Consider the following 72,089-nt stretch of genomic DNA (forward strand, 5'->3'; position numbering starts at 1 on the left):
TGGGTGGATTGGAACCAAAGTATCAAACTCCAAAGTTTCCAACACCACCAGTGAAGCAATATGTGGCAAGTGCAAAGATAATGATGAAGCTTCATCAGGAAATCTTCAGTCCTAAGAGTATTGGAGCTGAGTGCACAGGATCCAGTATCCCCATTGTCAAAGACTGACTCAAGGTTGATATCAAGGGGACATGCCCTGAGTTGAGAATTAGTTCCAATACCACTGGAGCTGGGATGTGCACCTGCAAAGGAGCTAACAGTGGGGGATAGGAACTGTACGAGCTGCCTTCAAAACTGAAGGAGATGGTATGACTCCCATCTCAAGCTGTGTCCTTTACCTTTCTTATCCTATAATATTCCTATTACTGTCAACTTTTCTGTTTCTGCACTTCCTGTACTTTATTGCTTCTTCTATCTGAGTAATATTCAAATATACTTATTTAATTTTACACACACACACACACACACACACACACACACACACACACATACACACACACACACACATATATATATATATATATATATATATATATATATATATATATATATGTAGAGAGAGAGAGAGAGGGGTATGTTTTTTCTTGTCTAGGATGTAGTCATGCTTTTTTCTTCTACTGATTTCATTTCTATAACTTAGAGAATGGCAAACCACTGGGGATGCACAAGCCAGTGCATTTCTTTGTGCCGGTCCCAAGCCCGGATAAATGGGGAGGGTTGTGTCAGGAAGGGCATCCGGCATAAAATTTTGCCAAATCATACATGCGGACAACAGTACAGATATACATACCAGACCGGTCGAGGCCCGGGTTAACAACAACCGCCACCAGTACTGTTGGCCAACAGGGTGCTGGTGGAAATTGGGCTACTGTTGGCCGAAGGAGGAGAAGAGGGGGAAGGCATGCCCAAAGGCAGGTAAAGGCTAGGACTGTGATAGTGAGGGTCGGAACTTTGAATGTTGGCAGTATGACTGGTATAGGGAGAGAGCTAGCTGATATGATGTACCAAAGGAAGGTTGGTATATTGTGTGCGCAAGAGACCAGATGGAAGTGGAGCAAGGCTAGGTGTATCGGAGGTGGGTTCAAATTGTTTTATCATGGTGTGGATGGGAGGAGAAATGGCGTAGGGGTTATCCTGAAGGAACAGTATGCTAAGACTGTTTTGGAGGTGAAAAGAGTGTCAGATAGAGTGATGTTTATGAAGCTGGAAATTGATGGTGTAATGATGAATGTTGTTAGTGCATATGCTCCACAAGTTGAGTGTGCGATGGATGAGAAAGAAAAATTTTGGAGTGAGTTGGATAAAGTGGTGATGACTGTACCCAAGGGTGAGAGACTGGTGATTGGAGCAGATTTCAATGGGCATGTTGATGAAGGGAACAGACGGGATGAGGAAGTGATGGGTAGGTATGGTGTTAAGCAAAGGAATGCAGAAGGTCAGATGGCAGTGGATTTTGCGAAAAGGATGGACATGGCTGTGATGAATACGTATTTTAACAAGAGGGAGGAGCATAGGGTGACATACAAGAGTGGAGGAAGATGCACACAGGTGGATTATATCTTATGTAGAAGGGCCAGTCTGAAGGAGATTGGAGACTGTAAAGTAGTGGCAGGGGAAAGGCAGCATAGGATGGTGGTTTGTAGGATGACATTGGTGATCAAGAAGAGGAGGATGAGTGTGAGGGCAGCACCAAGGATCAAATGGTGGAAATTGAAAAAGGGTAATTGTGAGGTGGAGTTCAGGGAAGAGTTAAGAGAGGCACTGGGTGGCAGTGAAGAGTTACTGAATAGCTGGGTAACTACAGCAGAGCTAGTAAGAGAGATGGCTAGAAAGGTGCTTGGTGTGACATCTGGAAAGAGGAAGGAGGGCAAGGAGACCTGGTGGTGAAATGAAGAAGTACAGGAGAGTATACAGAGAAAGAGGTTGGCGAAGAAGAAGTGTGATTGTCAGAGAGATGAAGAAAGTAGACAAGAGTATAAGGAGATGAGGTGCATGGCAAAGAGAGAGGTGGCGAAGACTAAGCATAAGGCATATGTAGAGTTGTATGAAAGGATGGACACTAAGGAGGGAGAAAAGGACCTGTACTGATTGGCTAGACAGAGGGACCAAGCTAGTAAAGATATGCAGCAGGTAAGGGTGATAAAGGATAATGAGGGAAATGTACTCACAAGCGAGGAAAGTGTGTTGAGGAGATGGAAAGAGTACTTTGAGGGGCTGATGAATGAAGAGAATGAGAGGGAGAGAAGGTTGGATGATGTGCGGATAGTGAATCATGAAGTGCAGTGAATTAGCAAGGAGGAAGTAAGGATAGCTATGAAGAGGATGAAGAATGGAAAGGCTGTTGGTCCAGATGACATACCTGTGGAAGCATGGAGGTGTTTAGGTGAAATGGCAGTGCAGTTTTTAACTAGATTATTTAAGGAAATCTTGGAAAGTGAGAGGATGCCTGAGGAATGGAGAGAACGTGTTTTGGTACCAATTTTTAAGAATAAGGGTGATGTGCAGAGCTGTAGTAACTACAGAGGGATTAAATTGATCAGTCACAGCATGAAGTTATGGGAAAGAGTAGTGGAAGCAAGGGTAAGAAGGGAGGTGATGATTAGTGAACAGCAGTATGGTTTCATGCCAGGAAAGAGCACTACAGATGCGATGTTTGCTCTGAGAGTGTTGATGGAGAAGTACAGAGAATGTCAGAAGGAGTTGCATTGTGTCTTTGTGGACTTAGAGAAAGCATATGACAGGGTGCCTGAGAGGAGTTGTGGTACTGTATGAGGAAGTCGGGAGTGTCAGAGAAGTATGTAAGAGTGGTACAGGATATGTACAAGGGTAGTGTGACAGCGGTGAGGTCTGTGGTGGGAGTGACGGATGAGTTTAAGATGGAGGTGGGATTACAACAAGGATCAGCTCTGAGCCCTTTCTTATTTGCAATGGTGATGGACAGGTTGACAGACGAGATCAGACAGGAGTCCCCATGGACAATGATGTTTGCAGATGACATTGTGATCTGTAGTGAGAGCAGGGAAAAGTGGAGGAGACCCTGGAGAGGTGGAGATATGCTCTAGAGAGAAGAGGAATGAAGGTCAGCAGGACTAAGACAGAATATGTGTCTGTGAATGAGAGGGAGGATAGAGGAATGGTGAGGATGCAGGGAGTAGAGGTGGCAAAGGTGGATGAGTTTAAATACTTGGGATCAACAGTTCAGAGTAATAGTGAGTGTGGAAGAGAGGTGAAGAAGAGAGGACAGGCAGGATGGAGTGGGTGGAGAAGAGTGTCAGGAGTGATTTGTGACAGATGAGTACCAGTAAGAGTGAAAGGGAATGTCTACAAGAGGGTAGTGAGACCAGCTATATTATATGGGTTGGAGACAGTGGCATTGACAAAAAGGCAGGAGTCAGAGCTTGACGTGGCAGAGTTGAAGATGTTAAGATTTGCACTGGGTGTGACAAGGATGGACAGGCTTAGGAATAAGTATATTAGAGGGTCAGCCCAGGTTGGAAGGTTGGAAGGTTTGGAGACAAAGCCAGAGAGGCAAGATTACATTGGTTTGGACATGTGCTGAGGAGGGATGCAAAGTATATTGGGAAAAAGATGCTAAGGATGAAGCTGCCAGGTAACAGGAAAAGAGGAAGACCTAAGATAAGGTTCATGGATGTGGTGAGAGGGGACATGCAGGTTGGTGTGACAGAGCAAGATGCAGAGGATAGGAAGAAATGGAAACAGATGATCCGCTGTGGCGACCCCTAACGGGAACAGCCGAAAGAAGAAGAAGAGAATGGACAAACTGTACATCAGCACCCTTACTGGAGAAAGAACGTTCTCCAGTGGGGTATTAATGTGCAAGTAATACCTGCTGAGAAATGACTCCACAGCTTCATAGCAGCATATCAAGCTGCCATGGAGCTCAGACTGAGAAAACCGAATGGCTGCCATTATTTTACGCTCCCTAAGCAGCTCTTATGCTTAGTGTGTAAAATGTGAAAAAAAGAAGACAATTTAAAAAAATTGTGTGTGTGTGTGTGTGTTTATATCTGCGTGTGAGTGTATGCATGCATGAAGTGAGAGTGAGCGACCCATTATTTTACACTCACTAAGCAGTGCTTTTGCTGTTTAGTGAGTATAAAGTAAAAAAAAGAAAAAAAATTTAAAATAAATTGTGTATGTGAGTGTATGCATGTATGACAGTAAGAGAGAAAGCTCAATCGAGTGAAACAGAAAAAAAGTGTGTGTATGTGTGTTTATGTTTCTGTCTGCGTGTGAGTAAATGTGTGCATAAAAGCAGAAGAGACTGTGTGTGTGTGTGTGTGTGTGTGTGTGTGTGTGTGTGTGTGTGTGTGTGTGTGTGTGTGTGTGTGTGTGTGTGTGTGTGTGTGTGTGTGTGTGAGAGAAAGAGACAGAGAGAGTAAAGTGTAAAAGCGAACTAGTGATCCCCTGGCAGCAGCAGCAGTTTTGCGCACATCTCAACTTGAGACATAATTCTCAACATATTAGCACAAGAAATCTGGACAAAGCCTAATATAATGGGGGGACAAATGTTAAGAAACAAGGACACATCTTAAATATTTCTCTTATAAACTTAGAAAGTTGCTAGAATAACAGGATTTGTGTTACCATGTATTTTTTCAAGGATATGAAATCTGAAACATCAAATGCATGTCATTATTTAGTGACCTTAATCATTAGATCGTCCCAGTGGTTTGCAAAAAACACATTTTTATGAGGAACAGACCAAAAATATGAGGCAAAAATCTGGGTATTCTTCAAAAATATGTACAGTTGAGAGGAATGCTATTAGATGAAGGTATCTGGGTAAGCCTAAAATAAACGGGACAAAGGCTCAAAATAGGAACATATTTTAAATGATTTGTGTTAGCATGCATTTTCTGAAGCAGAGGTGTGTGTGTGTGTGTGTGTGTGTGTGTGTGTGTGTGTGTGTGTGTGTGTGTGTGTGAGAGATCAAGAGAGAGAGAGAGAGAGAGAGTGAGTGAGTGAGATCTACAACTGGCAGCAGCAAAGAAGTTTTGTATACCTCTGGACCCTTCATCTGAAGAAGTCTGCATAAAGCCTAAAATAAAATGGGAACAAAGGTCAAAACTAAGAACAGATTTTAATTATTGCTCTCATAAAATTACACGCTTGCTTAAATAAAAGAATTTTGTTAGCATGAATTTACTGAAGTAAATAAAAGTCTGAAACTCAAATGTATGTCATTATTTAATAACTTCTGTCTCCAATGACTGGCAATAAACCAAACGTTTTTGGAGGAAGGGACCAAAAATTAAAGTAAATACCCGGATTTTTTTTGAAGTGTTATATTTTGGATGTAAAATGCTTCCTCCAACACCATTAATCATTAACATATACTACAGCAAGTTTGAAACATTAGAGGAACTATTTTATATAAAAAAAAATATATATATATATATATATATATATATATATATATATATATATATGTGTGTGTGTGTGTGTGTGTGTGTGTGTGTATATATATAATATAGTATTTAAAAAAAAAAAATAAAACATAATTTTATAGACAGCCCATTCTCTAAGTGCAATAACGATGTGTGTTAATGTGTAATTAATGCCTTTCCATGGGTGTAGAGGCCCTCCGCCGAACACCCCTGGGTGGGTGTTAAATACACATTAACATATACTCTGTTGGTCATTATTGCTTGCTTGTTTTACTATTTGTATATTTTCAAGATCATATGTATACAATTTGTAACATGTCTCATGGAACTTTTCTTCCTGGGCCTCAGCTGAAAGTGGAATTTATGCCCAGTCAAACTTTCCTGGTAATCAAATGTCAAATAAAATAAAAAAAAAAGTAAATAAAATAATCTTAGCAAAAAGCATATCAGAATAGAAAGGCACATCACAGCCCTTAAGGCGAAACACCATGCCTGATACACTAGTAATAGGTGACTCTATAGTCAGACACACTGACGTCCCGCTTACCAGGCTGAACAAAGAGAGGGTAACGGTGAGCTGCATGTCGGGAGCTAGGATCCACCACATAACACAAGCACTCAGGTCACTCCAAAGCAAGTACAAATATGACTCCATCATTGTCCATGCCGGCGTGAATGACCTGAGACGTACCTCCTTGGACTACATGAAAATAGACATAGAGGAGCTCTCTGATTATGTAGCCCAGGCCGGTATGACCCTGACCCTGAGCAGCATCTTGCCCTCACCAAGAATGATTCCACAATACAAAGACAAGATGATCAGCTTTAATAATTGGCTCAATTACTGGTGTCATTCTAGGGGGATCCAATGTCTGTCTGCTTGAGATGACATGCTGGACAAGCCATGCTCTTGCACCTGTCACCACAATATTGGCTAAGGCTCTTGCCACCCCCATAGTGTCTTTTTTAGGCAAGGCTCAAAAGACAAACCCACCACCTTAGAAAATAATAAAGGAAAAAAACTAAGGGTAGTGCTGCTCAACGCCAGAAGTCTAAATCTCAAGATGCAGGCTCAAGCACCTCAGTATGGAGAGCATCGATGTCTGTGCAGTAACTGAAACCTGGTTCAAGGCCCTGAGAGCACCCCAGCCCTATCAGGTTATACATCATGCATTTCGCCCCAAAACCTGGGCAAACCACAAAAGGAGGGGAGTGTCCATATTCATTAAAGACACCCACACCTCCAGGTTAGTGGCAACGCACAAAGCATAGGAGACCATCCATGTGCAACTAACCGTAGGCAAAACTGCTATGCAACTTGTAGCATGCTACAGACCACCCTCGCAATCTCAGGAACTCCATTCAGCCTTCCTGAAGACACTGGAGGATATGAATGTCTCACCAAATACCATCATATTGGGAGACTTCAACTACCCAAACATAGACTGGGTGCATTACTCAAGCCCCAACACCCTAGCCTAAAGGTTCCTGGAATTCATCAACTCAAATGCGATGGAACAACTAGTCACCTCCCCCACAAGGGGAAATAATATACTTGATCTGATCATCACAAACATGGGGACAAAATGTTCAACACCGGAAGTATACCCCTCACTAGTGAGATCAGTCCATAAACTAATAACCCTAGATATTCATACCCCACCTCCACCCCCCAGCATAACAGATCACAGTGAGAAACTACTCAAAAGCCAACTTTACACTCCTTAGGACTGAAATGGTATCCTTCAAGCCCCCTGGGCCAGTGGAAACCACATCCCACACCACTGAATCCTTCACAAATGCTTTCTACGGGCATCTCCAAGAATGCATGGATCATGCAATCCCAAATAAAACCAAGACCCTTTCCACCAAAGGCAGGCATCCTATCTGGTGGACCCCAGCCATAAACAAACTTTATAACAAGAGAAGGAAGCTACTGCAAGACAGAGCAAAATCCCATAAAGGGAAGGCACCCCTGATCAGCACTAGCAAAAAACTACATTCGCTAATAAAATCATCAAAGGCCAACTTCGAGAGAAAAATTGCTAAGGACACTAAAGATAATCACAAGGCCTTCTTCAGTTATGTTAGAAACCTGGGCGGAAACCTTCAGATATGTGCAGAGTTAGTTCATAACGGCAAAAAATACACTGAACCCACAGATATTGCCAACATACTGGCAGACAGGTTCAGTGCAAATTTCTCCCCTCCCTCTCCCCCAAAAGATGAAATAAATATCTCAGCTGAATGCAACCTCCCTGAAATCTCAGATGTCCAGGTGAGAGCTGCTCTCAGCAAAGCTAAGAATACAGCATCCATGGGACCTGACAGTGTCCTGGGTTGCGTGCTACGTGAACTCCTAGAGAAGCTAAACCTGCACATAAGAACACTGTTTAATCTTAGCCTTGCTACAGGATACATCCCTGAACACTGGCGTACAGCTACAGTGGTCCCACTCCACAAAGGTGGCACCTCTATAGACCCTGGAAACTACCGCCCCATAAGCTTGACCAGCCTGGTCTGCAAAGCTATGGAAAGGATCATTATTTATTTATTTTATTTATTTTATTTTACATTTGTTGACCGGGCTAGTCCAGCTGGATAATTTCCATTTTCAGTGGAGGCCCGGGGAGAAAAGCTCCACAATTAAAACAAGGTTAAACATTTAAGCAACAATGCATACATTTTAGTGTAGTAGAAAATACAGCGAAAAAAACAGGTAAAAAACAAATAGCCTAAGCTATATATTCATATTTTTTTTTTTTTTTTTTTTTTTAGAACAGTACAGTAATTTAGTCATTTGAAATAGCAGGTGATTTTTACGTAGGGAGGTATGGCTGAAGAGCGAAGAAGTCATTTAGTCTGGATTGGTACAGGAGCAGAGCCAGAAGTTGTTAAGATGTAATAGAAGTTGTTTTTTGAAAAGTTGAAAGGAGTCTAGTGAGGTAATGTGTGGGGAGGTTATTCCATATTTTCCTATGGAGTTTGAAAATAGACAGTTACCTGCTGAATTTGTAATGCTAGTTGAGGTGTCTTGAATCTTTTCGCCAGATCGCAACTGTTTCAGGTTTTTGTAGGGAGTAAGGAGGTTACTGAGAGCTGGTGTTTTGTTGGTTAATAAAGAATGTTATGTGTAATTAAGAGTTGTTGATAGATAAGCTTGTTAGGTAGTTCTAACCATTGTAATTGTTTTAAGTTATTACAGTGGTGAGTTCTGTACTGGGATGCTGTGGCAAAACGGCTATATTATGATAGGATGTAGTTAGTTTTTTCAGGTTACCTTTAGAGAGATTGGTGTAAATAGAGGAAGCATACAGTAGGGTGGAGATAAGATGTGATTGAGCTAAGGTGGTCCATGCTTCTGGAGTAAGGAAGGGTTTTATTCTGTACAGTGAACCTATCTTTTATTTACTGCTTTTATAGTGTTATTGATATGAAAATCATAGTTAAGATTATTATCAATAGTAACACCAAGCAGTTTGGTAGTAGAGTCTGGGGAGATAAGAGAATTGTCAGCTGCAGTAATAGTAAAATTTAGTTGAGGAGATTTGTGGGTAGGTGAGAATAGTAATAGTTTTGTTTTCTTGGAGTTGAGAAGGAGACATCTTTTGAGAACCATTGTTCAACGGTTGAAAAGGTAGATTGTGTGAGTGACTGGAGTTCAGATTGGTGGGAGCTGTACAGATGATGGTAGAATCATCTGCATATTGTATGCAGGTAGTGTTATGGATAGATGATTGAAGATCATTAATAAAGATAGAGAATAAGAGTGGGCCTAATATTGATCCTTGAGGTACTCCTAAGGAGATAGGTAGTAGAGCAGATAGAGAATTTTTCCAGAGTACTGCTTGTTGTCGGTTTTCAAGGTAGGATGAGAACCACGTTAAGGAGGAAAATCCAAGGCAAGTGAGTTTAGTATGTGTAGGAGAAGTTTATGGTTGACCATGTCAAAGGCTTTTGACAGGTCTAGGAAAAGAGAAGCAGTTAGTTTGTTATTATTACGGTTACAGTTTATTGTGTTAGTAAAGGAAAGTAGTGCAGTGGTCGCACTATGTGAGGGTCTAAATCCATGCTGAGTGTTTGCTAGTAGGTTATTTTGAAGGAGATGGTTAAGTAGTTGTTTGTGTATACATTTTTCCATGATTTTAGCTAGTGGAGATAATAGTGCTATTGGGCGGTAGTTAGAGAGGTCAGTGGATTTGCCTCCTTTATGTAAGGGTATGATGTGATATCTTCCAGATTGCTGGAAAATCACTTTTTTTATGGATCTGTTTATTAGGATCGAAACAGGGTAGGCTATAGCTTTTGCTGCTACCTGAAGGAATTCAGCAGGAAGCTTATCTGCTGAGGGGGTAGTGGGTTTAAGTTTTTGTAAGAGAGATTGTATGTAGGAGGTGGGTATGGGTTGAAGTTGAAGGGAAGGAATGACGTTGTTGGTGTTACTTAAGATCAGTTGGGAAGCATCAGGGATAAATGGCTTGCTAGTGTTTGTATGGAAGTAGTAAAGAAGCTATTGAAGTTATTGGCTATTAAAGAGGGATTATCAGGGTCTAGATTCTGTGGGTTAGGTGTTACTATTTTACCTGGGGTAAGTAGATGATTGATAGTAGACCAGAACCTTTTTGGTTCTTTTGTGGATTGCTGAAGTTCTACATAGTAGTTCTTTTGTCTGAAATAATAGCATTTTTGGTTTTGTTTCTCAGCTCTCTAAAGGTTTGATAGTCTGTTGGGTTTCTAGAGGAGCCATTTCTTCCAAGATTTATTTTAAGCCTGATCTTTGTTTAGTATTAGAGGTAAGCCAGGGTGCTGTTCTGGTCTTTATTCTAATGGTACGACTTGGGGCATGGTGGTTTAGGATTGTAAGGAATGCTGAGTTGAAATATTCTATGGCTTTGTTGAGAGAGAGGTGCTTTAGAGGGTCCAATTGTATTGTGAGAGTTCTGTTTGAAATCTTTGGGGATTAAATTGTTTCTTTGAATATAGTGTTCTATGTGAGGTAGGTAAGTTTTGATGAGTTTTAGCTCTAATGACATATGTGAGGGAGTGATCGCTAAGGTCATCAGGAAGGATGCCAGTTTTGTAGCTTTGTGAGGGGAGTTTGTAAGAACCCAGTCTAAGGTGGTTTCTTTTGCTTGTTTTATTTATTCTAGTGGCACTATCAATTAGTTGTTTGAAACCAAAAAGGTTTAAATGGGAAGTAGGGTTAGCATTGTTACAAGATTTCCAGTCAATGTTAAAGTCTCCAAGAAGTAGTGTTTTGGGGAGGTAATTTGAGAGTTGTTCAAGAAGTTGTTCTAATGTGGGGATATTATTTCCTGGAGGCAGATAAGCACAAATGATGTTTATTGATTTAGTAGTATTAATTTGAACTCTAGAGCAGATTATTTCGACATTATTGTTTTGGGTAAGAGCAAGGTCAAGAAGAGTAAGCTTCAGGTTAGATTTATATAGGATAGCTACTCCACCTCCTTTCTTGGAGGTGCGATCAAGTCTAACAATGTTATATCCAGGTGGGGTAATTTCAATATCTTTAATAGATGGTTTTAGCCAGGTTTCCTGATAAGCATAGAATGTCAAAGTTGTGTACTTCTAGTAGGGCGTGTATTTGACTAACTTTATTATAGATACTGCATATATTTAGGTGGGCCAAGGATAGTATGTTTGTAGTTATAGTTGATGGAGGAAGGAGAGCTTTTATATGGTGACTGTGTGTTTCAGTAGTTGTAGGTTGAGGGCCTGGATTGGGGTGTATGTCACCGTCCTGAAGTAGATGGAGTAGTAGACCATAGTTTTTGGATATGTGTTTTAGAGATGTGTCAAATACTTTCTTTGATTTAGTTTTTAGTAGTTTACAATGAAATAGTCTATGGTATTTGGGAAGTAGATATATGGTTTGTGATGAGGTAGGTAAATAGGATGAAGGTAGGTATGTTGTAGGTGTACTAGTATGTTTTGAGGGAAGTGAGAGAGAAATAGTTAAGGAGTGTTCATAGGAGGTTAAGAAGTAGGTAGTAATGAGAAGGAATAATAGTAAGAAGGTGATAGGTAGTTTAAGTTGTGAGTGGAGGATAGTTGTAGACATGATAAGATAGTTGTATGTGAAGTAGGGTTTCCTGATATGTTGTAGAGGGGTGTGTGGTGGGAGTAGGGTAGAGTGGAAGGGGCTGTAATGGTATAGGACTTAGTGAGATAGTGGTGGGTTGGTTAAAGTGGTATGTAGGTGTGACTAAGTGAAGGAAGTTACACAATCTGTGAGACTGTGAATTGGATAGGATAGCAGTAGTAGGAGGCGTGGCTTGTAGAAATATAAATGTAGGACCCTGGGGTGGGTGGGATATGGGGTAGGGTGGGGAGCTGAGCGGGCACATAAAGTAGACCAGAGGAGAGTGGAAAAGTATCAGGGAAGGAAGGAGAATCAGGCAAGAGAAAGTATCCTCGGGGAGAGGATGAGACAGAGAGGTAAAGGAGGAAAAGGATTAGTATAAGGAGGGAGAATAAAAGTGTAAGGCAGAAGTCAGTACTAATATCCCAAATAGGGATGAGAAAAGTATAACATCTAGTGGACAAAGTAATAGTGCAGTAAGCAAACAAGGGAGCTACCAGGCGGAGCTGTACTAGAAGGGGAGAGAGGATAGCCTATGTGGCCATCCGAGGAGACTGTGAGGGGAAATGAAGGAGTAAGGAGGTAGCTGCTGGCTGCTTAGCTAGTGGCAGTCTGAAAGTTTAGCAGGAACATTTAGTTAAACGTAATATAGCATGACTAGGTAGACATACTCTCTTTCTGGTGGTAGAGGGTGGTAGAAGAAGACAATGTCCTGACCGAGTCCAAGGGTATTCTGTGGGGAACACCCTAATAGTGAAATTAGAGGGATACAACCCAGGCAAAGACACAGGGTCGTGGAGGAATAGCTGTTAGAGGAGGGAGAGGACAAAAAGATAATGTTAGAGTACAATATTAACATACAGGGTTACAATTCAGAGTCAAAATGCAATAAAAGACAGGTTATGCAACTGGTAAGCAAAGCAACGTTACACATAGTTGATATAACTCTTTAGGATGTACATATTAATGGTGAAAAGTACATTTCAAATAAATAACTGTATAGCTAATAATATATAGAGCCTAGTGTTACAGCAAATCACCACACACACCAGAGTAATGGAGTGAACGATTCACGTTAACATAAACAATTCAATTGAAACACTTTCCAGTCTCTTTAGGAGGTGTAGATGGTGTAAATAGCAAGTCATAACACGGAACGCTATTGCGTATACAGAAATATGATATGTGAAAGCAATAGGTGTGAGGACTAGGATAAGAGCAGTCCCAATGTAAGGCAAACCTAATAACTAAACGCATTCACTTCTAAGTTAGCAACAAAGTCAAGAGCAGTCACTTTAAAAGCTAGCCAAACTATCTAAAATTATTCACGTTTGCACAGCCCGTAAGTACTCATAGGTTGGAACAGCACAGCATACAAAACCAGCATTTGCGTGAAATGTAAAGGGTTCCTATACCAGCTTAAGCAGTATCGGTATCAGTATCAGAGGGGTCCCACTTATGTAGCGCTACCTGAAAGCTAAACGCATTCGCGTATAGCTGAGCAAAGATCCACGTGCTACAGAATCAATGCAGACAGTAGTGGAGTAGCATTACAAGAAAGACTATACTAAACGCATTCGCGTTAATCTGGAACTCATAAACAAAGACATCGGGGACCTACAGACAATTGACCCTACCCAGTTCGGCTTTGTAAAAGGCAGATCCTGTCTTTTAAACCTGGTGGACTTTTTTGAAACAGTCACTAGAGCCATCGATGAAGGCAAAGCTGTTCATGCAGCCTACCTGGATCTGGCAAAAGCCTTCGACACAATACCCCACTCAGGCATCATAGACAAGCTCAACAACTTAAATGTAAACCCGTTTGTCACAAGATGGGTTGCAAACTGGCTAAAGGACAGAACCCACAAAGTCAGAATAGCTGGAGCTATGTCAGACTCTAAGCCAGTCACAAGTGGAGTCCCACAGGGCTCTGTCTTGGGACCCCTCTTGTTCGGCATTTATTTCTCAGATGTGCAGGCAAACATAGGGGGGTTGTGGCTGACAAAGGTCGCAGACGACTGCAAACTAGGTGCCATAGTCGACACACCAGCTGACACATGCATCCTCCAGAAGGGCCTCACAGAAACAGACGACTGGTGCCAGAGTCATGACCTTAAACTAAATGCCAAAAAATGTATAGTCATCCCCTTTAGAAAAAAACAAAGTACCCACAAATTATCACATAGGTGGTAATCCATTAAGTACGGAAAAAGGAATCAGAGACCTGGGGACCCAAGTTGACAGTGACCTCTCATTTGACACCCACATCGCCAAAGTGGTTAGAAAGACCTTCTACCTTGCCCACCTTATCATGAAGGGATTCACATCCAGATCAAAGGATGTCATTGTACCCTTATATTCATCCCTTAGCAGGCCTATGATTGAGTACAATGCCCCATTTGATATGTACCTCACCCGGCACCTGCAGCAGCTGGAAAGACCCCAAAAGTACCTTACCAAGAGGATCAAGGGTCTCCAGCATATGTCATATGCTGCCAGACTGAAAAAGCTCCAGCTCTATTCAGTAGCATACTGCCTGCTCAGAGGTGATCTGTGCCTTACGTACAAGGCCATGTCCAATTTAGAATTAATGGACATGCTCCACCTCAAAAAATCCAAATCCATCAGAGCCACGAGAGCTAAAGATCTAAACCTCAGCACAAATATGAATAGGACATGCTAGAGGGACAGATTCATAACCCAGAGGCTTCCCACACTCTGGAACAGGATACCTGCCCATGATAGGCAGAGCCCCTCACTGACTCTCTTCAAGAGAAATCTGGACGAATGGATGGATGATCGTAGGTTTACCCCGGGGGTCATCTCTGTGTCATTGCTAGATAGAGGCACAGTAAACTAAATTTAATTTAAATTGTACACTTTTGTATCATTACATGGGGTGGCAAATGCCACATACACTTTGGCTAGGCTTATAAATGCCCTAGGGCAGATAGCCTAGTACTATACTATGAAACTATGAAACTATAATAATAATAATACTGAAATATCAAATAAATGATAAATTATATAGAGTATTTAGCTTTTACCAGAAGATGGAAATCTGCATCTGATCACGATGGCAGCAAATAATTTCTGAGTGACTCTAGGCACTAGTGTATAATGGTAGGAAATCACATAAAGGGACTCAACGCAGGAACACTGATGCTGTCAAGTCAGATTCACTAAGTGGCTAAGGGACCCACAGGTCAGACCAGAAAGACTGAATGAATAGGATCTAGCTTCAAAGTCACCAACCATAAGGTTAAGTTGTAACCGCCTAAGTAAGTTATTTATGTGGTCTATTAGTACAGACTGAACACATTTAGCTTAACAACTTCTCAGTTGATCATAGGACACCCAGTGTCCAGCTACAACATATGAAGCAGCCAATGACTATATCAGTATGAAAGCACTAGCACTGAAAGATATGACTATACATCCTATACCATGATGCCCTACAGTGTCTCTATAAATCATCTAGGAGGGGGTATGTAAGTGAAATGTGAATGTCTGAAACGGGTCTACCTGATAACACCGACATTTGAAAAGACAGACAACGAAATCACCAACACCACAAAACCAAAAGTTCAAAAACACGAAACTTCACATGCCCGACAAACCACAATCCCGACAATCAACAAACAAAACAAATCCCCTGTCCAAAAAGCACACACACAACACAAGCACACCAAAAACATTACAAACCTACACTAAACCTTACATACACAACTATCTATGCACTAACTTTAACCCAAATCCTAACCCTAAGGTCCGCCACTATCGCACACTCACCTAACCCGTGCCCTAACCCTAACTCACTTAACCCGCCCCTAACCCTACAGTCTGTCACTATCGCACACTCACCTGACCCACGCCCTAACCCTAACTCACTTAATCCGCCCCTAACCCTAACCCCACACTTACCTTAACATGTCGGTGTTCTCAGCGTCAGGATTTTCAACTGTCTATCATCTCCGTTGTCGATCTTCTGGTGTCGGTGTTCTCGTTGTCTGTGTTTTGCAGTTTCGGCATTATCAGGTAGACCCTCTGAAACATAAATCTAGTCTAGCGTATGTCAAACAGCTGAACCTTCTATATTAGTAAAGTTTAAGTGTGTGAATTTATGAAGTAGATCTAATTGTGTAAGTCCAAAAATAATACTTTCTTATGTCAGACGTCAGATATTAAGTACCATCAACTAAATCATTCTAGCAAATGTATTTTATTTCATCTTCGTCATGTAAGTATAGTCTGTAAAATATTCTCCAACAGATTTGAAAGACATGCACATAGAGTTACTTTTGTAACCTTGATACAAAGTAATCATAAAGAAGCAAAAACTATCAAAATAGATGGAAGCAAGAATCACAAAGATAATCCACAGCAAAATGTTTATTGCAGTTAAATGCTTTTGTCGGCCTTAAGCCTCAGACTTCATCAGAAAACACATTTCAAAAAAGTGTCATGCTTAAATAGAAACACAAAACCACATGGTCACAATACCACACCCCCCCCAATTAGTAAAAAGTTGATTAATTAATTTGAATGAAATTGTTTAAAATAGCCAGGGCTATAAACATTTATAATTTATATTTTACAATACATGTACTTAATGTAATTTAAATATTACCAATAAATAAACCAATATTTTATGAACATCAATTTCAAATGAATTAAGTTACTACATAAAATGTTGTTTTAAAATAAACACATATAATCATTTGATACAAGTTGTGCATTTTGCCATAATAACTAATGAATGAATGCATAGTGACAGGTTCAGTTTTGTATGCACCAACCTACCTGCATATATATATATATATATATATATATATATATATATATATATATACATAAAGAAAATATATTTAATAATGTTGTACACACCTTAACAAAGAAAGCAAATGTGTGAAAAACACACACTATCTAATGGTCACATATGGAACTTGGCTTTTAATTTTAATAGGCTGGATATGGATGTGGCCTCATTAAGACCAGGGTTGACCGGGGCATTAACCCAAAGTTGCCACACCAACTCCCTATACTCCAAAAACATATCTTTTGGCCCACCCCTCATGTCTTTATCCACCATTTGTTCCAAACCTGAAAATCTGAAAGAATGACCGCTGCACTCAAACACGTCTAGCCAAAGCATTGCTCAAATTTAACTTACGTATGTCGTACATGTGTTGATATATCCGTTTATTTAAGGCATTTTTGGTTTTACCAATATAACATTTAGCACATACATGACAAATTGCAATATAGTCTAGGCATTTAGTCAAAAAATTCAACTTTTGTCTCAACTTTACAACACCATATCCCTCAATATGGATAGAATCTGTTTCCAAAATAAAACAACATTGTGGACAATGCCCACAATTTTTCATACTTCCCCCACCTTTATGAAAATTTGTTTCCAAAATATTTTTAATGTTACTGTTTCTTTTGTACACAACCAATGGCTTGTGTCCCATTTTCTCTTTATGTTTATCATCGTCCAATAATATACACCAATTATTGATGATGACATCCTTAATATCCTTGAATTGGGGACTAAAAGTAATAATCATAGCCCAATTGAAACCACTTTCCACCACTTCTGACTCTTGATCAGTACTAACACTTGTTGCATTACAATGAGATGCAGTCTCAACATTCGTACCTAAAAGATGAAAGAAATATCAATCCAATCTTTTTCTAATGACCTCCTGTAAAATGGGGGTCATTGAATGAATTGGGGTAACCCCTCCTTAATAACATAGACTTTAGTGTCCCAATTTCCTCCAAATATTGATCACAAGCACTTACCATCCTTGCCAACCTCACAGCCTGTCCCTTAACCAGTGATTTTTTTCTGGTGGGGAGTGGCAACTATCAAAATGTAACAAGGTATTAGAAAAGGTGGGTTTTCTATAAATGGTGGAAATAAAACATTTGTTTACGACATCCTTCCTAATTTCTAAATCTAGATAATGTACTTTATCCTTGGAGACTTCCATAGTGAAAGACAAAAAGTTTGTACTAGTTTTCAAACAAAGAACAAATCTAAGTCTTCTTGTGAACCCTCCCAAAATATGAGGATGTCATCCAAAAATTGGCCGTAAAATCTGCAAAACTTAAATAAATCATTTTTGAACACTACATTGTATTCCCATTGTGTTAAAACTATGTTGGCAAATAGAGGGGCACATGCTGCCCCCATTGCCACACCAACTTTTTGTTTAAAATATTGGTTATCAAACACAATGAAATTGTTGTCCAATATTAAATCCATTAATGTTTTGAACATTAAAATCCTGTCATGCCCCAAATTGGTGTTGAAACATAAAAAGTCGTAGAACCACAATGGGCCAGTACCATGGGGAATAACAGTAAATAAATCTTTAACATCAATGGTAGCAAAAATCAACTGTTCACAATACAAATGATCCTTTATTTTACTGAAACAGTCCCACAACTCCCTCAGTACATGCTGAAATTTATCCAAGACCTTTTTTAAATGGAAGTCAACAAACTTAGCCAAGTTAAAAGTCTTGGATGCCTTGGCATCCACAATAGGTCTTGGGGGGGGGGGTCAACAATATTTTTGTGAATTTTAGGGATACCGAAAATTGTCGGTGTACTGGGTGTTTTTTGCTGTTGTTGTTGTGTCTTTCAGCTTTTCCCGGTTAGGGGTCACCACAGCAGAACTCAGGTCCGCTAATGACTGGCAGTAGATTTTTACGTGCTGAGTTGCCAGCCCTGATGCACAACCTTCAATGAAGGTACACCCATTCACACATGTCTCCACACAGAAGTCCATCAACAAATCTTGCAGTATAATATCAATGTTTCTGTATGCTATATTGAGCTCATTGATGGAGGTCTCTTCATAACTATCGCTAAATAAGTGTGTCAACATTTTTTTTGTGTAGACCCTTTGCTACATAACCACAAACCCCCTCCCTTGTTGGGTTTCATTACCCTAATGCTCTTGTTGCCACAAATCTGTTTAAGTAATTCATTTTCGTCTTTAGTAAGATTAGAGGTATACTCATATTTACCACGTTTTACCAACCTTCTAATCTGGTTAGCACAAACATTTTGAAAGACTTGCAGCATAGGGTACAAGAGGGGATTAAACATACTGGGTTTTTTACATAAAATACCTTGTGTAGTACTAAGTTCATTCTCAAAAAACCCTCTGAGGTTGAGTTTCCTCACAAAGATTTTCAACTCCAGTATAGCAGTTTCAATGGAGGGTATCCTTGTGAGGACAAAATTAAGCCCTTTTTGGAACAATTCCATCCAATTTAAATCAACATTCACACCACTTAAATTGAAAATCTTGAAATCACCATCCCTATTGGTGATAATATTAGCTGACATCTCTGTTGCTAAATCGTTCACCACCTGTTCTCCCCCTCCCCCGATCTCTGTAATTCTGACCTCTGTTGGAGAACGAATTCCTATAGTTCCCATTGTTCTCCACTTCCCTGCCATGTATGTACTGCCTTGTTTGATTCTGGAGGTGCTCTGACCTCCTCAAGGGAACCTCTAAAGGGACTGAAACCTCGGGGTGATTGTCATCAAACTCCCCCATGGCCTCTTGACTGACATAATCGTCATGATTAACATTGGACCTTTCAATGAACTGTTGTCCTCTGTAATTACCATTAGGTAGGGGGTAGGCCTTAACAGACTCATAGTCCTTCCTGTCCCTGTCCAGCTTTTTACATTTTTTATTAACTAACTCATCTGCAAATTTATCCACATTAACAAACATTGCTCTATATTTATCAGTTTTTAAAGGAAAGCACAAATCACTTTTAAGTGTAACATCACACTCGTCAATAGTTTTTTTAAAGCATTAATTTTTCTGTCATTCTCTTTCATTAAAGATTGAACAAGTTCACAACCATGTCTATTGAACATGGCAATTAAGTCATTATAAAATCTGGAGTAGAAAACAGTACCTGTAGGGAAGCACCATGTCCTCAAGCCCTTGGGAACATGCTCCCTTCGTAAACACTCCAGCAAATAATTATTCTCAACTTGAAGCTTCCTGTATTTAGTAATTTCCCTTTCATGATGCACAAGCTGCTCGTCTACAGTTTCTTTGTTGTTGTTAGTGCTAGTAGTCAAATTATATTCCTTAAATTCACTTTTAAACCTGGCGTTCATCCATTCCACTAGTGAAAACGACATAGAGCCTTTTGCTCCTTGCAAGTAACTGTTAGTAATGCCCACTGCATCTTAGCATTCATTCTCCAGCGTTGTAGGTGGTGAAGAGGCAGAGTGAGGACTCCCTTGAGCTGGGGGAATAGAATTATTCAATGAATCCTGAGTACAGACTGAACCGCCAGTATTGTGCCCAAAAGTAGTCGGTTGGGCACTGAGATTCTTGCCCAAATCAGTTATCTGTTCTGACAGCACCTGGATAAGTGCTGCAAGTCCCCCAATGCCTCAATTAAGATCCAACAGGGAACCTGCCGGGATGCTATTGTTGTCGGCACTTGTCTCCATAATCTCACCAACCAGTAATCATAAAGAAGCAAAAACTATCAAAATAGGTGGAAGCAAGAAGCAAAATGATAATCCACAGCAAAATGTTTATTGTAGTTAAGCGCTTTCATCGGCCTTAAGCCTCAGATTTCATCAGAAAACACATTTCTAAAAAGTGTTATGCTTAAATAGAAACACAAAATCACATGGTCAAAATACCACCCCCCAATTAGTAAAAAGTTGATTCATTAATTTGAATGAAATTGTTAAAAATAGCCAGAGCAATAAACATTTATAATTTATAAATAAATGAGCATCGATGAGCTCAATATAGCATACAGAAACATTGATATTATATTGCAAGATTTGTTGATGGATGGTCAGCTCACCATCAGTGAATTAATTTTTTACAGCAAAAAACACCCAGGATACCGACAATTTTCGGTATCCCTAAAATTCACAAAAATATTGTTGATCCCCCCTCAAGACCTATTGTGGATGCCAAGGCATCCAAGACTTTTAACTTGGCTAAGTTTGTTGACTTCCATTTAAAAAGGTCTTGGATAAATTTCAGTATGTACTGAGGGACTCGTGGGACTCTTTGAGTAAAAAAAAGGATAATTTGTATTGTGAACAGTTGACTTTTGCTACCATTGATGTTAAAGATTTATTTACTGTTATTCCCCAGGATACTGGCCCATTGTGGTTCTACGAATTTTTATGTTTCAACACCAATTTGAGGCATGACAGGATTTTAATGTTCAAAACATTAATGGATTTAATATTTGACAACAATTTCCTTGTGTTTGATAACCAATATTTTAAACAAAAAGGTGGTGTGGCAATGGGGGCAGCATGTGCCCCTCTATTTGCCAACATAGTTTTAACACAATGGGAATACAGTGTAGTGTTCAAAAATGAATTATTTAAGTTTTGCAGATTTTACAGCCGATTTTTGGACGACATCCTCATATTTTGGGAGGATTCATAAGAAGACAGATTTGTTCTTTGAAAACACTAGTACAAACTTTTTGTCTTTCACTATGGAAGTCTTCAAGGATAAAGCACATTATCTAAATTTAAAAATTAGGAAGGATGTCGTAAACAAATGTTTTATTTCCACCATTTATAGAAAGCCCACCTTTTCTAATACCTTGTTACATTTTGATAGTTGTCATTCCCCCCACCAGAAAAAAATCACTGGTTAAGGGACAGGCTGTGAGGTTGGCATGGATGGTGAGTGCTTGTGATCAATTTTTGACGGAAATTGAGACACTAAAGTCTATGTTATTAAGGAGGGGTTACCCCAATTCATTCATTGACCCCATTTTACAGGAGGTCATTAGAAAAAGATTGGATGGATATTTCTTTCATCTTTTAGGTACTAATGTTGAGACTGCAGCTTATTATAATGCAACAAGTGTTAGTACTGATCAAGAGTCAGAAGTGGTGGAAAGTGGTTTCAATTGGGCTATGATTATTACTTTTAGTCCCCTATTCAAGGATATTAAGGATGTCATCATCAATAATTGGTGTATATTATTGGACGATGATGAACATAAAGAGAAAATGGGACACAAGCCATTGGTTGTGCAAAAGAAAGAGTAACATTAAAAATATTTTTGAAACAAATTTTCATAAAGGTGGGGCAGTTAGTATGAAAAAATGTGGGCATTGTCCACAATGTTGTTTTATTTTGGAAACAGATTCTATCCATATTGAGGGATATGGTGTTGTAAAGTTGAGACAAAAGTTGAATTGTTTGACTAAATGCCTAGTCTATATTGCAATTTGTCATGTATGTGCTAAATTTTTTATTGGTAAAACTAAAAATGCCTTAAATAAACGGATATATCAACACATGTACAACATACATAAGTTAAATTTGAGCAATGCTTTGGCTAGACGTGTTTGAGTGCAGCGGTCATTCTTTCAGATTTTCAGGTTTGGAACAAATGGTGGATAAAGACATGAGGGGTGGGCCAAAAGATATGTTTTTGGAGTATAGGGAGTTAGTGTGGCAACTTCGGGTTAATGCCACGGTCAACCCTGGTCTTAATGAAACCACATCCATATCCAGCCTATTAAAATTAAAAGCCGAGTTCCATATGTGACCATTACACAGTATGTTTTTAACACACTTGATTTCTTGGTTAAGGTGTGTACAACATTATTACATATATTTTATTTATGTGTATATATATATATATATATATATATATATATATATATATATATATATATATATGTATACAGGTATGTTGGTGCATACAAAACTGTACCTGTCACTATGCATTCATTCATTATTTATTATGGCAACATGCACAAGTTGTATCAAATGATTACATGTGTTTATTTTAAAACAACATTTTATGTAGTAACTTAATTCATTTGAAATTGATGTTCATAAAATATGGGTTTATTTATTGGTAATATTTAAATTACATTAAGTACATATATTGTAAAATATAAATTATAAATGTTTATAGCTCTGGCTATTTTAAACAATTTCATTCAAATTAATTAATCAACTTTTTACTTATTGGGGGATGTAGTATTGTGACCATGTGATTTTGTGTTTCTATTTAAGCATGACACTTTTTAGAAATGTGTTTTCTGATGAAGTCTGAGGCTTAAGGCCGACGAAAGCACTTAACTACAATAAACATTTTGCTGTGGATTATCGTGATTCTTGCTTCCATCTATCTTGATACAAAGTACTTAAATTAATTTAGAAGGTACGGTCTAGTCAGCCCATCTGTGAGACAACCTTCTTTGTTGTGCAATTCACTTCACATAACTGATAGTTCTATAACACTTAATTGGTAATAATTTCACTCAGCTGAATGATAGTACTTGTAAAAGTGAGTACAATAGTAAAAAACAATCCACATCTTTAAAACTATTATTAAAGCTTGAGAATGAGTTAATACTTGTTGAAAGTTTAAACTCCGTAATTCTGTTTTTTTGTTTTTTTTACTTTTAATTATGTAACATAGTCAGGAAGTTCTGCTGCTTATATAGATGGAATTCACACAGCACAGAAACAAAGTACTACAGAAAAGTAATGATTAGTTAACATGTTTTTGCAGGGCAGTATTGCTCCCTACAGCTCCTCCTTATTTGATGAGTGTGCCCCCACCCCTGTGCTAAATATACTAGACTTGCTCTGGGTCTTTAGTACTGGGATGAGTAGTTGGTTTTTCCAGAGGAACCAACTATTTCCTTTATCTTTGATGTAGTCTGACCTCAAAGTATGCTTAAGCTGGGGTGTGAATAGTTTAATGCTATTGTCATGACATAAAAAAATCTGCCTAAGGAACATTAAATACAAAACAGAGCCCAAAGAACTGTTTATACAAATATACATAGTTCTGCAATCACACTAGCAGGACACAGAGACAGGTCTTCCAAAGCCTGGGAAATATGATACTATATAACAGCTGCTACAAGACTACCACCCTGGATACAGGAGATGAACACAAACTTAAACTGAGCTGCAGATCACTGCTGTGTTGTACAGTCCCACTGTGTGTGTGTGTGTGTGTGTGTGTGTGTGTGTGTGTGTGTGTGTGTGTGTGTGTGTGTGTATATATATATATATATATATATATATATATATATATATATATATATATATATATAGGTTTACTATCACATTAGTGAACAGCAGGTGGTCGAGAGTGAGATTGGGAAGTGTAGTTTTCCTGTAGGCAGTTTTGCAAACCTAAATACATCAACTACACAACATCAAAGAAGTAGTGTAGTTCGAGTATTTGAATTTGAACATTTGAGTGGAGATCGCGGTTCAGTGAGGAACAGGGAATTAACACATTTCCTCACTGTAGTGTGATCTCAGAGTTGGTATATATATAATTTGCAGGGGGTGCGGGGGGCACAGCCCTCCACATGGGAGGGACAGAGGAGCTTCCCCCCCTGCAAAATAGTTAAATTCATGTGCTGTTGACTGTAGAGGTTCACGGGGCTTTACAGTACATAGCATGGGTGACTGATATCACCTCCTGCTATGTCGAATACATCAATCTACTGGTGTTGATGTATTCTGTTTCGGGTTTGCTTGTTGTCCAGTGTTGCAGTTTTCTGCATTTCGAGTCAACATTGAGGCCGGTCAACAAATGCAGTTTCAACTAAACTATATATAAATATATACATAAATAAATTCCTACCTTAAATATTTACTAAAAAGTTCAACTCGGAATGTCGGGAAGGTCAGACTGTTGCAAACACTCTTCCTGCTGCGAATTCAACCTTTCTCAACATCTGTAGACTGCAGCCCAACACTGCACATCACGTGATGTGACAATTTTTGCAGGGGGAAAGCCCCTCTGCACCCCCTGTAAATTATATATTCCAACTCTGAGATCACAGTACAGTGGGGGAAAGGGTAAATTTCCCAATCCCCACTGTACTGCGATCTCTAGTTTCAAGATCGACCTCATATGTGCGAATGCACTGTGCAGTCGCTGAACCGGGTCTCGCACAAATGAAGGTTCAGTAACACGGGATTCAGCCAACTATAATTTGACATCCCAATGTGTACATGCTAGGCTAGACAGAAATAGTACTAGTAACAGATAGTACATCATAATATTCCATATGTTCTCCCAGTGTACCATAATACAGATAGATGTATAATACTGCTCAGATACAGAATACATCATATTACACCTGAATACATTATTTATACTAAGTCATACTATATAGCTGAATTAAACTGATAATGATATCATCATACCAATATCAGTAAAAAGATGCACAATGGAACTGACACTGTTAGATTAATGTAACATGTAAATACCAAATGGAAGTGATGGACTCTACCATAATGTGGAACTGATGGACTCTACCATAATGTGGAATGCTGCCATAACAGGTAGTTCTGATGGTGACATCACTGCTCACACCTCTAAGGATGCCCGTTTTGGGCTCAAGCATCTAGGGATAGTATTCTACACATCACGTTGTGCTAAGTGAAATGACAGTGGCCAAACAGAGGGTTCTGTCCACCTTCTATCTATGTGGAACACCATAGACTCAACCTTACTGTCCTGCCACTTGGGCACAGGGCTGCCCCAGACTGCCAAAGCAATAATATATACAGACACGGGGCTGCCCTGGTCTACCAACTTCAGTAATATACACAGGCACAGGACTGCTCCAGTCTACCAACTTCAGTAATATATACAGGCATGGGGCTTCCCCAGTGTACCAAATCAATTAATATGCACATGAAGTGTATAACTCACAGTGATCTGAAGAATACTGAAACTAAAACTTTGTTACGCTCTAAGTGAACAAGTAGCTATAGTATGGCACTACCTAAATATATGCCTGTTTTTCTTATCCCAACCTGCAGCATCTACAACATTCACACTGTAAATGATGATCTTGTGATATTGTACTTATTTTTGTAATATAACAAGTGGATGCAGAAGACACGTGCTGCACATAACTGCATGTAGTGGTGCAAGCTAAGACAGAGCAAATATGCATTATGTAGTACATGCTAGCCAGATAGTCTACCAACATAGAAAACTGTGCAATTTGCACAACTAATAATAATGACTCATGCATACACTTTTCATATTACTGTATAACAGCACATTGCTATGATACCATAAAATCTGACTGAATTTAAAATATTTCAGGGAGAGTTTTAGAATAAGAATGAGACAGTGTGTTCAGGCGTGTATTTATTTCATAGTGAACTGTGTGTGTGTACATTCATTTCATTGCAAAAATGTAAACACTGTGCTGCAAATTCCCAAATGGCATGGTACAATTTAGTGCCACTGTATATTTTTATATAGCTGAAGTGGCACATATACAGACTTTATAAAGACCTACCAAAGTGCAGAACAGAAAGCACCGCATGGCTGTGGTGTAATGTTAATGATTACTATACATGTAGTGTATAACAGATATTAAAATGCAGTTATGGACTGCATACAGATGTTGTTGTTTCATATATCCTCACACTTATTTATTTACTTATTTTATTTATTTATATTTGTTTCTGGGGTAGAGCAATGATCCCCGTGGACCTTTTTCACACTCAAACCGGGAACGGTGTCTGATTAAGTGACACTGCTGTCAGGCAGCTGCTAAGTACTTTAGTTTTATATTGTATTGTTCATACAGGTATTAGGTGATGAATGCAAGTGCAGCAGCTGAATGTGCATACCTCATAGACTATTTACTGTTTGTACTGTGTTATATACTAGCACAGGGAGATGGCTGCATTTACAGCAGTCCTTTGTGAATCACCATGGACTCTATATTGTTCATAGTGCCTTATATGCAGGTATTATTGAAGGTGATTTTCAGAGAAAACAACTTAAGTGTTCATCAGAATGGGGCCTGTATTGTTCACACTGTTTTATATATTGGTGTTGGACAGAGGGGTTATCTGCATGTACAACAGCTCTTTGTGCATGGTCTTGGGTCCTGCGTTGTTCATAGCCGTTACCTATAGGTACAAGGAAGGTGCACATGCATATATAACAGCTGTTTGTGCATGGTCATAGACCCTGTGTTGTTCATACCATATAATATATAGGTTCAGGTGAGGGACAACTGCATGTTTAGTGGCTCAGAGAGTACAGCCACTGACCCAGGTTGCTTAACATACCAAAGTATCTGTACTGTTTGTGAACTACTCTTCCTGTGAGATTTGGCTGTGATACTTAGTAGTGGCAGGGTATCTTTCTGCTATGGGTTATGTGGCAAAATATACCACAGCTTTGTTCATGGAGTAGCATAGCCTGCAAGACCACCAGTCCATGTACCTAACAATGTAACAGCCAAAGTTTTTTATCTGTTTGGGATAAGGGATATCTAGGAACCAGGCAGATGACTCTGTGTCATTTCCATCTACAGATCCTGGCATGGTAGGGATGATGCAGTTCAAGGCAGATAATACCAGTGATTGGAGCGTCTTAGTGATGAGAAGAGGCAATACTAAAGTGCAGCACTTTGGCAGGGGTGGGGGGCAGGATGCCATCTGTGATCAAATCTGGCACCAAATCACTTTGCACCTAAATTGATGGTCATGATTGTACTATTCATGCCTGTATATATGAGCTGACTTCCATGTTGGATAAGGTGTGAAAACCCAGATGAAGCATGGGCCTAAATGATAGGAGCATAAGCAAGCTCAGTGCAGTCATCTGTCAAGGGATGAGAAGCCCAACCCTGAGAGTTTCTTTAAGTTTTATGTATCCAGTCAGGTCATGTGTTTGTAGACATAGTTGCTGAAAATAACAATGACTGGGCTCACATAGACATCTGTACCTGGACAGTGTGGTTATACCCATACCACACAACTGTACCTCATTATGAGGAATGTTCCTTATTTTCAGTCTTGAAAATTCTGTGTTAAACACTGAAAGAGTCTGTCACACACTTGTTGAGAATTGTTAACAAATACCAGTGGTAAATAATATTATATTATATTAATTAACTGAAGGAGCTTTTGAAAGTATAAAGTAGCACATTTTGATTATGCCATGACCTTCCTTTCTGAAGCTGTGAGTGACTGTTCAGTAGGTGTTGCACATTTTGCCAGTTTGTTTCACATTATAATAGTGTACCACATCATGATAGGGTTCAGTGATTCAGAGAGATGGAAAGTTGAGAGCTGTGGTTTTGCCTATGCCAGTATGGATGACCAAAATGTATGTATTTGCTTTGGCAAGACAAACCGACTCCACAGAGTGTGTGTATATATATATATATATATATATATATATATATATATATATATATATATATATATATATATATATATATATATATATATATATATATATATATATATATATATATATATATATATATATATATATATATATATATATATTATAGCTGGTACTGTTGAGACAACACACATATCCATAGTTAATGAAACAGCAGGCCACACTCTGTTTAGTGCTGTACAATTGGTAGTATGCCTCTGTCTGTTTTCCTTTGGTCCAGAAGTACACTTGATGCCTAAGCATGTAGAACATTAGATGACCATCAGTCCATATTTGACAAACTTCTCTTATATGTCCTCGCAGAGGACTGCATCTATACTAACACTGTCAGTGGGATGGTCCATTGAAATAACGGATTTATTCAATACAACACTGCTCGTGATTATGTTGTGAATAATGACCCTAGCGATCGAAGGACCAGTAGGAAAGAGTGGGATAACTCAGCTGATGACCAACTTAGTTCTACTATCCCATGACTATTGTGTGGAAACTTGAGCTACATTACTGACCTTGGGGAAGTTGGGTACAGTATGCACAATCATGTTCCTTGAATTAGCGGGTTCCTATTAGAATGATGAAAATGCATTTTGTTGAATGTGTTTTTGTCGACACATGTAGGGCGAACAGGCAAAACAGCCAAGCGGCTGTTCAGTGAATTCTTTCCCTGGGAAAGAAGTCACTTGACCGCTTCGTTGCTTTGCCGTGTTCTGAAGTGTAGTGTGGTCCCTTGTCCGGTATAGCTCCCGAGCGTGAATGTGCAACAGTTACTGACCTTAGGGTTAGGGTGCGGGTTAAGGTAAGTGCATATATATGAAAGTGTTTACTGTTTTTTATTTTGCATTAGATGTATGGTTGAGTTACGTGTGTATGTGTTTTCAGCTGTTTACTTTTGTTTTGGGGGGGTAGAATTAGGGTTAAGGTAAGTGTGTATGTGTTTGGAACAGTTTATGTAAATGTGCGAGAGTTACTGACCTTAGGGTTAGGGTAAGGGTTAAGGTAAGTGCATATGTTTTAAAATGTTTACTGTTTTTTTATTCATTAGATGTATGGATGGGTTAGGTGCATATGTGTATTTAGTTGTTTACTGTTTTTTGGGGGGGTATAATTAGGGTTAGGGTATGTGTGTATGTGTTTGGAAGTGTTTAATGTTTTTTTTGGGGGGGTTGGAACAGTGATTTCTTTCCCTAGGAAATTAATTGCTGTTCTGTGGTTTTGACATTTTCAGCTTTCACTGAAAATGTGTTGATGAAACATTGTTCGCTGTTTTCAGCGTTCGGTGTTTCAATATTGACCCAAATTAGCTATAGGACGACCCTGAGGATAATACAACCTGTGTATAAGCATGTGTTTGAATACCTGCATCTTGTGTCTTCAGGTTGGGCTGGCATGGAAGCAAGGGTGCCAACCTAAGTACAAGATCTACCCAACACGTAGATGGATGTCAAAAGCTTATGTACCACCTCAGTGCATGTCACTCCTTAAAATGGAGAACATCAACATCTGTGCAGTGACAGAGACCTGGTTCAAGGCTCCAGAGAGCACCCCTGCATTACCAGGGTATAATTCATACCACACCTTTCAGCCACCTAACCTGGACCGAAACACTAAAGGCAGAGGCATGTCCATATTCATTAAGGATATCCACACCTCCAGGCTAGTTGCTCAGCATAATGCAGCCAAGATTATCCAAGTGCAACTAACTCTGGGCAAGACCACAATCAAAATTGTAGCTTGCTACAGATCCCCCACCATGCTCCAGGATTTCCACTCCTCATTTCTTGATACACTGGCAAATATTAGGGTAAAACCCAACACACTAACAATGGGCAATTTCAACTACCCCACCATTAACTGGGAAAACTACTCATGTACCAACTCTTTTGCTCAACATTTTCTAGAATTCATAAATTCCAAAGCATTGGATCAACTTATCCACACCCCCAGCAGGGGCAGCAATATCCTAGACCTGGTCATTACCAATATGGGCGACTGGTGTTCCACACCAGAGGTCAATTCCTCATTGGTCAGATCTGACCACAAGCCAATCACTTTAGACATCCACATCCCGCCCCCACTCTCCATTAGGGAAACCACTGTAAAATACTTCTCCAAAGCCAACTTCACGCTTCTTAAGTATAAATTCCAAAGCCTTGGATCAACTTATCCACACCCCCACCAGGGGCTGCAATATCCTAGACCTGGTCATTACCAATATGGGCGACCGGTGTTCCACACCAGAGGTCAATTCCTCATTGGTCAGATCTGACCACAAGCCAATCACTTTAGACATCCACATCCCGCCCCCACTCTCCATTAGGGAAACCACCGTAAAATATTTCTCCAAAGCCAACTTCACGCTTCTTAAGCCTTGGATCAACTTATCCACACCCCCACCAGGGGCAGCAATATCCTAGACCTGGTCATTACCAATATGGGCGACCGGTGTTCCACACCAGAGGTCAATTCCTCATTGGTCAGATCTGACCACAAGCCAATCACTTTAGACATCCACATCCCGCCCCCACTCTCCATTAGGGAAACCACCGTAAAATATTTCTCCAAAGCCAACTTCATGCTTCTTAAGACAGAAGTGGCAAACTTCACGACACCCATGCAGATGGACAATAGAGGTACAACTGTTGAATCCTACACAAATGCACTTTATAAGCATACACGAGTGTATGGATCATGCTATCCTAACAGAACCAAGATGCTATCCTCCAAAAAAAGGAAGCCAATCTGGTGGCCCCTGCCATAAACAAACTCTACAACAGAAGAAAAAAAGAGTAAAATCCCATGATTGGAGGAACTCCCTGGTCAGCCTCAGTAAGAACCTGAGATCCCTCATAAAATCCTCCAAAGCCAGTTACGAAAACAAAATCGCCACTGATTCTAAAGACAACCACAAAGCATTCTATAGCTATGTCAAGAATCTCAATGGCAACACTCAGATCTGCTCTGAATTACAGCACAATGGCACTAAATATACAGAATCAACTGATATTGCCAACATCATGGCAGATAGATTCAGTGCTAACTTTACCCCCCTCTCACCCCCTAAAGGGCCCATCTCTATACCGGAAGAATGCAAAGTTCCTGTAATCACGGCTGCACAGGTAAAAACCACACTCTTCAAAGCCAAGAACACAGCATCCATGGGACCTGACAACATCCCAGGCTGCATTCTACATGAACTACAGAATGAACTGGTACCCCACCTAAGTACCATGTTCAATCATAGCCTTTCCTCAGGCTTTGTGCCCACTGAATGGCGCACAGTGACGGCTATTCCACTCCACAAAGGGGGAGCCACCATGGACCCCGGGAACTGCCACCCCATTAGCCTGATGAGCCTGGTCTGCAAGCCCATGGAACGTATTATCATGGAACTTCTAAACAAAGACATTGGTAATTTCCAAACTGTGGACCCCAACAAGTTTGGGTTTGTGAAAGGCAGATCATGTCTCCTAAACCTGATAGACTTCTTTGAAGCAGTCACCAAAGCCATAAATGAGGGTAAGGTGGTTCACACAGCCTATCTAGATCTCGCCAAGGCTTTCAACACCATCCCCTACTCTAGAATTATAGATAAACTCACTAAACTAGGTATAAATTCCTATGTCACAAGATGGGTTGCCAACTGGCTCACTGACAGAACCCACACTGTGAAAGTAGCAGACTCCAAATCCGACTTCAGACCAGTGACAAGTGGAGTACCACAGGGTTCAGTCCTGGGTCCTCTCCTGTTTGGTATCTACTTCTCTGAAGTACAGGCTAACATAGAAGGTCTTTGGCTAACGAAGTTTGCAGATGACTGCAAACTAGGAACCATAATCTATGCTCCTAATGATGTGGACATCCTACAAAAGTGCCTCACTGAGACAGATTCCTGTTGTCTAAGCCATGGCCTCAAGCTCAATGCCAAAAAGTGCATTGTCATCCCCTTTGGTAAAAACTCTGTACCCATGAGCTAACACATAGGCGGTAGTCTACTTAACACCGAAAGTAAGATAAGAAACCTTGGGACACAGGTGGACAGTAGTCTCTCCTTTGATAATCATATCACCACAGTAGTCAGGAAATCCTTCTACATGGCACACCTCATCATAAAAGGTTTCTCATCCAGGAAAAAAGAGGTCATTGTTTTCCTCTACTTGTTGCTCATTAGACCCATTATAGAGTACAACATCACTTTTGGTATGTACCTCACAAGACATCTACAACAATTGGAAAGGCTGTAGAAATATCTCATAAAGAGGATTACTGGCCTCAAACAGATGCCCTACGCAGACCGTCTCAAAAAACTCCAGCTTTACTCCATTGCATATCGCCTACTTAGAAGCAATCTCTGCCTAACATACAAAGCTATGTCAAACCCAGAGCTGTTGGATATGCTCCACTTAAAGAAATCCCAATCCTTCCAAGCTACACGCTCTAGAGACCTAAACCTTGTCACCACAATAAACAGACCATGCTGGAGGGATAGAGTCCTGTCCCATACTCTGGAACAAACTACCTATCAATATCAAACAAAGCTCCTCATTAGCACTCCAAGAAACATTTTGATGATTGGATAGAAATAGGAAATTCACCCCGGGGATCACATCTGTGGCTCTGCTCAACAGGGGCACAGGAAAATAATGTTTTTGGGTGGCGAAAGACCAGGGTACCTTTTTGGCTAGGCTTATATAGGCCATAGGGCCAATAGCCTACTACCTACCTATGAACAGGGATACCAATTAGAGTGATCAGCAGTAGGGAATTCAGAATACAACAAAGCTATGATGGGAAAGGCATAAAGGAGTGAATGGTGTAATCACTAGAAGGCTATGAACTTGGGTGAATAAAAATGCTGACATAAAACTATAGAATATTTAAACAAAGCAGCTCATGCTGTGGCTTTCCTTGTATCCCTACAAATAATCCAATCCATGTCTGAATGATATGTCCCATCCATCTAGAAAAAGTTCTCTTTAACACCACTCCACAAAGGTGGCACATCAACAGATTTTTCTAACTAAAGAATATTTCCATTCAATCCCTCTATTAAATATACTAGAAAAATGCACCTACTTGCAACATTTCCCATACATTAGCTCCAACAGTCTTCTCTCCAAAACACAGCATGGCTTTAGACCTCACCACGGTACTACCACTGCTCTCCTCAACTTCAGCAATACTGTAAACCAGCATAGGAATGACATCACCCTGGTATCTTCACTACCCTTAGATTTATGAAAATAACTTGACAGCATATCCAGTCAACATCTTCTTACTGAATTTTCCTCTCTAAGCCTCACCCAGCCCTCTCTGTTTTGCTCTCTCTCTCTTATGGTTGCACAGCTATCTGCCTTTCAGGCAGCAAGCAGTCAAATGAAAACAAAATCTCTCCTTCTTCATGCCAACCACCGTTGGCATCCCACAAGAATCAATATTTGGCCCCCTCTTATTAAATATTTTTTATAAACAAACTACATACTGCTACCCACCTCACTAGCATAGTTCAATATGCTGATTACTTAGCCCTTTTATGTGCAGTGCCATCCCTACCAACACTTCAAGACATTCCCCAAGATTCTTTCACCTTTAACAAAACTTGGCTAAAAGATGCAAATCTACTTTTAACTCTTAAAAAAACACTTGTGCTCTTCATTGTTAAATACCAAAATGAAACACAAAGATTTGATCTTTCGGCCATTCTGTCTCTGCGTTTTGGGACATTTCAAATGGTTACCCATATGTCCGTTGTGAGAATGTCCTATCTGTTCTACAGTATATAATATAAACATTTATGCACAGATGACATGACAATTACCTTTCTTTAGTGCAGAATGTATATCATCACATTGTGTTTTGGACCCCTGCAGGTCCCCAGCAATTGTCTGCATGCAACAGACCATGCATGCATTGCTCACTGAGTAATATGTCTGAGGGATAGTGTGCTTTGAGCAATGTCCTGCATCATCTGGATGGTGCAGTCATTTCCAGCGACATTAGGTTGTCATGTGTCCTCGGTTCCTTGCTGCTGATTCCTTCTCCTCATATGTGGCACCGTTTGAGTAAGAAGCATTCTGCTGGTCTTGTGTGAGCTTTAAAGTCCCCACCAGAGACATCTAGGCTGTTGAAACATTTCTTCAGGAGGCCAGTCACTGTCTCCACTAGTTGATGTGTTCATCTGTGTGTCCTGTTATACTGTCCTGAACTCAGGATTGGGTATGGTGGAGTCTGGCTCCTCATGTATAGCTTTAAAAGCTAGGCAGTGTCACCTCCAACTACACTGTGTTCTGTTACTCAATTATAATGTATTTTCCCAGATGTATCCTTTCTACTGTTGATGTTTAGTCTTGTATGGCCTTGTCTAGTGCTATCACGTAACACTACTGTATGATCTTGGATTGTACTCAGCACTGAGATGTCCCTGTGTTATCTTCTCTTTGGTTAACACCTAATGTAGTGCATCATCTGCCAAATGCACCTGATGAGGACTATGGGTAGGTTAGACACAACCAATCATGATGAAGAGTCAGCAGTAGTCAGAAAATAGAGTGAATTCCCTTTCTGCTGAAGTATACATTCCCTGAGGTCCAGGTGGGATGGCAATAGCAAAAAGGGAGTGGCCTATTGCACCTAGAACCACTGACATACTTGCTAGCCTATGCAATGCCTTTATGGTTAAAGGTTTGTAGGTCAATACTAGGTAAGCATCACTAAAACCATTAAGAGTCTAGCCAAAAAGGCCCTTATTGTGTAATTCAGTAGTGTTCATTCCCTTTGTCTAGAAGAGCTATGCAGCATAACTCAAGGGCAAATTTATGACTGCCTATCTAGTTATTGAGATTAACTACAAAAGCAGTCAGAGTACTGCTTTGTTTGACATATGGGGTAGCTTGCTCTATAGGTGAGGAATGCATTGGGTTAATTATATCTCCTGCAAACTCTCACTAATTTATTGTTATAGGTTGAGATCCTTGATATGGACATTTCTGAAACAGTTCTGCAGAAAATGAGGAAGTCAAATAGGGCAGGGTAGAGCTTGAAAAACAAGGCAAAAGTTGACATGAAGGAGTTGGTATGAAAATGAGTGCAAGTAGAAAGCTGCTGGCTTAGCTTGGTACCTAAGGGACTTGACACCAGTGATCTTTTTAGTTAAAAATATCTTTAGATATCTAAACTTGGCCAATATTCTTAGAAAGTTGCATGTCAAAAAGAACATTATATACAGTGACAGGCCTTATGTAGGGTAAGTGCAGGAGAACTAAGGTTTCTTTAGCTCCAGAAAAGATGCCTTTTGCAATTAGTTGGGCCAGAGAGAAATATTTCTGTACTACTATGGAGGCATGATGATGAAATAATTGTGAGTTGTTAATGTGGATTCCCAAGTCCCTGGTATACTCATTTTGAAGGCGTGTGTTGTTTATAATAAAGAGATGGGAAAACTTTGTTTTACCGAATTTAAGACTATTGTTAATGCATTAAGAGCTGGCATACTCATTCCCTTGATGTAACAACTGTGTATCTGAAGGTGAGCTGACAATTCTGCCCAGTTAGCAGTCATCAACAAACTTAGATATGATGCTGTATTCTCATTTGGTATTAGGAAGCATTATGTGTTCTTTCAGATGCAGCAGCATATCCAGGGAGGCATGCAGTTCTGAGATACAGGTGACTGAGACAGACCTATAATAGTCTCAGTAGATGTAATGCTGCCAGGATAAAAAGAACCATGGAGACCTTAATATCTCATAACACTGGCCTCTTCTACTGCCCTGATGGAGTTATTATCTGCATGATGCTCATTACAGATATGCGCTTAACCCTACACCAGCTGTACAACCTCTGATTAAATAGGGTGACAAAGCAACAGTAGTGTAGGACACTGTTCCCAAATAAAGCTCATCAAGAAAAGAATAAGCTCCTATTTTTCCATGACATGAATTCTTCATCAGCAACATGGATGCTAATGAATATTCAAATTACTGAGCTGTTTGTGAACACAAGAATGGCAAAGTAATTAATGATGAGCTTCGGATGTAAATATTAACAGCTTAAATAGAAAATAAATGTTATCATATGAAATTAATATACCTGACTTACCTGCAGCACACCCCTAAAAAAAGAAAAAATACATTGATGTTTTTATGAAGTCATAGATGCTGTTAATAATTGACAAAATGCCAGTTAATAAAGCATTGTTACCCATAACAGAGCATATAACATATGTCTTAAATAAGTAGGAACATTTGTAATAAAAAACAGTAAATAATACAAAGTAACATTAATTTAAGGTATTTGCCATTATGCCAAATGGAATAGTACCTGCCTACACCAGGGACCCATGCCCCTATTGGCCAATGTGTGTCCACCATAAAGCCCAGCAACCTTGGCTGGCTGGTGTCCAGTTGTCCAGCTTGGGTAACCTGGGATAGCTCTGTTGAGATAAAGCTAGACATAAAATTAATCAACCTGCTAAACATGAAATAAGGATTGTCATAGTCAATGTAGGTACACCGACAGGATGCAGCTTGGAAGTGGATGATATGATGGTAAGAATGAGGATGGACATCCTCTGTATCCAGGATCAATGATAGAAGGGAACTACAGTAAAGCCATTTGGCTTGGAGTCCAGAGTCTACTATGCAGTAGGAAGACAAACTAGAAATTGTGTGGAACTGTTGTGAGGGACAGGCTTCAGAAGAAAGTGAAGGATGTCATCAGAATTAGTGATAGACTCATGGCAATCGAGCTACAGTGTAAAGAAAGGGCACTATTCATAATTTCAGCGAAAGCCATACAGCAGGGTTGTGATAGTGAAGAAAAGATTGCATTCAGACAGCAGTTGCAGGACCTACTAGATAAAGCAGTACAACATGAGTTAGTTTTGATAATGGGTGACATGAATGCACATATCGGGACAGATAAAACAGCATATGAGGACTGTCTAGGTCCACATGGGTGGGGCAACAGGAATACAAAAGGAAAGAGCATTCTAGACTTCGGACTGGAAAAAGGCTTGGTTCAGCATGAGAGATGTTCACAAGATCACATACATGAATTCAGGTAGACTTCCTCCTAGTAAGGAAAGGACAGTGGGGTAGAATCAACAGTTGTAAAGTCATCCCTAGTGAAACAGTCGGCCCACAGCATAAACCATTGTTTGCCACAATTAGCTGCAAGCAGTGGTCAGAGAAGAACTCTAAGGTCAACAGAGAATAGGCTGAAGACTGGAAGTTGACTGGACAGAAAGCAGAAGAGTTCAAGGAATTATTCAAGCACTTTAGGAAGAAGAGTCCATAGGTGGAGCTGAAGACCAATGGCAGCACCTCAAAACAGCATATGTGAGGACTACAGAACAGGTATGTGGCTAAGCCATGTATGGAAATAAGGTACATAAGGAAAGCTAGAGGTGAAATTCAGGAGTCTAGTAAGTCATCAAAAGAAAGAAGGAGTGCAAGAAAAAGTAGGAGATAAAAAAGGTGGGCCAGGCTAAGAAGGACTACTGGTTGGCTAATAAAATTGCACCTAGTGAGTTATTTCTTTGCTATGTAACCAGTCATGCAGTAATGTATGTTAAACTCAACAGTTCACTGCCAGTTGAGGACTATGATGTCATACAGTGCTATTTGGGGAACATATTGATGCCAGATTATTGTGTTTGAATCGGGCACACACGTGTGAAATGTTGCTTCACTCACCATCAGTGTGCATTTGTACTATTCCAGGGAGCCTAAGTTGTGGTAGCATAAACATTACAGACTAGTGTTCTTTTATATCAGTTTCAGAACACATCAACAAAATCATCCCATGGTGCTATATGAATTTATGCTTTGGGTAACTTGTTTAAGAATGTCAGATGAAGGTAAGAGTGGGTGTGATGTGTACACATGCAGGACTTCTCTCTCTACCTTATGTTCTTCTAATACTACAAATAAGTCTTACAAATAAATTTTTATTGTGGTCAGTAAAAAGTAGTTATCGGTGGCAAATAACCAGCTTCAGTAGATGCACTAAAGCAGCAGTTTGCTTCATAACAGTGGGCAGCAACCATTTTTACATGTAGCAAGATGGGCACTGCCACACTGAGACCTAAAGGTCTTTTGGGCTGGAAAGGTGCATCTAGGCCTTGATCTGAAAAATAGCAGATACCACATTCATGAAGAACCCTGAAGAAGTAGCTGTACTGTCAGATTAGATAGTACTGCAGACTGACTGAGACAACATATGCAAAATGAAACGTATTTAACATTAGCAGTAATGTTATGAACCCCTACAATTCAGCATATTGTTTTATAATGCTGCTTTACAAATGCAGGCAGCAAAAAGCTTCACAGATGACAAAGAAACTAATTTTGTAAAGCAAAAGTGAACCACGCCCTTCAAGAGCTGATAAGAAATGGTTATAGTATAATTTTTGAGAGGAAAACATATTGTAAACTGGCAATGTTTCAAGGTTATGCTCCACAAATTAAACAGTCCAATAACTTATTCTATACTTTTGGCTCAAAGTTTTCATCATTGCAGCTAATAACCCTTCAGAATTGAACTAGTATTGTACTGAAAATTAATTATTAGCCAGAAAATTACTTCACACTGGTGGCAGGAGTCACAGACATAATAAGCACTGCATAGGGCTACTGCACAACAAAAATGCATAGAAAAGGCAGAATCACAGAGAAGTGCTGACTGCCTCTGGTGAGCAATTAGTTACAGTGCACCAGAAAGGCAGCTGGAGCCCAGTACACATGCAGGTGAACTGCATTGCATGTATAACAGTGTTACCATAATTTTAAGTAAACTGCAGTCTGTACAATCTGTCAAGAGAAACTGCATTATCTCACAGTTAAAAAAAGTGTTTGCTGTGGTCCCTTGGAATCACAGCATGTTACCCTCATAACATTACAATGGCAGTGATGTAAACATTAAGCATCCATTTTACAAGTAGGGGCATGCACACACACAAATGCATACATGCGTCACATTGGTTTCTGTAATTCTGTCATGCCACTTGTACAGTGTTGCCACTTTGTTGCAGCAAAGCCACTGTATAAAAGCTGTAACATATCTTGGTGGGACATACTTGCATCATTACAGCCTATTAAAGACCTGTATTTTAGATGCAGGCCTTTAAGACCTGTAATGTTCTATGACAGTTACTGCCCACTACTGCATACTAAGCTAGCCTCAATAGCCCATAGCACACGCTGCACTTCAGGATATTATCTCTTTGCATTGCAAGCTGTAGCTATGCCTATGGACTGTGCAGAGCAAAATAAATAACCACCACCTGTCCGCTGTGTTATTCAGAAACAGGGCATAAAGTGATGCTGCATTCTATATAATAATAATAATAATAATAATGATAATGATGATGATGATGCACATTGTACCTAAAGCACCTCCTATTCTATTCAAATATTGAGAGTGCAGTACTGCACTGCTAATTGACCATTAACCATTCATCTTCCATAGCAAGTGCATTGTCTGCTAGTAGGTACAGAATGCCACCAAGCTGTGTACCCTAATATGTTCTCATCCCCTAAATGGTGAAGCACTGTCCTATACCAGGACATACAGTACCCCTATCCACACCATATGACATACATCCATAATACATGCACAACTAAACAGAGTAAACTTCCCCACCATGTAGCTTAGTGTACCATTAAAATGAATGGTTCACAGTGTTGCTTCCCTGTGTACCACTCATTCCTAGTGTGGACAACAAACGTTGACTCATAGAAGTTCAGTTATTTTTCTAGATCACTTCTGTCCTACTAAACACATTATGACTACACTGCAATCCATGCAATGTGAACAGCATCTCTGAATCTGGCTAAGAAACTATGAAGTTAACTTTCCAGACAGAATTACACAATGATAATGCCTTTTTTCAGTAAAAGAGACCCCAAAGATAAAATGTTAACAGTCTGAAGCAAAAACAACTATGCTGTGGTTATCTGTTGGAATATCTGTTGAATAATATTGAACCAGAGAACACCAAAGAGATGTACTGCAAGTACTTACCTCAGTTTGTCATCAGCCTCCATGGAATGAAGAAATATCAGCAACGGAAATTTTGCACAGCACCAGATTGTGAATCTTGGTGGTCACAGGAGAAGCTGGCGGTCATCTATATCTGGAAGACTGAGTGGAGTTGTTGCAGAATATAATAATGGACTGTTTTATTTATTTTCTTATGCAATAATTAAAAATTACAAATTAAAAAATGTAAGTTTTCTTAATTTCAGGCTATACACAGGAGAGTCAGCTGACAGTGTCTGTGTGTGTTGATCAGTGATCCTGGGGACCAAGGTTCATTTAGAAAGGGAGAAGAGCTATAAGTTTTTTTCTGCTTACCTTTCCCTGGGTCTGGAAAGGGGGTATGTCACAGGAAGTCTTTGCCACTTTAACGAACCCTTCATTGCTGTGTAATAACTAATTAGAAAATTTAAAGACAGCATCAGTCTGCTAAGCATCTGGACAAAACTCATTTGGCACTGGCCTCACAATTCTCTATTGCCATGACACATAAAATGACTAACTAGAAGTGTGAGGATTATTGCTCCTTTTACATCCAGTTTATTACTATATATGACTACAAGCCTGACAGACTGTGCCTATCACTGTGCAGATACTTGTGTGCTATATGAGAGATGAAACCCAGTACCATTTTGTGGTCATCCAGTAAAGTATGTAAGTGGAAAGCACACAAGAGTAGCACGTTCTCCACCACCAAAAAAGTATGATATATTTACACTAATAACATTGATTATGCATACTGTTAACAAATTAATTTAGACATCTTATTTTTTTTTTTTTACCTTGGAACAATTTACTTTCCTGCTAAACTCAGTGGACTGAAGCTTTTTTGATTTCAGGTCAAGACAAATTAGAGAGACTAATTGTTTTTTAAAGTAGCATTTCTGCTAACCCACCATGAAAAAGCAATGATAAAGGTTTCGGTTTAAAGGAAAATTAAAGTCCTCTCCTAGAGTTTAACTCAATCCATTGGTTTCTTTTCTTCCTACAATATGGTTCCAACATTGTGTAGGTACCAGGAACCTGCTTGTACTTTTTAAAACTTTCATTTCCTTGCTTTGGAATCAAAGGAAGGGCATCCATATACTTTTTTAAGCTTAACTTCTCACATACTTTGCAGAAGAATTCATCTTCACCTGTATGACATGCCGTAAACACAGATCAATCTGTAGTTTTTTACCCTGTCAGGTACTGCTGTCAGTCTTAGATGGGAAATTAATCCTGCTAATGTGAGGAACACAGTTTGCTGCTATAAAAAAAGACAGAAAGCTGTGGAACTGTTTTCTGTCTGTATGTATTGGAGAGAGGAGGAAAACTTAATGTGAGGATATTAGATATTATTATTTGTGCTAGTATGACTGGCTGAAGTTTTGTAAATAATTGTAAATAATTTTAAATTACCCTGTTACATATGCCAGCATGACTAGCTATAATTTTGTAAATAAGGTAAATGCGTTTATGTCTTTTGATTATCACTGTGATTTATGCAAGATGTTTGAATGTCAGTGTTCTTCTGGCAGAACAAATGTACATGTTCTTTGTGGGGAGAGTTCTGAATGTATGTTGTACCAGCGTCAGCTGACCTAGATGTGATGTCATTGTGTGTCAGGGCTGGGAGAATAGAATCTTCACTGCAGCTGTTTACTTTTCAGAGTCTGATATGAGAGTAGAATTACCATGGCAACTTCCTGTTACTTTTGGAAAAGGTCTGCTATAAAAAAGTAGGTTTGTTTTGCAAAGCTGTTCAGCAGTAGTAGTCCAGTCGTTTCCAGGACAGTAGTTGTTCCAGTTGCTGAAGACAGACATCAGCTGGAGTGTGGACATAATTTCTCATCTTACCTTGCAGAAGTAAGAGTATAATCTTGGCTTGCTAAAGTATTTAGATCAGATAGGGACATTCAATCTTCAGATAGTCAGGGAACTACAGCTAGATAGTTAGAGGTTTTCTAGAATCAATGTGAGGTGTGTCCTACAGTATTTTTCATATTTCCTGTGTGTGAATCTGTGATGTTTATTGGAATCAGTTATTCAGTATTTACATGTTTTGAATATTTGTATTTATTATTAAAATTTTTACTACCTCTCATTGTGACTGGTTATTTAGTTAATATTTTTAATAACTTGAGAGTGTTTATGCTTATTGTGATAACACCAAGGCCACTCTGAAAACCCTTACTGCTTAGGATACATGCTGCCATTTGTTTCAGTATCTATTTTATCCAATATAATTGAACACCCCTTTTGAGGGGTATTGTGGTATACTGGTGGCAGCCATTACCTTGTAATCTGGCCAAAGAAACACAGCAGGTAAAGTTGTGTCTGTCTTTCCCAAGAGAGTGTGTGTATGTGTGAATATCAGACATTTAAGAGTGAGTGTGTCAGATATGTAGGACTGGGACACAGTGCTCTGCAGTCGTTAGTGTGGAGACTCATTTGGGAGATGGAGTAAAGCATATAGTCCAGTCCTAGTTTTGGAACATGTTCCTGGTGTCGTGTATTTCTATCCCTACTTTTAGTGACTCTCCCTTACCAGAGACAGTGGTGAGAATTGAGACTCCTTAGTTACTGCCCCAGGGTAAAGAGGGCTTGTCACATACTTGTGGCAGCAATGCAGGATTTTAACTGAGCTTTAGTAGCCGATGGGTAGTTGTCACTGAGGTGTGCACTCTTGATAGCCACAAGATAAACATACAGAGTTACATTGTCACAACAGTTTTATTCATTTTTTAGTCAGTTTAGTCAGGGACAGGAGGCAAAGATATGAGCAGTGGATTATAGCAAGCTGATAAGGAACCAGTTGGCCAAGGCGTGCAAAGCTAAAGGAGAGGTGCATGCCAGCCTCACTAAGAAAAAAATAATCTCAGCCTTAATCACATCTGCAGTCCAGACCAACAGCTCAGAGGATATCCAGTTTGGCATTGGGGATAAGTAGCCTTCTGAGAAAAGATAGTGCACCTTTTCCTCAGAGGACTTAAAAATCCATCTGGAGTTAAAAAGACTCAAACTGGAGGCTGAAGAGAAGCAACAGCAGTATGAACTGCGATGTTTGGAGGCTGAGGAAAAGGAGAGGGAGAAGCAGCTTCAACATGAACTGGAGGCTGAAAAGAGAGAGAAGCAGAGTCAACATGACAAGGAACTGGAGATCAAGTGTTTGGAGATGAAAGCTGAAAAAAATGAGAAGGAGATACAGCATAAAAAGGAGCTTCTAACCCTTCAACAGAGTCATGGAGGTAATGGGGAAAGTAATGACTGAACTCCAAAAGCCATAATGGTCAGTAAACTTTTCCCTCAGTAGAGGGAGTGAGATGATTTTGATAGTTTTATTTATATATTTCAGAGTGCATGTAAAGAGTATAATGTGGTCCAAGGGCTCTGAGAGTGGTTCCTGACCCCCCCTTACTCCATGGTAGAGCTGTTTATGCATTGCTAAACTGTCTGATATTGATTGATTTATGAAAGTGCAAAACAATGTTTACTTAACTGTTTCAAATTAGCTCCTGAAATGTATAGAAAAAAAGTTTTGTGAACACAGACGCAAGGCAGATGAAAGTGTATGTGATTACATTGCTGATTTAAGTACTTACTTTCACAGGTGGGTGAGTGAGTGAGTGTCATGTCACCACTTTTGAAGGACTGGCAGAACTTTTGGTGAGGGAACAAACTCTCAGCACTTTGCCTGAGGACGAGGATCTGGTTGGCAGAATGAAAGTGAAACCTGCTAATGATATGGGGAGAAAAGGGGATCTCCACTTGGCAAGCAGGGTGCCACTACATGAGAAAGGGATAAACAGTGCTACACATGGACATAAGGAAACCCATGAAGGGCAGCCTAAGCCACTCCAACAGAGTTCACCAGTAACAGGGGGAAGCCACTAGTTCAAGCACACGGTCAGGATCAGGGATTGTTTCAAATATAATCAGAGGGACCATGTAGCATGCAAATGTCCACTGAAGCAAGGTGAGAAACAAAAGATGAGGGAGGTAGTGAGTGGGAATGACAGGATGCCAGTGGTAAGTTGTCTGAAAACAACAGAGATGCCAAATTATCCCCAAAATTTGTATCCTATCTTAGTGGATGGAATACAGGCTACTGCTAGGAGACACACAGCTTCTGGTATAGCCATTGTGAAGCCCTGCAATGATTAAGGAGGAGCAGTGCTTGCGTGGGCAGTCCACACCAGTTAGAGCTCCAGGAGGGACCCCATTCTAAATACCCTTGGCTTGGGTTAACCTTGACTGGGAGGGTGAAAAAGGGAACACACAGGTAGGTGCATTTGAGGATATCCCTGCAGATGTCTTAATAGGGAATGATTTTGATGATGTAGTACCTTGTGTGCATGCAGTTACATGCAGTCAAGCTTGGAGATAGGCATGTAGGTCTGGTAGCCTGGGGAGATCCAGACAGATCCTATGCCTGTAGCTTACTTCAAGCAGGGAGCTAACTTGTAGGGGTGAGCCTGAAGGTGAATCACAGCTGCTGGTAGGTACTGGTGTTCCCATGGACATGGTGACTGCAAGGACAGATGTGAGTGGTAGTATCCAGGCTGTAGTGAGGTACTGCTGTCAGGAGATACTAGGCTTCCTGAGGAAGGGAAGCTGGGATAGGTTACAAAGAAAAATCTGAGACAGGCTCAGCTTTCAGATCCTACATTGTGAGGCTTGAGAGAGGTAGATAAGGAGACACCTGATGCTCAAGCAAAGAGGGAGTCTGTATACTGGAACAAAGGGTTACTGTACAGAGAGTGGACCCCTGAAGGAGGGCTAGAGGGTGAAGTAATACAGCAGTTGATAGTGCCAAGAGCCTACCATCTGGCACTTCTAGCCACAGCCCATGACATTCCTTTTGCAAGTCATATGGGCATAAAGCATACTAAGAGATGCAGTATGCAAAACCTTTATTGGCCTGGGATAGCAAAGGATGTAACAAGGTACTGCAGGACCTGTGAGCAGTGCCAAAAGGTAGGCAAGGCAAAGGATAAAGTTAAAGCTCCATGGATGCCTTTGCCCGTGATTGAAGAGCCATTTCAGAGGGTAGATATGGGTCTTATGGAGATGTTAAACACTACATTAAAGACTATGCTATGGGCATTTGCAGACCAGTTTAAGAGGGAGTGAGACAAATGTTTACCTCATTTACTATTTGCTAGAGAGTGGTCAGCTCTTGTAACACCTTTTGGATTATGTGAGTTTATAAGGCTAATCTTTGGGATGAAGAATGCCCCAGCAACCTTCCAGAGGTTAGTAGATCATATTTTAGTAGAAACATGAGAATATGCTCTCACTTATTTGGATGATATTGACATTTACAGTCATTCCTGGCAAGAGCACCTTCAACGTGTCAGGGAGGTCTTAGGTAGATTAAAAAGAGTAGGGTTGACTGTTAATCCTAGTAAGTCTCAGGTGTGTATGGCAGAGATCTCCTTCCTAGGACATACAGTATGGAGTGGTAAGATTAGGCAAGAACCTGCTAAGGTAGAGGTTATTCAGGCATGGCCTGTCCCTGCTACCAAAAAGCAGGTGAGAGCATTCATAGGGATAGCAGGGTACTACAGAAATTTTGTGCCCACGCTACACCCCTTACTGACCTAACAAAGAACAAGCCTGATAAGGTAGTGTGGACCACAGATTTTGAGAAGGCATTCCAAAAAAAATAAAGAAGTTTTGAGAGGAAGCCCTGTATTAGCCAGTCCAGCATACAGCAATGCCAGTGCAGATGGATTCTCAAGACAGGGGATAGGTTGATACATTTTCAGTCAGCCCCATTTTTCTCAAGCAATGATTTTCTATGGTCACTTGAAAATCTAGCTTGAGTCTTCAAGGGGGGAGTGTGAGGATATTAGACATTGTTATCTGTACTAGCATGACTGGCTGAAGTTTTGTAAATAATTGTAAATTACCCTGTGTTACATATGCCAGCATGACTAGACCAAATGTACATGTTCTTTGTGGGGAGAGTTCTGAATATATGTTGTACCAGAGTCAGCTGACCTAGATGCAATGTAATTGTGTGCCAAGGCTGGGAGAATAAAATCTTCACTGCAGCTTATTGTTTACTTTTCATAGTCTTATATGAGAGCAGAATTCTCATGGCAGCTTCCTGTTACTTTTGAAAATGATCTGCTATAAAAATCAGGTTCTGAGTCAGTTGTTCAATTTTGTTCCGTAGTTGTTTTCCAGAGCCATTCAGCAGTAGTAGTCCAGTTGTTTTCAGGAGAGTATTTGTTCCAGCTGCTGAGGAGAGAGAACAGCCTGGAATGTGGATATAATTTCTCATCTTACCTTGCAGACGTAAGAGTATAATTTTGCCTTGATAAAGTATTTGGATCAAATAGGGACAGTTAATCTTCAGATAGCCAGGGAACTACAGCTACATAGTTAGAAGTTTTCTAGAATCAAAGTGAGATCTATCCTACAGTATTATTTTCATATTTCCTGTGTGTGAAACTCTGATGTATATTGGAATCAGTTTTTCAGTATTTACATGTTTTATACTTTTATTTATTATTTAATGTTTTACTACATCTCATTGTGGCTGGTTATTTAGTTAATATTTTAATAACTTGAGAGTGTTTATGCTTATTGTGATAACAGCAGGGCCACTCCAAAAAGCCTTACTGCTTGGGATACATAGGTTAATAGGTTCATAGGTAGGTACAAGACTATCGGCCCAAGGGCCTAAGTAAGCCTAACCAACAAGGTTCCCTGGCTTACGACACCCAAGAAAGTTATTTTCCTGTGCCACTGTCGAGCAGAGCCACTGAAGTGATCCCCGGGGTGTATTTCCTATTTCCCATCCACTTATCAAGATTTTTCTTAAAGAGTGCTAATGAGAAACTTTGCTTGACATAGATGGGTAGCTTGTTCCAGAGTATGATAAGTCTCTGGGACAGAATTCTATCCCTCCAGCATGTCCTGTTATTTGTGGTGACAAGGTTTAGGTCCCTAGAGCGTGTAGCTTGGAGGGATTGGAATTTCTTTAGGTGTAGCATGTCCAACAGCTCTCGGTTTGGCATAGCTTTATATGTTAGGCAGAGATCACCTCAGAGTAGGTGACATGCTACGGAGTAAAGTTGGAGTTTTTTGAGACTGTCAGTGTAGGGCATCTGTTTGAGGCCAGTAATCTTCTTTGTGAGGTACTTCTGTGGCCTTTCCAGCTGCTGCAGATGTCTTGTGAGGTACATTCCAAAAGGGGCATTGTACTCTATAATAGGTCTAATGAGTGTCGAGTAGAGGAGAACAATGACCTCTTTTTTACTGGATGAGAACCCTTTTGTGATGAGGTGTGCGATGTAGAAGGATTTCCTGACTACTGTGGCAATGTGATTATCAAAGGAGAGACTAGTGTCCACCTGAGTCTCCAGGTCTCTTATCACACATTCGGAGTTAAGTAGACTGTGGTAGTTCATGGATACAGAGTTTTTACCAAAGGGAATGACAATGCAGTTTTTGGCATTGAGCTTGAGGCCATGGCTCTGACACCAGGCATCTGTCTCAGTGAGGCCCTTCTGTAGGATGTCCGCATCATTTAGGGACTCAGTTATGGCTTCTAGTTTGCAGTCATCTGCAAACATCATTAGCCAAAGGCCTTCTGTGTTACCCTGTACTTCAGAGAAGTAGATACCAAACAGGAGAGGTCCCAGGACTGAGCCCTGTGGTACTCCACTTGTCACTGGTTTGAAGTCAGATTTGGAGTCTGCAACTTTTACAGTGTGGGTTTTGTCAGTGAGCCAATTGGCAGCCCATCTTGTAACGTAGGGATTTACATCTAGTTTAGTGGGTTTAGCTATAATTCTAGAATGGGGGATGGTGTTGAAAGCCTTGGTGAGGTCAAGATAGGCTGTGTGAACCACCTTACCCTCATCTACAGCTTTGGTGACTGCCTCAAAGAAGTCAATCAGCTTCAGGAGGCATGATCTGTCTTTCACAAACCCGAATTGGGTGGGGCCCAGAGTTTGGAGGTTACCAATGTCTTTGTTTATGAGTTCCATGATGATACATTCCATGGCCTTACAGACCAGGCTCGTCAGGCTAATAGGGTGATAGTTCCCGGGATCAGTGGTGGCTCCCCCTTTGTGGAGAGGGATAACTGTTGCTGTGCACCATTCTGTGGGCACAAAGCCTTATGTGAGACTATGATTGAACATGGTGCTTAGGTGGGGAGCCAGTTCATTCTGAAGTTCATGTAAAACGCAGCCTGGGATGTTGTCCGGTCTCATGGATGCTGTGTTTTTGGCTTTAGAGAGTGCAGATTTTACCTGCATAGTTGTGATTACAGGGACTCTGCATTCTTCCTGTATAGATTTGGGTCCTTTAGGGGGTGAGAGCGGGGGTGAAGTTCGCACTGAACTTATCTGTCAGGACATTGGCAATATCAGTTGGTTCTTTAATTTTCATGCCGTTGTGCTGTAACTCAGAGCAGATCTGGGTGTTGCCATTGAGATTCTTGACATAGCTATAGAATGCTTTGCAGTTGTCCCTAGAATCAGTGGTGATTTTGTTTTCATAGCTAGCTTTGGAGGATCTTATAAGGGATCTCAGCTTCTTACTGAAGCTGACCAGGGAACTCCTCCACTCATGGGATTTTTCTCTCTTTTGCAACAGTTTCTTCCTTCTGTTGTAGACTTTATTTATGGCAGGGGACCACCGGACTGGCTTCTTGTTTTTGGAGGATAGTGTCTTGTTCCTATTTGGGATAGCATGATCCATGCACTTGTGAAAGTGTTTATAGAGTGCATCTGTGTAGGATTCAGCAGTTGTAACTGTATTGTCTATCTGCATGGATGTCACGAAGTTTGCCACTTCTGTCTTAAGAAGCATGAAGTTGGCTTTGGAGAAATTTTTTACCATAATTTCCTTAATGGGTGGGGGTGGGGGCGGGATGTGGATATCTAGGGTGATTAGCTTATGGTCGGATCTGACCAACGAGGATTGACTTCAGGTGTGGAACACCAGTCACACACGTTGGCAATGACTAGGTCTAGGATATTGTTGCCCCTGGTGGGGGTGTGGATAAGTTGATCCAGGGCATTGGAATTTATGAATTCCAGAAAGCGTTGAGTGAAGGAGTTGGTACATGAGTAGTTTTCCCAGTTCATGGTAGAGTAGTTGAAATCGCCCATTATTAGGGTGTTTGGTTGAACCCTAATATTTTCCAGTATATCAAGAAAAGATGAGTGAGAATCCAGGGGCATGGTGGGGGATCTGTAGCAAGCTACAATTTAGATTGCAGTTTTGTCCAGAGTTAGTTACACTTTGATAATCTCTGATGCATTATGCTGAGCAACTAGCCTGGAGGTGTGTCTATCCTTAATGAATATGGACACACCTCCGCCTTTGGTGTTCTAGTCCAGGTTAGGTGACCGAAAAGTGTGGTATGAGTTATAGCCTGGTAATGCAGGGGTGCTATCTGGAGCCTTGAACCAGGTCTCAGTCACTGCACAGATATTGATGTTCTCCATTTTAAGGAGTGCCTCAAGGGAGTGCATTTTGAGGTTTAGACTTCTAGCATTGAGTAGCACTGCCCTCAGTTTTTGCTTGCCTGTTCCTGTTATGGTGGTGAATTTGTCATTTGAACCTTGCCTAAAAAAGGCACTATAGTGGCAGCAAGAGCCTTATCCAGTATCTGGAATCCCAGGGGTGACAGGTGCAGGCCATCTCTGGCAAAACATCATGGTCTGTTGACCATGTCGTCCCAGATAGACAGATACTGGATCCCCTTAGAATGACACCAGAAGTTTATCCAATTGTTAAAGTCAATCATTTTGTCCTTGTACTGTGGTATAATTCTAGGAGATGTCAGGATGCTACTCAGGGCTAGGGTCATACCTGCCTGGGCTACAAGATCAGAGAGCTCTTCCATGTCTCTTTTCATGTAGTTCAGGGAGGTACATTTCAGGTTATTCACACCAACATGGACAATGACAGAGTCATATTTGTACTTGTGGAGTGAGCTGAGTGTGTGGGTTATGTGGCGGATCCTGGCACCTGACAGGCAACTGACAGTAACCTCCTTATTTAGCCTGGTGAGTGGGACATCAGTGTGCCTGACTATAGAGTCACCTATGACTAGTGTGTTGCGTACATTGTTTTGTCTTATGGGCTGTGGTTGAGTGGCACACTGAGTCTTTGGGCTATGTGTCATTTGGGTTGTGTTGGGGAGTGGAGGTTGCTTGCGTTTCTGCTTTGGAAGTCTCTGTTGCTTGAGCAGATTATTATTGAGAGCCACCGCAAATGTTTTTGTGTTTCTATGTGTGGATTTTGGTGGTGTAGGTGTAGTGGGACTATGTGATGAGTGTGGTGTGGTGCAGGTATTTACCTTCTCCTCTTGACTGTCAAGTTCAGTCTTGGTTGGAGAGAGCTTTACCTCCAGTTTCCTAGATATGTGCATCTCTCACAGGTTGTGGTGTTGGGTGGTAGGAGGAGAGGGTTGTCTGTGTACATGAGGCAATTGCTACATTGCCCCAAGATGCCCAGATTCATCAGATAGACAGGAGAGAACACTGGGAGCTGACCCTTGGACATGCCTGAATAAAAAATTACTTTCCTCTAGACAAGTGAGGAAAGTGAGTATAAGTGCTGTTTTTCTCTAAGCAAGTGAGGAAAATAAGTACAAAAACTGTTTTCCTCTAGGTAAAGAGGAAGGTTGAGTGCTGTAGTAATTTGTAGCTTAGTTAGTGCTAACAAGTTCTGAACAAGTGCTGCACATGAATAAGTAAATTCAAGTGCTAAAACTAAGAATCTGTACCTGGATCTTGTGGTAGATAGGCTAGCTAGTCCTTATCACTCCCACTGATAAGCTAGAATGCTTCCTTCCAACATAGAAAGGGGGGGGGGCCCAGAAGCTTACATAGATAGGATACAGCAAATCTGTATCTGGGCTAGACTAGTTACAAGAGAGGTGGAATCAAAAAAAATGCAGGCTTTTTTTTTTACAGAAAGTTGAGAGAGGCAAAAAACCAAACCAGCCAAATAAAACTAATTTTTCTGGGCCAGAAACCACTCCTGTGGTAGATAGACTACCTAGTGCTTACCACTCCCACTGATAAGCTAGAAGGCTTCCCTCCAACACAGAAAGGCTTTCTGGGCTTAGAAGCTTACAAACAGTCCTGGATACAGCAAATCTGTATCTGGACTAGGCTAGTTACAGGAAAGATGGAAAACAAGCGCAAACGCAGGCTTTTAAACTAGAAAATTGAAAGAGATGGAAAAACTGCCTAAACGGCCAATAAACTACAATTTCTGGGCCAGAAACCACTCTTGTGGTAGATAGGCTACCTAGTGCTTACCACTCTCACTGATAAGCTAGAAGGCTTCCCTCCAACACAGAAAGGCTTTGGGGGCACAGAAGCTTACAAACAGTCCTAGTGACAGCAAATCTGTATCTGGACTAGACTAGTTACAGGAAAGGCAGGAAACAAGCTTTGCAAAAATTTTGTTTTTGAAAGTGGAAAGGGAGAAAGGAGAAACAGAAGATAATTCAAAATTAAGGACCTAAGTGGCTTGCCCTTCACAAATGTTCTCTCTGTATTAGGTATAGTAATCTAGTGACACTAGACTGGAATAGAGCTAGGATAGAGCTGAACAGATGGGTCTGGTAGGAGGGTCTGAAGTCAAAATATGATCTCACAGTACTCGGTTAAGTGAGCAAATGAGATAGACCCAGGAAGTGTGTTCAAACACAAATTTGCAGGACGGCGGGCAATTCCAAAGCCACTAAGAGGGATCGTCACACTTAAAAGTCCCTTTTTATAGCAAAACAAAGCAATTAGATCAGTCAGGGGTTTGAATGCAGCTGTCACCTCTTATAACAAATTTATATAAGCAACAACACAGTATTGAAATGCTAAACTTTAAATCTTGGTTGTTTATAATAGTATATATGTTAATGTAATTTAAATGCAGTATCAAAGATTTCTGTGACAATTAGAAAAAAATTCAGAAAATATTTTTTCTTGTAAAGTATCAACACATTTATCATTTTCAAGCTCCACCCCCAACAGACACAGGACAGAACTGCAGAAAGAGAGACAAGTGATAACCCTATCAACTAGCTACTGATACTGTTTATAAAAAGGTCTTTTATGCTTTTTTGTAACATCTTTCCAGAAGGGATGCACATTTGGTACACACAGATCCATTGTAAGAAATTCCCATTGGCTTCGAGTCAGTTCTTACAGTGGTTGAGTGCATGAACATTTTGTAGTTCACAGAGGAAATGTGACCATTAATGGCAACCATAATATACAACTGAATATACTTTAACATACATTTACTATGTGCCCTTGCATTAAAAACCTTAAGAAAAGGAAATCAGAAGTACTTAACTGTGTTTAAATAAACACACATTCAGAGAGTCAGACATGCATTTAAACACAGTATTGTATTCCACAAATAGTATTCTACATGCTACATGCATTTTTATTCACACACACATTTATATATTTATATCTGTGTGTATGTTTATGTGTAGACACACACATACCATTACACAAAATTTCCATTTTGATTTGTTTTAATTTATAGGACATGAAGTACACACAAGGCATATAATCTACTTTTCTATTTTATATAGACACACACACACAGATATACACAAACACATGCACACACATACTATATGTTTGTGTGTGTGTGTGTGTGTGCGCGCACGCAATAAAGTTTACATGGTAGTGTTAAGCATTATTAATGTATACATTCTAGTAATGCTGCTTAATGTTTTGCTAATTCACTGTCACACATTGGCTATGTGTTGCACATGCAATCTTTCTCAATGTCTTTATTTCATTACTTTTTTCTTTGTATAGCTAAGTACATTTATTACTTGTTATCTTTGCCAATGGACATGAGTCGTGGCTGAATAGGGTCCTGGGACCAGTTCTTTTTCCTGGTTACCAAAGTACAAATAATTATGAAATAGAAAAAAGGGGGAGGTGAACATGACAGAAATAATTAAGGAATTATCTGCATCATTCACGAGACAGAAAAAACTTCCCACTGAGAACATTGGGAAGTAGCAGACAAACTTACTTTGGAGCCCTACTACTTATCATGATACAGCAAGGATCATTTACAGCAGTGAGAGTTTTCACACCTTAGCATGAGAGTATAGGAGAAGATCTGTCAATTCTTTTAGAACTACAAAATAATTGGTTTACAAAAGCCTGATATTTATCTACTTTCTTTTGCTGGAAGAAGCTAACAGCTATTTATAGCATAGAACAAGCTCTGACAGACACATGAATGAGGCTCAGTCAGGGAAACATAGAAGTAGCCCTCTTACAGAATGTGTTTAGATAACAGAGCTTCACAGTCCTGCTATTCTATCATAGGTTCATAGGTTCATAGGTTGGTACTGGGCTATCTGCCTGAAGGCATATATTAGCCCAGCCATGTTGTGCGGTATTCACCACCCCTTTAGTAGTTCCCTAGACCCTTGTACTAGCAGCTAGCACACTTGGCCCCTATCTAGTAGTGCTGTTGGTGTGATCCCCAGTGTGAACTTTCTGTTACCCATCCACTCATCAAGGTTCCTCTTGAAGAGTGATAGTGAGGGGCTCTGTCTTATGTAGATCGGGACCCTGGATGGGGAACTTATTCCATAATGCAAGGATCTTTTGAGATACATATCTGTCTTTCCAGCATGTTCTATTTATGTGGCAGGCAAAGTTCAGGTTCCAGGATCTAGTATTTCTGGTGCTACTTGTTTTGCATATGTGCAAGAGATCCATCAGAGTTAGATCTGAGGATGTCTTTTATGTCAAACATAGATCTCATCTCATAGACCGTCATAAAGCCCATCAGCCCTAAATCAATAAGCTACTGGCTGGCCAGTGTCTAAGTTGCCCAGCCTGGGTTACCTGGGATAGCTCTGTTGAGCCAAAGCTGGACATAAATCCAATCAACCTGCCAAACATGACCTGAGAATTGCTACACTTAATGCAGGTTCACTGACAGGATGCAGCCTGGAAGTGGATGACATGATGATACTAAGGAGGCTGGACATCCTATGTATCCAAGAAACAAGATAATGATGTGGACATCCTCCAGGAGGGTCTCACTCAAACAAATCACTGGTGCCAGAAACATGGCCTCAAACTGAATGACAAAAAATGCATCATCATCCCCTTTGGGGAGAGTGATGTCCCCACAAATTATCACATTAAAAATAAGGTCCTAAGCACACAATCAGTCGTGAGGGACTTAGGCACCCAGATTGGTAGCAAACTGACTTTTGACCACCATATTGCCTCCATTGTATGGAAATGATTCTACATGGCCCACCTCATTAGTAAGGGTATTTCATCCAGGGACAAGGTGGTCATAACATCCTTGTATTCTTCCCTTACAAGAACCATTACTGAGTACAATGCCCCTTTCGGCATGTACCTCACAAAGCACATGCAGGAGCTGGAGAGACCACAGAGGTTCCTCACCAGGAGAATCCAGGGCCTCAAACATCTACCCTACACAGATAGGCTAAAGGCCCTGTCCCTCTACTCAGTATCCTACAGACTCCTCAGAGATGACCTCTGTCAGGCATACAAAGCAATCTCAGACCCCGCCTTGATGGGACTTCTACATATCCACAAGTCAAGCTCCACTCAACTAACCTGCATGCACGATTTGAACCTGGTCTGTGCCATCAATAGGACTTGTTGGCGGGACAGATTTGTGTCCTAGAGACTCCCCCTTTTGTAGAATAGACTCCCTATCCACATCAAGCAGAGTACTTCATTAACCCTTTTTAAGTGCAACCTGGATAACTGGATGGAGAACAGAAAATACACTCCTGGGATTCCACCTGTGTCACTGCTGGACAGTGGCATAGGGCGCTGACTTATTGGAACATGGGCTAAATTCTTGGCTAGGCTTGCAAGGTCCTCAAGGCCAATAGCCTAGTAACTTCCTATGATCCTATGAAGATGGAAGGGCAGTGCAGCAAAGCTACTTGGCTTTGGATCCAGAGTCTACTACTTAGGAGGGGACAGGCTAGAAATGGTGTGGGAATTGTGGTGAGGAAGAGGCTTCAGAAGGCAGTGAGGGATATCATCAGAATTAGTGACAGACTCATGGCAATCAGACTCCATTGTAATGATAGGGCAGTATTCATAATCTCAGCCTATGCCCCACAGCAGGGTTGTGATAGTGAGGAAAAGATTGCATTCAGACAGCAGCTGCATGACCTACTAGATAAAGCAGGACAACATGAATTGGTGTTGATAATGGGTGACTTGAATGCACATATCAGGACAGACAGAACAGGATATGAGGATTGCTTGGGTCCACATGGGTGGCGCAACAGGAATAAAGAAGGAGAGGCCATTCTAGACTTCTGTCTGGCAAATAGCTTGATAGTATCCAACACATGCTTCAGAACGAGAGACAGTCACATACAAAAGTGGTCAACATGCAACTCAGGTAGACTTCCTCCTAGTAAGGAAAAGGCACTGGGGTAGAATCAGTGATTGCAAAGTCATCCCCAGTGAAACAGTCAGCCCATAGCATAAACCACTGGTTGCCACAATCAGCTGTAAGCAGTGGTCAAAGAAGGCTCTAAGGTCGACAGAGATCAGGCAGGAGACCTGGAAGTTGACGAGTGAAAATACAACAGTTAAAGGAATTACTCAGGGCTCTAGCCTCTCAAGAAGAGGAGGAAATAGGTGGAGTTGAAGAAGAATAGCAGCGCCTCAAAACGGCATGTGTGAGGACTACAGAACAGATATATGGTTGAGCCAGGTATGGAAATAAGGTACATAAGGAAAGCTGATGATGGAATGCAGAAGTCCAAGAAGCCATCAAAAGAAAAAAAGAGTGCAGGAAAAAGTGGGAGATACAAACAACCGACCAGGCTAGGAAGGACTACTGGTTGACTAACAAATAAGCTAAGAAAGGAGTTGCAATAGCAAAGAACAAGGCATCAGATACACTCTACCAACTTGTGGAAAGTGACTCATTAAGTGGCACAAAGAAAATATATCAGGATGAAAGGCAAAGACAGAATGATAAAGAAAATAGTCAGACACCCTTCATAAGGGATGCCAGCAACAACCTACTTACCAGTCCACATGACATCCAAGGCAGATGGAAGGAGTATTTCCAGCAGCTTCTGAATGAAGAAAACCCCACAGAAGCTGTAGTTCCCTAGAAACAGTCTACAATGAGAGAAGAAGAGGAGCCCACCCTAGAAAAAGTAAGAACAGCACTAAGGAAGATGAAGTCAGGGAAAGCAGCAGGCTCAGATGAGGTCACAGCAGATATGATAAAGATGCTGGGTGAGAGACGGGAGAACTGGCTCCTGAGGGTACTCATAGCAGCGTGGAGTGAAAGGTGTATCCCAGATGACTGGAGGATAAGCATACTAATACCAGTGTTCAAGAACAAAGGAGACATTCACAACTGTGGGCAGTACAGAGGGATCAAACTCCTGTCACATTGCATGAAAGTTCTGGAGGGACTGATTGATAAATGGATAAGCAGAGCAGTAGAAAGTACGATGAGAGATGAGCAGTTCCAATTCAGATCAAGATGCAGTACAACTGACCTGATGTTTGCAGTGAGACAAATAGTTGAGAGGAAGCTAGAAATGAGGAAGGAGTCCAACTGGGCATTCCTAGACTTGGAGAAAGCATCTGACAAGGTCCCAAGAAAGCTGATCTGGGCACTAATGTGGTGGTTTGAAGTCCCCGATACTTTGGTAGAATTAGTGCAGGCTATGTACAAGAACCAAGTGACTATCAACAGTGTTTGACCTCACAGAGGGGTTCCCAGTGGGAGTGGTTGTACAGCAGGGTTCATCTCTGAGCCCACTGCTGTTCATACTGGTGATGGACTACATTAGCAAACAGGTTGGAAGGGACAGATCAACAAAGTTGCTGTATGCAGATGATGTGGCATTACAGGCAGACTCTGAGCAAGAACTTTAGCAAAGTATAGGAGAATGGAATGCAAAACTGAAGGTATATGGGATAAAACTATGCACAGATAAGACAGTGGTAATGGCAGCAAACTGGGGAAATCAGAAGAAGCTGAGAATTGAAATAGAAGGGAAGACAGTGGAACAGGTAAATAGTTTTAAGTACCTAGGAAGGGTGTTTGAGGAGAAGGGAAGTCTGAATGAAGAGATCAAAGCTAGAATCAGAGGGGCTGCAGCCAACCGGCATAGAGTATCAGGTGTAATCTATGACAGAAGCATGCCAAAGAAGCTGAAAAGTAAGGTGTACAAGACAGTGGTGTGACCAGTACTAGTGTATGGTACAGAAACCTGGGCAGTAAAGGCAGAACAGTTGAAGAAGCTAGAGGTGATGGAAATGAAGTGCCCTGAGAAGGGTGGTAGGATGCACACTGTGGGACAGATGAAGAAATGAGGACATAAGAGCAGAAACCAAAGTAGCTCCAATTGCAGAAAAGATCAAACAGAACAGATTATGGTGGTTGGGCACATGTGTAGAAAAGCAGAAGACAATCTCGTGAGGAAGATTTGGGACAGACAGGAAGAAGGTAAGAGGAAACGAGGACATCCAGCAAAAGAGGTGGATGGACTGTGTGAAAGAAGTCTGTGACAGTCAGGCATCAGTGCTGAAGAAGGCAGGAGTAGGACACTGAATGGAGAGAGATGGCGACAGTTAACACAATTCCCCGACCCCATGCAGAAAATGGGAAAAAGGGGGCTGATGATGATGGTGAGATCTGATAAGAACTGATTAGAGTGGTACTATTATTACTTCCTTGGACTTGATGTTGTAGTACCATTCTGCTTAGCCCTTGTCAGACCCATCACTGAATACAATGCCCTATTTGGCATGTAGTCTCTTTCTGGCTATGCCCATAAAATATACACTTTTCATTCTAGAGCTCTCCTCCATGCAATTAACCTCTCTACCAACAGTCTCTTTTAGCATGTAATGCAAGGTTTACCTACATAAGGTCTAATGCCATAATGTCTAATGTTCATTTGGTCGAAAACCCAAAACATTGAAAGATCAATATGTCTAAAATCGTTTCATTGAAAAAGCAATTAGATCGCCTCTACTACCTTAATACCATGAGAAAACAACACCACTTCCTTATGTCTAGCATGACTCATATAAAGAGGACATTAAATATATTCTGGGAAGAAGGAATGAAAGCAAGAAAACAAGATCACATCACCAAGGCAGGCCCCATCATCTGCCATTTTATGTGAAACATTAAAATTGTAAAATAAGCACTTGGAGTGATTTTGAGACATTAAAATGGCTTAGAAAACAAAGATACAATGAAAAAAACATATTTTTTAAGTTATATGGTGGAGTTTTCCTTTAATTTCACAGCGTGTCTTCTTTCAGCATAAGGAAACAGTCACAAATAAATGCACAAATAAATCTGCTTCAGCTGATGATCACATTTTTTTTTTTGTCATGTGTTTGAATTTACCACACTGCCATAGTTTGCAGATCCAGAACTGAGGAAGGCAGGATTATCTGGGTGCCATGATCTGCTTTACCTTCCCCTCAACTCCTGCTCTTAATTACCAGAAAGCAGCACTACAACATAAACTGGTTCTTAGCATCCCTTGCACTTTCCAGATAACTGTGAGGAAATCTTGAATCATCTCATGTCTTTGTTTCGTTATATTTTTAGAACTGTGGTATCTAGTTAGCATGTTTGACAAGCCAAATGTCATTGTCATTCATTATATCAGTGAGTGAACCTCTACATTAGTAGAAATAAATGTTTCTCTTTCAATTTCCCTGGATTCCTTTTTCTTTTTCTTTTATGGAGGACTAGAGGAAGAAATGTTAAGAAGTCAGTTCACAGTATGCTTTAGACTTACTGTGCAGAAAAACAATTCCTTCTCACCTCTTCTGGGGTACAGCATGACTGCTGTAGTATTATACAATACCTCTGAACCTCTCAGTACAAGAAATCTGGACAAAGCCAGAAAGAATGGCAGGACAAAGGCCCAACATTAGGGACAGAATTTAAACAGTGCTCCTATAAACTTAGAAAGTTACTACAATAATAGTTTTTTTCATTATTATGCATTTTTTGAAGGATATAATGTCTGAAAACTCACGTCTGTCATTATTTAGTACTATTGAGTTACTTTAATCTTTAATGATTTGCCACAATTTGCCAGAAAACCACACATTTTATGAGGAACAGACCAAAAATATGAGGCAAAAATCTGGACATTCTGTGAAAATCTGTACAGTTGAGAGGTATGGAAATACCTGCTTGAAGCAGTAAAATAAGAGAATACAATCTGCTTCTTATTCTTCTCCTACATTGTGACTCTGTTCTTTCACTATTCACTCTGCCTCCCATGTTCCATTCTGAATTTCTAACCTGGACACTTTGAGTTACAATTATTCCTGTAACCACTGCACAGACAGTCCATTTAAGAACTTCAGTTTATTTTGCTTTCATTTCCCTCTCCTCCAACAATTTGACAGAGGTGGGTATGGCTTTCCTAGTGCTATGGTAAATGGAATAATTCTCCATGGTTTTGGTACTGTTACCCCCTAAGTTTGACAGAGTGTACCCGGGGTACTGTATGAACTGTAAACATGTAATACTCTGTGAATTACTGCCCCTGGGATGCTGTGTAAAATATTAATCAGGAGGCTAAGGACTTTTGCTGCAAACTCAGTGGATTGTACAGGCCAGATGCAAACCCACAGCTCTGAAGTCCAATTGTAGCACCTTACTCCTGTTTCAGCTTTGCAGGCACCCAGATGATTACAGATGCAGCATACAGCACAATACATTACAGATGTACAGCACAATACATTACAGATGTGATTTAGTTATCCGTCTGTTTTCTTTCTTGTGTTAGTTATTCTCTTCCTCTTATCTTATAGTGTATCTTTTTAGCTGCTCCCTCCTTACTTCTAAATCTGAAATAGGTGGATGCCTTTATGTACAGCTATCACTTGTTTTTAATCAGTTGCTATCACTGTACATTACTTGGTCACTGCTGTTAATATTTTATAGTGAAAACTGTATAAGTCATCTCTGTATGTACGCATGTACACATTTTGTTATCCTGGTTATATGCTGGGCTCTTGCCCATTTTCTGTAAAAGCCCAGGAGAAAAGTTTTGTGAAAATAAATATTGTAATATAGATCATAAGAGAATAGCCAACAAATGTATAAATAAAAAAGAATACAAATGAAGGTAATCAACATACAAGTAATATACAACCATTGCTATGAGGACAAAGTAGACAATAAAAGCTGTTACATTATTAACTACTGTATTAGAGGGATAAAGCACTGCGGTGGTGGTGCTGCGGTAGCGTTGTCGCCTCACAGTTAGACGTTGCACGTTCGATTCTCAGTTAGCGTCTTCTGTGTGTCAACATGCGTGAATGGCGGTTCCTTCGTTGAAGGTTGTGCGTTAGGCCTGGCAAGCCAGCATGTAAAAATCTACTGCCAATCATTAGCGGACCGGAGTTCTGAAAGCCGAAAGACAGTTTTTATTAGAGGGATAAAGCCCTGACATTTGCACAAGTTGATCTGAGTTTGATTATTAGCTTGGACAATGGAGGAACTGTCATGGGGTAGGTGGCAATTGAGTGACAGAGGTAAAATACAGATTTAAGGACATTCCTTGGCCACTGAGTCTCATGGCATATTACACCTTGCCAATACCCTCCCTCAGGTCACACCTCTTTTTTTCTGGAAGGCCATACTAGTCAATCTTGCAATAAATTTGTGATTAACTATCCAGTCATCTAGGTTATGTTTAAATCAAGGTAAGTCAGTTCAGCCTGCTCAGGGAGAGAGGCTGTGGTTGGTCAGTCAGAAGGACCATGGTGTCTATACTTGCTAATGTCATGCATATCACCAAGGAAATGAGCGTTGTATGCACTGATACATCATGTATGTGTACTATGGCATTAGAGATAGTTGACATCATAGTTGTTGCAAACAGGATAACTAAGTGCTTACCCAAAAGAGCACAAATGTTCAATGAATGAATAGCACCACTCTCTCTCACAGCTCAACTACCCTCTCAGGGAAATGAATATGCTGGTGGGCTTTTACCTCATGATAAAATAACAGATTTCATAGGACATCTGGGGAACTCTATGATTTCAAGGGGCTCATGAACAAAAAAAAAAATACTTTAGGGTTACAACAGGGATGAATTTAGAACATAGGCAGGGCAAATATGGTGGTATTCAAGCAATTAACATTTAAAAATAGTAAAATGTTTTAAAACAGGTTGTTAAAGGAAAGACTGCTATGTTACATTTGTATGCAGGTAAGATATTGAACATAAACAGTACAGAATGTAAGGAAAACAAACTGTAATTATCATACCAAATAATGCTAGAAGAGTAGGTAAATCATGAATGACTGTCATATAAATGCTCTATGTAGTAGTCTGGGGAGCAAGCAGTGTACATCGGATAGTAATCTTAGGGGAGACGATAGAGGAGAGCTAGCAGAAAGAGTTTTAAAAATGGGCAACATTGATGGAGGACAAGAAAACATATCAGAAAATGAATCACTGAGAGGGCAAAATTTATGAGAAGCTGTTCTAGTGGGTACACTTGCTGATGGAAGTATAATAAGACAGTAGCTTTTCTTAAATTCTGAGATACTGTTGCTGCATGTAATGCCCTTGGATAAGTGGCCCAATGCACCATCAACAGTTGGAAAACAATGCATCAAAATATTGATTATGAATTTAAATTGTTTTGTTGTAAGATGAAACCCTGATAAATGAAGTCAGTATCAGTGAAAGAAAGTTTTATGGAGATGGCTTTATTAGATGGCGACACACACACAAGAACAAAGTGAGGGGGAGTTTAGGTTGCTTGTAAGAGACACCCAATACAGTTCTTTGTAGAACCCATAATGATGGGTCTTGGCAAGGAATTAAAGAGTGAATTTGATGACCTTGTATGCATTTTCCAGTTTAGAGGGGTACTGTTTGAGGTATGGCCTGTCAAGATGCTGCTGCTACTACTGTAGAAGGGTTTAGAGAGCAGGGCTGAAATGATGATGAGTTTTGAGTTGAATAAGTGGAAGTCCTTCACATAATGACCTGAAGGTCAAATGATAGGGCGTTAACAAATTTAGCCTTAGGGATTTGATACTGTTAATAAATTCTACTTGGGCTGCAATGCTGTTAAAATCCTTGGCTAGGTCTAGAAACAGGGTAGGTACAGTCTCACCACTGTCCAGTCCTTCACTGATATACCTATATAGCAGAGCAGTATTGACTAGGACTCTGGCAGGTAGTGCAGAAGGTTAATGTTGTCAAGTGTAGTTCATGGTGTGATGATAGGAGATACTGCTAGCACAGCTAGCTCAAATTTTGTAAATAATTATATACCATTTGTGAATATCAAACTGATTTATACAGGTGCTTGTGTTACAAATGTATTAGAACTGTATGTCATGTGTATATCAAATTGATTTGTACAGATGTTTGTGTTGAAAAGGTATTTGTAAAGTGCTTGTGTTTGAAATGTATCCACAGTGTGCCCTACTGGAGAGAACATAAATGTACATGCATTATTGTAACTATTTAAATGTATATGATTTTAACAGAGGAAACTGGAAGGTTAACCTCAGTCCAGCAAACTTTAAAATATATCCGAAATTAAATCACTTGGACCCCTGAGAGTGGATTAGAGAGTGACAGAATACAGCAGTTGGTAGTGCCCAGAATCTACCATCTGTCACTTCTAGTCATAGCCCATGACATTCCCTTTGCAGGTCATATGGGCATAAAGCATACCAAGGGACGTATTATGCAGAACCTTTACTGGCCTGGGATTGCAAGGGATGTAATAGGGTACTGCAGGACCTCTGAGCAGTGCCAAAAAGTAGGCAAGACAGGAGACAAAGTCTAAGCTCCTTTGGTGCCTTTGCGTGTGATTGAAGGTAATTTCAGAGGGTAGCTAAGGATATTGTGTGGCTGCTGAGTACCCCAAGTTCCACAGGGAAGAAGTATATCCTACTGGTAGTAGATTATGCTACCAGATACCCTGAGGAGGTGGCTCTGTCCTTCATTCAGGCAGAGAACATGGCAAATGCTTTGCTAGAGATTTTCAGCAGGGTAGGATTACTCAGTGAAATACTGACTGACAGAGGTACCAATTTCATGTCAGACCTGCTGGCTTCTCTGTAGAAACACTGTGGGTTGAAGCACCTAAAGACCATTTCCTACCATCCCCAGACTAATGGTCTTGTGGAGAGGTTAAACTCTCCACTAAAGACCATGCTACTGACATTTGCAGACCAGATTAAAAGAGAGTGGGACAAATATTTGCCCCGTCTGCTGTTTGCATACAAAGACATACCCCAGGAATCCGCAGGATTTTCACCCTTTGAGTTCCTGTATGGGTACGGTGAGGGGACCTCTAGATTTGATTCAAGATGAGTGGGAGGGTGAGTGTGAATCCTACAATGAGTCTGTTGTGACATATGTCCTAAACCTCAGGACAAGGCTCAGGGAACTCATGGGCTTGGCCCAGGAGAACCTGTCAGAAGTCCAACAGCAGAAAAATGTCTGGTATGACAGGAATGCTCAAGCCAGAGAGTATGCTGTGGGGCAGCAGGTTATGGTTCTCATGCCTGTCAGGCACAATAAACTGCAGGCAGCTTGGGAGAGACCCTTCAAAGTGGTAAGGAAGGTTAGCTGACTACATGTTAGAAATGCTAGGTAGGAGGTAGCGGCACAAACTGTACCATGTTAACATGAAGAAAACTTACCATGGTAGAGAAGTCCTTCTGCTGAGTATTTTCAGTGGATAGCAGGAGGAGTCTGAGGGGATCTGGTGACTGATCCCCTTGGTGAGGCACGGACTGACACCTCAGTTGAAGGGGCACCAATGTCCCAGCAGCTATCCCCTACCCAGGTTTGAGAAATCCAAGCAGTGTTACAGGAGTGTGGGGGGAATGTTCACTGGAAAACCAGGGTGCACTCACCTGGTGCAGCACCACGTGGATACAGGACCCCAAAGGTCTATTAAGCAGGTCCCTTATAGGGTGCTTGACAGAGTCAAATAGACTCTGAGGGAAGAGATACAGGAAATGTTAGAACTTGGGGTAATCCAGGAGTCCTGCAGTCCCTGGGACTCCACAGTGGTGCTGGTACCAAAGAAAGATGGCAGCACCAGGTTCCCTGTGGCCAATGGGAAACTAAATAGTCACATAGAGCCAGATGCTTACCACATGCCTAGGACAGATGAAGCCCTAGAGCAGCTGGGTGGGGCTAAGTATCTGACCACTAATGATCTTATCAAGAGCTACTGGCAGGTGTCCTTGACTTCCAATGCAAGAGAGCTTGTATGAGTTCATGAAGACACCATTTGGGATGTAAAATACCCCAGTGACTTTCCAGAGGGTGGTAGATTGTATCCTAGCAGGAGCAGGAGATTTTGCCCTTACTTACCTAGATGATATTGCCATCTACAGCGATTCCTAGCAAGAACAACTTCAGCATGACAGGGAGGTGCTGGGCAGACTATAGAGGGCAGGGTTGACATTTAAGCCCACTAAGTGTCAGCTGGGTATGGTGGAGGTCTCCTACCTGGGACATAGAGTAAGGAGTGGTAAGATCAGGCCAGAACCTGCCAAAGTGGAATCCATTCAGGCATGGCCTGCCCCTGTTACCAAAAAGCAGGTGAGGGCATTCTTAGGGACAGTGGAGTATTATAGAAGGTTTGTCCCCAATTATAGTACCATAGCTGCTCCCCTCACAGACTTAACAAGGAAAAACAGGCCAGATAAGTTAGTGTTGACCCCAGCATGTGAGCAGGCATTCCAGAATCTGAAAGGAGCTTTGGGAGATCCCCCTGTGTTAGCCAGTCCAGATTACAGCAAATAATTTGTTGTGCAGGTGGATGCTTCAAACCATGGAGTAGGGGCTTTACTCAGCCAGGTTTCCTCAGAGGAAGAAGAGCACCCAGTGGTATAACTCAGCTGTAGGTTCCAATTCAGAGGAATGTTATGCAGCTGTAGAAAAAGAATGTCTAGCCATAGTATGGGCACTGCAGAAACTTCAGCCTTATCTGCATGGAAGGAAATTTACCATAGTTACAAATCACAAGACCTTAACATGGCTACATCAAGCCAGCCAGCAAAATGCCAAGTTGCTAAAGTGCAGCCTAGGGTTGCAGGCATAGGATATGACAGTGCAACACCACATTGGGGTTAGCAATGCCAATGCAGATTGGGTCTCAAGACAGAGTATGGGGTAATGTATTCCCAGATAGGATCATTCCTCATAAGCAACGTTTCTCAAGGGGCACTTGAAAAACTAGCTTGAGTCTTTGAAGGCGGGGAGAGGTGTGATGATAGGAGGTCCTGCCAGCACAGCTAGCTAGAATTTTGTAAATAATTATATGTAAGCTGTGAATATCAAACTGATTTATACAGGATGCTTGTTACAAATGTATGAGAGCTGTACGTCATGTGTATATCAAACTAATTTGTGCAGATATTTGTGTTGATAAGGTATTTCTAAAGTGCTTGTGTTTAAATGTATCCACAGTGTGCCCTACTGGACAAAACAGAAATGAACATGCACTGTTGTAACTGTTTAAATGTATATATTTTAATAGAGGAAACTAGAAGCTTACCCTCAGCTCAGTCCAGCAAACTTTAAAATATATCTGAAATTAAATCACTTTATGGACTAGGCCATAAATATGCTATCTCACAGATTTCAATACAGCAAGAGACACAAAGTTTGTACCAGGAAGCTTACTGTATTGTCTTTGGGGTGAACTAATTACTACTCTGGAAGCGTGAAGGTATGAAATTGTTTTATGAGTTCCAGAACCTGCCACAGATCTGAGCAAAAGTCCATGTGTCTGTATTTTCACAGGTAGGTGCTAAATCCTGCCAGCTTCCAGCAATGGGAGTCTGCATGGGAACTAGAAGTCAGATGACCAGAAGTAATGTCATTCTGCAACCTACCCAAGAAGTAATATTTTAGATATTACTTTGAGAAGTCTCTTAGTGAGACTGAGCATTCTGTATTCTGTCTTGGGCCTGACAACAAGAAGGACCATTAACTACATCATCTGCCTTGCTCTGTTAAGTAAGTAGGGAATAGTAACTCTCTGAGAGTCACTCAGGAATACAGTGAAGCTTAGTTTAGATATTGTTTTTCTTTATTTGCCTGAGCATGTCCTTCAATGTTATTTTAAGTATTTCCTGTGATTTTGAACTCTGATGTCACTGTGAATATAACCTTAGTATTTTCTTGTTCTTTTATTATTTGGTCAAACTATCATTTGCATTAATATGAATTTCACTCAGTATATTGGGTATCCTTGGAAGAGCCTTAAGGTAGCCAGCAGAAGTGTCTGGTGGCAGTCGTAACTACCTTATAGTCTGGGCAGAAGGGAGCATAGCTAGTAAACCTGTGCCAGCCTTTCCTAGGTGTGTGTGTGTGTGTGTGTGTGTGTGTGTGTGTGTGTGTGTGTGTGTGTGTGTGTGTGTGTGTGTGTGTGTGTGTGTGTGTGTAAATCAAACCTCAAAGAGTGTCTGTGTCAGCTACTTGGGCAGGGACACAAAGCACTGGTTGGACAGAAAGGGTGCTGGAGGTCATTGCTTGGACAGACAGCTGAGCTCTCAAATTTATAGCTGTGCCAGTGGGGGGTCTTATTGGGGATCTGGAGAAAGAGAGAAAAACCAACCCAGACTGTGTTCCCCTTAAGAGAAATTGTGCTTCACTGTGCTTGATGCAGAGAGCTGCACCTGGAAATACTGTGTGTGTACCTGTTGTCCCCCCAGTGAATGTCCCCCACTGGTGCCAGTGGTGTGGATTGAGGATCCTTGATTACTGGCCCAGAGGAGGTGGGGCATCACACTTGTGATGCAGGATTTGATTCCCACTGTCCTCATTTGCTGACTATATGAGCTTCTTAGTGGTCCCCTGGACTGCAAGCCTAGCTACTACCTATAATTAGCCTTTTCTAAATCTCAGCTGTCTTGTGCTGAGAACAGAATTCTGACTCGTATATTGGGCAAATTGTAAATGTACTCCTTTTCCAAGATCTTAGCCAGGCTTTCGGAATAGTGGCGAGTACGAAGCCGATTGCTTCAAATGATGAACCATTTTTATAATACGGGATCAGCAAAGATTATTTGCTCATTGAGGGCATATATCCTGTTGATAAGGAATTTAAGTGAAATAGTAATGGATAATAAAGCAAGCCTGATAAACTGAGAAGAGCCGGCCAGAAGGGTAACCATTTGAAATGTCGAGACCACTAGAGCGAGTCCTGAAACATGCAGACTGAATGGCTGAAAACAAAATGGACTTACATATACTAAATCTGAGATGGCCATTTCCCAGAATATTCCCTTTTCTCCAAGGTATTGTGATCTCAGAGTTGGTATATGTATATATATATATATATATATATATATATATATATATATATATATATATATATATATATAGGGATCTACTACTTTTGATCAATCCACCCAAAGTCGTGCAACCCTGGAGTTGATAAATAAAGGTGGGGTGGGGCGGGGGGGGCACAGCTAGCTGACAGGTTCAGTGAAAACTTCTCCCCCCTGTCCTTGCCACATATCCCCCAAAGCATCCCTACCACCTGCCCTCCACCTAGAACCTCCAAGGACCAGGTCATAAATGCTTTCTCCAAACCCAAAAACACAGCCTCTGTGGGACCTGATAATATCCCAGGCTGCATTCTAAATGGATTAAAACAGGAACTTGCTGCACAGCTAGGTACTCTTTTTAACCACAGTCTAAGCACTGGTTTTTGTACCTGCTGAATGGAAAACAGCAACTGTCATCCTGTTATATAAAGGAGGCACTTCCACAGATCCTGGGAACTAGAGATCCACAAGCCTAACCAGTCTAATCTGCAAGTCTATGGAAATAATAATTATGGACAATATCAACAAAGATATAGGAGACCTCCAAATTCTTGACCTGACCTGGTTTGGCTTTGTTAAAGGGAGATCCTGCCTCTTGAACTTGGTGGACATCTTTGAGACAGTCACCAAAGCCCTGGATGAAGGCAAATCCATGCATACCGCCTACCTGGACCTTACCAAGGTCTTTGACAATATTCTCCACTCAGGCATCATTGATAAACTTATCCAGCTGGAGATCAACCCGTACATTGTTAGGTGGATTGCAAACTGGCTCACAGATAGAATGCACACATTCAAAACAGGTGACTCTACCTCCACTAGCAGATGCGTAACCAGTGGTGTTCCACAGGGATCTGTGCTGGAGCCCCTAATGTCTGGAATTTACTTCTGGGATGTACAGACTAAAATAAAAGACCTATGGTTGACAAAGTTTGCTGATGATTACAAACTGGGTGCAGTCATCAAGTTCCCAAATGATGTCAGCATCCTACAAGACGGACTTACACAGACAAATGACTGGTGCCAAAGTCACGGGCTAAACCTCAATGCAAAAAATGCATTATCATCCCCTTTGGCAAGGGTGATGTCCCTGTAGATTACCACATTAATAACAACACACTAAGCATGCAATCAGTGGTGAAAGATTTGGGCACACAGGTTGACAGCAACTGTTCCTTTGACCACCGCATCTCCATGGTGGTAAAAAAGGCTTTCTAATTTGCCCACCTCATAAGTGAGGGTATTGCATCCAGAACAAAAGAGGTTATAACCCCCCTGAACTCCTCACTTATCAGGCCAATAACAAAGAGTACAATGCCACCTTACCAGGCACCTACAGCAACTGGAAAGACTTCAAAGATTTCTTTCAAAGAAAATTCAGGGTCTTTAGTATATGTCATATGTTGACAGACTGAAATCACTGTCACTATACTCTGTGTCTTACAGACTACTCAGAGGAGACCTCTGCCTTGCATATAAAGCAATCATGGATCTTGCTCTAGTGGAAATGCTGCACATTCATAAATCAAATGGTATAAGATGCTCTCTCATTAGGGAACTCAGCTTAGTATATGACATCAACAGGACTTGCAGGAGAGACAGATATGTCTCACAGAGGTTACCTCTCCTCTGGAACAAACTTCCAATTCAGGTGAAGCAAAGCCCTACGCTGATCCTATTTAAATGTAATTTGAATGATTGGATGGGAAACTGCTAATTCACCCCAGGAGTTTCACCTGTGATCCTCTTTGAAAGGGGCAGTAGTTGTTGACTTAGTTTCGCTTAATACCTTGTTATTCCTGGGAACAGGGGTTGTACTTGGCTAGGCTTGTAAGGGACCCAGGGTCATTAGCCTAGAAACCTCCTATGATCCTATATGTAGCCTGCTAGTATTAAACAAGGTAACAGTTGTACAGAAAAAGAGAACATAAGATGTTCATGGATTTGAAGGGATGCAAAAGCTAAACAGTGCAGAAGGTCATTATTTGGACATATGGTTCCCAGTATTCCTAATGCAGATAGTGGACTGAACATTGAAATAGCTACTGTCAAACCTCAACAACTTGGTGGGGCAGTTAGATTTTATAAGGTACTTGTGGATGGCTGAAAGCTTGTTGAACCTTTTAAGCTGAAGTACTGAGATTGCTGAGACCATATGAATGTGCCAGAGATGATGGACCAGACTTCACAACTATATAACAGAGATAATAAGGTAGCAGTGGTTTCTGAGAATGTGAGAATGATTTCTAAGAACAGTGAGACTGTAGGCCACAGTAATAGTACTAACAAACAGAAGTATGGTGTTGTGGAGTAAGGATATGTGGATCAAGGCACTAGTCATGTTAACTTTATATAACTGTGTGCCACTTTATCTGATGATTTTTATGGGAACTGAAAGAGTGTAGGGTGGAAGATGTTGATGAGATAGAACAAACTGTTTTTGATGGTAGATAAAGAGGTACTGGGTTGTATGCCTTTAATTTAGTGATAGCAATTTAATAATTTTTTTGAGGCTGAAAACGTCAGTATACAACAGTGGTTGGGGAATGGTGAGAAGGGTGTAGAGCCCTTCTAACTGCACATAATCTGTTTATTTAGGTAATGATACTTAATGTTTTACAAGTACAAGCACAATATTGTTTGAAATACAAAATTATCAATTAGTAGTAGTAATCAGCTGTGTCACTGGAGGAGCTACAGATACCTTAAGCACACTAGAAAATTATTTGGGGCACTTTTAGGGCTGCCACCTCCAACCATAAACTTTTCAAGACAACAAAAATATTTTAAAACTAACCCCAGAAAGACCATGTGTTAAAACAAGGCAGTGCTTCATCTTACACCTCAGAACATTAACTAAGGTATTAAAATCAAAGTTCCAAGCAGTCTGAAAACTCATTACGTACATTTGGCTGGTGGGGTGCTTTTTCATTGTTCATTGTACCTAAGGAGAAATATTAAGACAGCGGATGGTAAAGCAAGTTCATTTCCTTCAAAACAGGATATAGGAAGCTAACTATGTTGGTAGACTACATCACTTGCTTGACAAACATATATGCTAAACAATGCAAAACCCACCAATAAATTTACCACAGCAACATCAATTTAATTTTGTCAATTGACATTAAAAGAGGCAGATATCAAGTTATGTAAGTTATAACGACAATACAAAGGTATAAGGAAAAAACAGCACAAACAGATTATCACAGAGGTAGCAATTTTAAAGTGCATTGCTCCTTTTACTGGGCATTTTTATTTCAAAATTAATTTCCAAATATACTGCTGAATTTCAACTTGCATGTGGTTTTAAAAGTAAATGAAGGCTACAATATGCTTTTTGATTCTTAATTTAAATTGTATTGCTTATTCTGTTTTTCTCCATGAGCATGCCCATAAAATGATGGCAGGTAATGACCCCAGCAAAGCATTATGGATAGTGAAAAAACAACTTGCTTCTTTAGAAGAGCAGTTGCTCATTTACATGGAAGTTCAATACTAGGTCATCAAATATGTTAATTTTCAACGTAAGATGTCCCACCTACAAGACATAGTTGACAGCTCTTCTAGGGCATACGACTCATCTATAGCTGTAATTATCAAGCAGATATAGTAGTCGATATATTAAGATAGAGAAACATTGTGGGTTCTGTCTTTCAATATATTACAACAGGAGTTTTCAGCTATGAGAACATTTCCAGGCAGCTGTGCTTACCAGCAAAAAAAAAAAGCAAAAATAATCCACTTTTTGCAGGAAAATGGGGCAAACTGTTATTGAATATAGTAAAGAGGTTATGCCCATCTGCAACAGTTTCTTGCAGTGATGTTTTAACTAAACAAAGGACAAAGCATGGAACCGTTGCAGTGATGTTTTAACTAAACAAAGAACAAAGCATGGAATCGTTGCAGCAATGTTTTAACTAAACAAAGGACAAAGCATGGAACTGTTGCAGCGATGTTTTAACTAAACAAAGGACAAAGCATGAAACCGTTGCAGAGATGTTTTAACTAAACAAAGGACAAAGCATGAAACCATTGCAGAGATGTTTTAACTAAACAAAGGACAAAGCATGGAACCATTGCAGTGATGTTTTAACTAAACAAAGAACAAAGCATGGAATCGTTGCAGCAATGTTTTAACTAAACAAAGGACAAAGCATGGAACTGTTGCAGCGATGTTTTAACTAAACAAAGGACAAAGCATGAAACCGTTGCAGAGATGTTTTAACTAAACAAAGGACAAAGCATGAAACCATTGCAGAGATGTTTTAACTAAACAAAGGACAAAGCATGCAACTGTTGCAGAGATGTTTTAGCTGAATAAAGGGCAAAAAAAAAGAACAGTAGGATGTAAGCAGAGGTATTGGTTAGCATCCTGCAGTGCCCCATCTGTGTTTAATATGGGGCCAAATTTATGCTTTTTTTGTATTTATTTATTTATTTATTTAATTCTCCTAAATTGTGAACAAGTACGCCTGATGAGAGTACTATGAAAAAGAAAATTGTGTTGAAATTGCAAGCAATTTTAATTGTAAGGTAAAGCTGTGTTCCCCAAATATTTTTGATAAAAAGTATAGCCACAGATTCTGTTACTCACAACTAAAGGGTCCAAGATTTATATAAAACAATACATCAGCCATTAGCAACAGTAAACCAAATGTGTCAATATGATCATAGATCTCAAAGAAGTAAGGACAACGTCTATGGGGCTACTTGCAGAGCTACCTGTGTAGCCACCATCTTGTACCATAAACCTTGCAAGGCTGCAAGTGAAGAAGTTAAATGCTGAGGCCGCTCAAAGCTCAAATGGAAGACTCTTGTACTATACAGCAATAACTGTTAACTTCTGCCTTGCTCAGTTTTTTAGCTTTGACATAGTGGAGTGCTATATCTTCATGCATGCAAATGCTAT

The sequence above is a fragment of the Protopterus annectens genome, chromosome 13.part0 (genome assembly GCF_019279795.1).
Source record: "Protopterus annectens isolate FY-2018-M chromosome 13.part0, PAN1.0, whole genome shotgun sequence".
NCBI classification, from domain to species: Eukaryota; Metazoa; Chordata; order Ceratodontiformes; family Protopteridae; genus Protopterus; species Protopterus annectens.